This window comes from Bolinopsis microptera, chromosome 4 (assembly GCF_026151205.1).
Source record: "Bolinopsis microptera isolate Bmic1 chromosome 4, MBARI_Bmic_1.0, whole genome shotgun sequence".
NCBI classification, from domain to species: domain Eukaryota; kingdom Metazoa; phylum Ctenophora; class Tentaculata; order Lobata; family Bolinopsidae; genus Bolinopsis; species Bolinopsis microptera.
The window spans coordinates 789,116-861,204 of NC_087075.1; the positions used below are offsets into that span (position 1 = coordinate 789,116).

The 72,089-nt window shown below is 39.2% G+C and overlaps 2 protein-coding genes across 2 annotated transcripts in view; both read left to right on the forward strand.

The window, feature by feature from the left end:
• Positions 1 to 4,744: 4,744 nt before the first annotated feature.
• On the forward strand, positions 4,745 to 37,865 carry LOC134814328 (golgin subfamily A member 6-like protein 22). Its single transcript, XM_063822423.1, has 22 exons — positions 4,745 to 4,833; positions 5,201 to 5,323; positions 5,526 to 5,643; positions 5,905 to 5,958; positions 8,795 to 8,871; positions 8,982 to 9,031; positions 9,712 to 9,763; positions 14,110 to 14,196; positions 14,431 to 14,641; positions 21,773 to 21,900; positions 22,293 to 22,444; positions 24,849 to 24,989; positions 25,131 to 25,305; positions 26,157 to 26,270; positions 28,982 to 29,074; positions 29,355 to 29,480; positions 30,314 to 30,419; positions 30,626 to 30,742; positions 33,767 to 33,859; positions 33,991 to 34,076; positions 34,447 to 34,767; positions 37,752 to 37,865. The coding sequence occupies exons 1-22, from the start codon at positions 4,831 to 4,833 to the stop codon at positions 37,863 to 37,865; spliced, it is 2,541 nt and encodes an 846-aa protein (XP_063678493.1). The 5' UTR covers positions 4,745 to 4,830.
• A 34,215-nt stretch (positions 37,866 to 72,080) lies between these two features.
• Positions 72,081 to 72,089, forward strand: part of LOC134814329 (uncharacterized) — a 4,707-nt gene continuing 4,698 nt past the window's right edge. Inside the window, exon 1 of the mRNA XM_063822424.1 lies at positions 72,081 to 72,089. This exon is cut by the window's right edge and continues 70 nt beyond it. Within this exon, the coding sequence (XP_063678494.1) occupies positions 72,081 to 72,089 (9 nt within the window).

Genomic DNA, 72,089 nt, shown 5'->3' on the forward strand with positions numbered 1-72,089 from the left:
GTCCCACGGTGATCAGATCATGAGACTCAAGAAAAATCCCTGAACGAAGTTTACGAGATATCCTGTATCCTTGGGTAAATACTGAAAGAAGAGCGGTCAAATTGCATATTCTAATCCAACATGCCAATCTGTTTGCCATTCCTAGAAAGTACAAGAATAACTAAACAACTGCCGCATTCAGACGGCTAAATCTACAGCTCTGTGAAGAAGGACAAGGAAAAAAGCCCCCCCCCCATCTGGCTGGCGGTGCTGCAACCTGCAATCTCTCAGACAACTACTTCGTTGTGGGTAACAACCCCGCAACAACGAGGCAGCTTTCAAAACGAAACCAAGTATTACGTAATCGGCCGAGAGGGAGGGGGGTTTCCAAATGATTACGCTAGTGTAATTTTGACATAATAGCTATGTGGTGAGGGGGGGGGGGGGGGCGGGGCTAAAAATTGTCCAATAAGTGATTACGTAATATTATGTCAATGTGAACGGCCCCTAAGAAGTAAAGAAAGGCAGCTGCGAAATGAGTAGATATTGCAGCCATCTGAAATCTGAATCCAGCAGTTGTATAGTTCTTCTTGGACTTTTTAGGAATCGGGAAAAGATAGGCACGTTGTTTGTTGTCTCACGACATTACGGTCGTGTACTAACAGCTGATAAACTCACCTACCTATCAATCCAATTCTGCCCATTATTCGTCAGTGATTGGGTGACGTGATCTGCAGATCACCTTGAGACTCCAGATCTCAGGAGGGCTAGTGGTCATCCACCCGTGGTTTGCGTGGAATTAAGACCTACGAGTGTCTTTCTTGATGGTGGAACAGCATGATACTGATAATTAATGACGTGGTTCAACTTCCGAGTGGGTCGTTATTGACCCAGTTGATCGATTTTAAAAGTTAAATCAACGTACAGGAGTAATGACCAAGATATAACATGTTTTTATACTAATATTTGTAATAGTTTGACAACATTATATTTAATTAATCAATTTTGTGGTCCTAGTGGGTCTCTAATGACCCATCTAACCGATTTTTCGCAGTTTATGATGATAATCACTTGCTGAGAGGCGATTTTGCACTTAAGATGTCATGTTTTAGGCTGAATTCAAGAAGTTACATGGACAAATGTAGTAATAAGCAAGTGAGCCGAGTGGGTCGTTAATGACCCAAATTCTCTATTTTTGAAAAGTTAGAGTCACACAGTATTGACCATATGTTTTTAACTTAAGCTACAGTTTTTATTTTATCCTAACGTCTTTGTTTCAGAAGTAATAGCCGAAAAACCGTGATGGGTCGTTTGCGACCCGGACGAGTGGGTCGTATGCGACCATAGCTGTATCTTTGAAAGTAAACGAGATACAGATTAGCTTTTTTGGATATCTCATTTTTGCTGTAATGTGACCTAGTGTGTTAAACGGCATCAAAATCGGCAAACTTTAAAACTCGTCGTCCCTAATGGGTTAATGATGATGGAAAAATATACAGGGTGGGCCAAAAGTCAGTGGGTATATGTTGGCCTTAATAGCTCAGTCACTGAGTGCCCAATTGGAATAATTCTTTCTGGTATGACTTACTACCACCACTGGTTCGAGGAATTTGTCAAATTGAAAAATATTCATTTTTGCATTTATTTGATAGCTTGGATAGTCGGATCGAGCTAAATTTTATTAAATTGTGTTTGGCCATTCGAATTACGTTTGTCCTGAAAAAAATTAGAACTGTAGCTTCTCAGATGACCGTGATATGAAGCATAACGAGTTTATTCATTACGTGTGATCAGGTGATTGGTTTACCTAATCACGTGATTAGGTGACCCCGTTAACCACCCTGTTAAACATTATGGGAATTGTTAAGGGTGCCCAATTAAGGTGTCGTGTCATGTCACATAATCACCCAGTCAATTTTGTTAACGAGATACAGAAAATGCTTGATAACTTCGTCATTTCTAATCCGTTTTGCCTCATGTTTTCAGATCATATGCAACATTTAATAATCTACCGTCTCTGAAAAAATTGGGCGTTCAGCATGTTCATAGAAAAAAATATTGGTGTTTTAATTTTGAATGGGCATGGTCTAAAATATTCGAATTTTCAAATTTTGACGACGGAATCCTCGAACCAGTAAGTATAGTATGCCATCTGCAAAGCAACAGCTCTCAAATATAAAACACGGCGGAGCTATTAAGGCCAACGTATGCCCACTGACTTTTGGCCCACCCTGTATTTATTTAGATTATTTTTCTATTTAGTGCAATGATATTTTGTAGACACTTGTGATGATGTTATGTCATAATCTTTACTTACTTACTTACTTACTAAAATAATTTGTGATATTTGTACAAGTGATAAATTAATAAATTAATTTACACTTACAATTTACAAAATGTACAAAAAAAGACACAATACTTAGCAACACTGGTTCAGCGTGCGGCTGATAAAAAGAGTTTTACATTTCCGAACTACAGCGTACATGAAAAGCTAACTTACTGATTTGTTTAATACGTATTAAATCTGACGTGTTTCAATGAATTAGCCACGAAAATTCCCAAATTGTGTAAGAGGGTAAAGGACACAATTGCTAGTGATGCTTCTTTGTGTCGCTTGACTACAATGAACATTTTACGGAGTTTCTCCGGACGGCTTTTATCAGAGCGCAGGTTATTTACTAGATTATGCACAAGCCAGGCCAAACTTTTGTTTTTGTGTCAGCCGCGCTACCAGGTTGCAGAGTATGTTCAATATTTAAAAATCATACACATTAACAATTTAATAATATTAGAGGAGTCAAATTTAGCTGCAAACGTTAGACACCACAGTTCAGCCGCCAAGTACCGTTTAAGTGAACACCGAGACACGAGGTTTAGGTGTCATTTTGTAAATCACTTTTATGGATGGATGATTTAGTAGTTGTCGAAAAATCACAGTCACTGCCCCATATAGCGTTATGTCACAGGGCCGGATTATCGGCCAAGAATAAACGTACATGCGTGCTAAAGATACCCGCGCAAATTTTAAAGTAGTGAGTAGCTGCAGCGCGCTTATAATATATATTACGTATTGCGGCGTACAAAAACGGTAATATTTAAGTATTTGTTTACATAAATTCCACGTTTTATCAATTATTTAGGACTGCCCAAAACTGTTAGTTGCCATTGTGCCACTCATTATCGAACCTGCTTTGGGCATCTAGAAGAGATCGGTAAAGCCTTGATTTGATTGAGTTGCAGGATGTGTTAACAAAGTCAACTTTATTCTGTGGGTTGGAGTCCTTGAATTGATTCCAAAGACGAGAAGATTTATAAATAAAGTTATAGCTGGGCTTTGGTGGTATTAGACGGTCATCCCTCAGTTCAGACATGTTAAGTAAAGAGTAGAGAGACCCTATATCATATATTTCACTATTTAAAAAAGTTCAGTTATAGTACGAAGTCTGTAAAGATTATGAACAGTAAGGAGTTTATGGCTGGTAAATAATGGTTTGGTTGATTCCTTGGAATAGAATTCGGCTCCTAGTTTTTGACAACATAAAGGTCTAGCAAGTTTATTATGAACTACCGATTTAGAGCGGACACACTTTGCACATGGTTTAATACGTGGATTAACAGAGTTATCAGCATTAGACTCATTTTTACCCAGTATTTTACATTGGATAGGTCATTGGTTTGAACAAACCCAAGGATAAGAAAAAAGTGGCTGATAGACCTGTTAAGGTGACTTTGACGAGCTCCACAATCGTGCAGCAGATTTTGACTAGAGCCAGGCATCTCCGTAACTTTTTGTTAAAGTCTTTATCAGCCCAGATAGGCAAACTTTAAGGTCTCCTAAATTTGTTTATATACATTTTCTAAATTATTTATTGTAGATATTATATAATTTTACAGACGAAACAAATAAAATCTTACCTGAGGAGCCCAGGCTTACTGTTTGCAAACACTAATGAAGATATGGTGGAGTGACAGGCTGATCGCTGTCTGGTAAAGAACTCTTGTGCCTTCAGTTGCGGTTAAGTTAAACAAAAATTGTACATTCCTTTAATCATTAATGAGGAAGTTCATACATATTGATTCCGGTTTCTATGGTAAACCTGTACCCTAACTGTAACCCTAACCCTTACTGTAAGTGTAACACAAACTGTAACCGTAATTGTAACCCTAAACAGTCGTAATTGCATGTGACCAAACCAATTTTTTTGCTCAAAAATATATCAATCGATGTTACTTTCATAGCCTCAGGAACATTTCACAAGAAATGAACGGATATGCACCTACACATAGTGATCCAATTCTAATTTTATATTAGCCTCACACAAGCACGGGGTTAAAATAAGCGGAAAATATATAATAATATATATAATATATATAAAATATATAATATTATATATAATATACAATAATTATAATACAAATTGAAACGACGGGTTAAAACCGACCTAACCTGTCGTTTCAATTTGTAGGTCACTCTTGGCTTGCCGATTGAGCACTGTCAGCAGACGAGGCCTCCCGAAATTAATAATTATGATATAATAATAATACATTATTTAGCCACAGAAATCAATAAAAACGCAAGTGATCTCAACTTTTGGTCATATAAAGTATAAACCGTTACAACCATAAATTAGCATCATTTTATTTGCCTTCATTTACACAATTACACCTGCTAAATTTATCTATTTTATTGGCATCTTCCCTGCAATCTTGCAGTTCGAGGTAACTGGGGGGCTACAAATTTGATCATATTAATTAAATCTACCCTAGGATGACTCGTTATGTACGTTGTAATGCAATCTCTTATTCCGTTGCCATGGCTACGCTTGTTTAACTGAAGAACGATCTGACAAAATGGTAAGTAAAATTTGTGTGTGTGTGTGTGTGTGTGTGTGTGTGTGTGTGTGTGTGTGTGTGTGTGTGTGTGTGGGGGTGTGTGTGTGTGTGTGTGTGTGTGTGTGTGTGTGTGTGTGTGTGTGTGTGTGTGTGTGTGTGTGTGTGTGTGTGTGTGTGTGTGTGTGTGTGTGTGTGTGTGTGTGTGTGTGTGTGTGTGTGTGTGTGTGTGTGTGTGTGTGTGTGTGTGTGTGTGTGTGTGTGTGTGTGTGTGTGTGTGTGTGTGTGTGTGTGTGTGTGTGTGTGTGTGTGTGTGTGTGTGTGTGTGTGTGTGTGTGTGTGTGTGTGTGTGTGTGTGTGTGTGTAGCGCATTACACACCATCCTTCTCAGAGTTCAGATCAGGACACCCACCTGCGGGACCTGTTTCGTCAGTGTGATGAGGACGACAGTGGCTACATTGACGCCCACGAGATGGTCACTTTACTCGGCAAACTTGGGGTTCCTCCCGATCAGGTCAAACTTTTTTTAAAATTAATTGGGTGAAAATGTGTGAGCCTTCACGAGATATAATGATGACATCATGTTATCCCGAGATATAATTTTGACGTCACGTTATCCCGAGATATAATGATGACACATTATGACGTCACGTTATACTGATCTATAATGATGACGTCACGTTATACTGATCTATAATGATGACGTCACTATCCAGGCGACAGTACAAGTTCCCCTTCTCATGAGAACACTGGATGATGACGGGGACGGACATGTCTCTTTTGAGGAGTTCAGAGTTGGACTCCAGGACTTCCTGGTGGACCCAGACCATCCCGGTAAGAGGAAACTAATATCATACATATAATAATCTGTTAAATATTGCAGTTATGTGTCTAATATCATAAATATAATGATCTGTTAAATATTGCAGTTATGTGTATAATATCATAAATATAATAATCTGTTAAATATTGCAGTTTTGTGTATAATATCAATATACAAAATTGTCATCGCGCAACTTGATCACTTCTTAGATCCTAGTTAGATTACTTATTATTACCAGAATAAGTTAATTGCTCCTAATTGTATAATTGCAGAGGACGAAGACGAAGATGAGTACGATGAGATTGAGCAAGAGGTCGCAATGTTAGGTTAGATGATATAAGTAGGTCGCAATGTTAGGTTAGATGATATTAGTAGGTCGCAATGTTAAGTTAGATGATATAAGTAGGTCGCAATGTTAGGTTAGATGATATTAGTAGGTCGCAATGTTAGGTTAGATGATATTAGTAGGTCGCAATGTTAGGCTAGATGATATAAGTAGGTCGCAATGTTAGGTTAGATGGTATAAGTAGGTCGCAATGTTAGGATAGATGATATAAGTAGGTCGCAATGTTAGGTTAGATGATATTAGTAGGTCGCAATGTTAGGTTAGATGATATAAGTAGGTCGCAATGTTAGGTTAGATGATATAAGTAGGTCGCAATGTTAGGTTAGATGATATAAGTAGGTCGCAATGTTAGGTTAGATGATATTAGTAGGTCACAATGTTAGGTTAGATGATATTAGTAGGTCGCAATGTTAGGTTAGATGATATAAGTAGGTCGCAATGTTAAGTTAGATGATATAAGTAGGTCGCAATGTTAGGTTAGATGATATTAGTAGGTCGCAATGTTAGGTTAGATGATATTAGTAGGTCGCAATGTTAGGTTAGATGATATTAGTAGGTCGCAATGTTAAGTTAGATGATATAAGTAGGTCGCAATGTTAGGTTAGATGATATAAGTAGGTCGCAATGTTAGGTTAGATGATATAAGTAGGTCGCAATGTTAGGTTAGATGATATTAGTAGGTCACAATGTTAGGTTAGATGATATTAGTAGGTCGCAATGTTAGGTTAGATGATATAAGTAGGTCGCAATGTTAAGTTAGATGATATTAGTAGGTCGCAATGTTAGGTTAGATGATATTAGTAGGTCGCAATGTTAGGTTAGATGATATAAGTAGGTCGCAATGTTAGGTTAGATGATATTAGTAGGTCGCAATGTTAGGTTAGATGATATAAGTAGGTCGCAATGTTAAGTTAGATGATATAAGTAGGTCGCAATGTTAAGTTAGATGATATTAGTAGGTCGCAATGTTAGGTTAGATGATATAAGTAGGTCGCAATGTTAGGTTAGATGATATTAGTAGGTCGCAATGTTAGGTTAGATGATATAAGTAGGTCGCAATGTTAGGTTAGATGATATTAGTAGGTCGCAATGTTAGGTTAGATGATATTAGTAGGTCGCAATGTTAGGTTAGATGATATTAGTAGGTCGCAATGTTAGGTTAGATGATATTAGTAGGTTGCAATCTTAGGTTAGATGATATAAGTAGGTCGCAATGTTAGGTTAGATGATATTAGTAGGTCGCAATGTTAGGTTAGATGATATAAGTAGGTCGCAATGTTAAGTTAGATGATATTAGTAGGTCGCAATGTTAGGTTAGATGATATAAGTAGGTCGCAATGTTAAGTTAGATGATATTAGTAGGTCGCAATGTTAGGTTAGATGATATAAGTAGGTTGCAATGTTAGGTTAGATGATATAAGTAGGTCGCAATGTTAGGTTAGATGATATTAGTAGGTCGCAATGTTAAGTTAGATGATATTAGTAGGTCGCAATGTTAGGTTAGATGATATAAGTAGGTCGCAATGTTAGGTTAGATGATATTAGTAGGTCGCAATGTTAGGTTAGATGATATAAGTAGGTCGCAATGTTAGGTTAGATGATATAAGTAGGTCGCAATGTTAGGTTAGATGATATTAGTAGGTTGCAATCTTAGGTTAGATGATATAAGTAGGTCGCAATGTTAGGTTAGATGATATTAGTAGGTCGCAATGTTAGGTTAGATGATATAAGTAGGTCGCAATGTTAAGTTAGATGATATTAGTAGGTCGCAATGTTAGGTTAGATGATATTAGTAGGTCGCAATGTTAAGTTAGATGATATTAGTAGGTCGCAATGTTAGGTTAGATGATATTAGTAGGTCGCAATGTTAGGTTAGATGATATAAGTAGGTCGCAATGTTAGGTTAGATGATATAAGTAGGTCGCAATGTTAGGTTAGATGATATTAGTAGGTCGCAATGTTAGGTTAGATGATATTAGTAGGTTGCAATCTTAGGTTAGATGATATAAGTAGGTCGCAATGTTAGGTTAGATGATATTAGTAGGTCGCAATGTTAGGTTAGATGATATAAGTAGGTCGCAATGTTAAGTTAGATGATATTAGTAGGTCGCAATGTTAGGTTAGATGATATAAGTAGGTCGCAATGTTAAGTTAGATGATATTAGTAGGTCGCAATGTTAGGTTAGATGATATAAGTAGGTTGCAATGTTAGGTTAGATGATATAAGTAGGTCGCAATGTTAGGTTAGATGATATTAGTAGGTCGCAATGTTAAGTTAGATGATATTAGTAGGTCGCAATGTTAGGTTAGATGATATAAGTAGGTCGCAATGTTAGGTTAGATGATATTAGTAGGTCGCAATGTTAGGTTAGATGATATTAGTAGGTCGCAATGTTAAGTTAGATGATATAAGTAGGTCGCAATGTTAGGTTAGATGATATAAGTAGGTCGTAATGTTAGGTTAGATGATATAAGTAGGTCGCAATGTTAGGTTAGATGATATAAGTAGGTTGCAATGTTAGGTTAGATGATATAAGTAGGTCGCAATGTTAGGTTAGATGATATTAGTAGGTCGCAATGTTAGGTTAGATGATATTAGTAGGTCGCAATGTTAAGTTAGATGATATAAGTAGGTCGCAATGTTAGGTTAGATGATATTAGTAGGTTGCAATGTTAGGTTAGATGATATTAGTAGGTCGCAATGTTAAGTTAGATGATAATATTAGTAGGTCGCAATGTTAGGTTAGATGATAATATTAGTAGGTCGCAATGATGCTCTACTACTGTATATTAGTAGTAAAACATTAAAAACTCAGCTAAAACACCCAAGAAATCCTACGGAAGGTCTGACTACGAGGATTCTGACACTGAGAGGTCACCTCGCAAAAACAAGGTTTATTCTCCTTCCCTCTCTAGATACCCTGATAGTCATTGTTTTTATTAAAACAAAGTTTATTTTAGTATTAATTATTCTGTCTCCTAAATTAATATGATAAAAACAAGGCCAGGGAAAAGAAAAAGGAACCTAGTCCAGATTACATTGATGGTATTGGGTGAGTGACACACTATAACTCTACCCCCTCCCTCTATATCTGAACCCTTGAGCGCCTGATAGCATGCGATAAGTTGCTGAAACCAGCATGCTTTGCACGTGATATCTAATCGAGATAAAGAAATAACATCCTTATTCCTTACCTATTACCTAATCGTATACACTATACACTATACACTATACGTCTTATATTTTCTATTATTAGTAATATTACTATTACTACTACTATTATTGGTAATATTACTATTACTACTACCATTATTGGTAATATTACTATTACTACTACTATTATTGGTAATATTACTATTACTACTACCATTATTGGTAATATTACTATTACTACTTCTATTATTGGTAATATTACTATTACTACTTCTATTATTGGTAATATTACTATTACTACTACCATTATTGGTAATATTACTATTACTACTACTACTATTATTGGTAATATTACTATTACAACTACCATTATTGGTAATATTACTATTACTACTACCATTATTGGTAATATTACTATTACTACTACCATTATTGGTAATATTACTATTACTACTACCATTATTGGTAATATTACTATTACTACTACCATTATTAGTAATATTACTATTACTACTACCATTATTAGTAATATTACTTATGGTGAACCATGACGTAATATTAGCAGTAATAATTTAACAGTCAGTTCGACGGCGACAGCGAAGAGAGACTAGTCTGGCAAATGTTTAACGAGGTGAGCTAATTGTACACGTGTCACTGGTTAATTGTACACGTGTCACTGGTTAATTGTACACGTGTCACTGTTTAATTGTACACGTGTCACTGTTTAATTGTACACGTGTCACTGGTTAATTGTACACGTGTCACTGGTTAATTGCACACGTGTCACTGGTTAATTGTACACGTGTCACTGGTTAATTGTACACGTGTCACTGGTTAATTGCACACGTGTCACTGGTTAATTGTACACGTGTCACTGTTTAATTGTACACGTGTCACTGTTTAATTGTACACGTGTCACTGGTTAATTGTACACGTGTCACTGGTTAATTGCACACGTGTCACTGGTTAATTGTACACGTGTCACTGGTTAATTGTACACGTGTCACTGGTTAATTGTACACGTGTCACTGGTTAATTGTACACGTGTCACTGTTTAATTATACACGTGTCACTGTTTAATTGTACACGTGTCACTGGTTAATTGTACACGTGTCACTGGTTAATTGTACACGTGTCACTGGTTAATTGTACACGTGTCACTGTTTAATTGTACACGTGTCACTGGTTAATTGTACACGTGTCACTGGTTAATTGTACACGTGTCACTGGTTAATTGCACACGTGTCACTGGTTAATTGTACACGTGTCACTGGTTAATTGTACACGTGTCACTGGTTAATTGTACACGTGTCACTGTTTAATTGTACACGTGTCACTGGTTAATTGTACACGTGTCACTGTTTAATTGTGAACGTGTCACTGGTTAATTACACACGTGTCATTGTTTAATTGTACACGTGTCACTGGTTAATTGTACACGTGTCACTGGTTAATTGTACACGTGTCACTGGTTAATTGCACACGTGTCACTGGTTAATTGTACACGTGTCACTGGTTAATTGTACACGTGTCACTGGTTAATTGTACACGTGTCACTGTTTAATTGTACACGTGTCACTGGTTAATTGTACACGTGTCACTGGTTAATTGTACACGTGTCACTGGTTTATTGTACACGTGTCACTGGTTAATTGTACACGTGTCACTGTTTAATAACACACGTGTCACTGGTTAATTGTACACGTGTCACTGGTTAATTGTACACGTGTCACTGGTTAATTATACACGTGTCACTGGTTAATTGTACACGTGTCACTGGTTAATTGTACACGTGTCACTGTTTAATAACACACGTGTCACTGTTTAATTGTACACGTGTCACTGGTTAATTGTACACGTGTCACTGGTTAATAACACACGTGTCACTGTTTAATTGTACACGTGTCACTGGTTAATTGTACACGTGTCACTGTTTAATTATACACGTGTCACTGGTTAATTGTACACGTGTCACTGGTTAATTGTACACGTGTCACTGGTTAATTGTACACGTGTCACTGGTTAATTGTACACGTGTCACTGGTTAATTGTACACGTGTCACTGGTTAATTGTACACGTGTCACTGGTTAATTGCACACGTGTCACTGTTTAATTGTACACGTGTCACTGGTTAATTGTACACGTGTCACTGGTTAATTGTACACGTGTCACTGGTTAATTGTACACGTGTCACTGGTTAATTGCACACGTGTCACTGGTTAATTGTACACGTGTCACTGGTTTATTGTACACGTGTTACTTTACAGGTCGCCAGTAGGGATGATGTACACGTGTTACTTTACAGGTCGCCAGTAGGGATGATGTACACGTGTTACTTTACAGGTCGCCAGTAGGGATGATGTACACGTGTTACTTTACAGGTCGCCAGTAGGGATGATGTACACGTGTTACTTTACAGGTCGCCAGTAGGGATGATGGTTTATTGTACACGTGTTACTTTACAGGTCGCCAGTAGGGATGATGGTTTATTGTACACGTGTTACTTTACAGGTCGCCAGTAGGGATGATGGTTTATTGTACACGTGTTACTTTACAGGTCGCCAGTAGGGATGATGGTTTATTGTACACGTGTTACTTTACAGGTCGCCAGTAGGGATGATGGTTTATTGTACACGTGTTACTTTACAGGTCGCCAGTAGGGATGATGGTTTATTGTACACGTGTTACTTTACAGGTCGCCAGTAGGGATGATGGTTTATTGTACACGTGTTACTTTACAGGTCGCCAGTAGGGATGATGTACACGTGTTACTTTACAGGTCGCCAGTAGGGATGATGGTTTATTGTACACGTGTTACTTTACAGGTCGCCAGTAGGGATGATGGTTTATTGTACACGTGTTACTTTACAGGTCGCCAGTAGGGATGATGTACACGTGTTACTTTACAGGTCGCCAGTAGGGATGATGGTTTATTGTACACGTGTTACTTTACAGGTCGCCAGTAGGGATGATGGTTTATTGTACACGTGTTACTTTACAGGTCGCCAGTAGGGATGATGTACACGTGTTACTTTACAGGTCGCCAGTAGGGATGATGTACACGTGTTACTTTACAGGTCGCCAGTAGGGATGATGTACACGTGTTACTTTACAGGTCGCCAGTAGGGATGATGTACACGTGTTACTTTACAGGTCGCCAGTAGGGATGATGTACACGTGCTACTTTACAGGTCGCCAGTAGGGATGATGTACACGTGCTACTTTACAGGTCGCCAGTAGGGATGATGTACACGTGTTACTTTACAGGTCGCCAGTAGGGATGATGTACACGTGTTACTTTACAGGTCGCCAGTAGGGATGATGTACACGTGTTACTTTACAGGTCGCCAGTAGGGATGATGTACACGTGTTACTTTACAGGTCGCTAGTAGGGATGATGTACACGTGTTACTTTACAGGTCGCCAGTAGGGATGATGTACACGTGTTACTTTACAGGTCGCCAGTAGGGATGATGTACACGTGTTACTTTACAGGTCGCCAGTAGGGATGATGGTTTATTGTACACGTGTTACTTTACAGGTCGCTAGTAGGGATGATGTACACGTGTTACTTTACAGGTCGCCAGTAGGGATGATGTACACGTGTTACTTTACAGGTCGCCAGTAGGGATTATTGTACACGTGTTACTTTACAGGTCGCCAGTAGGGATGATGTACACGTGTTACTTTACAGGTCGCCAGTAGGGATGATGTACACGTGTTACTTTACAGGTCGCCAGTAGGGATGATGGTTTATTGTACACGTGTTACTTTACAGGTCGCCAGTAGGGATGATGGTTTATTGTACACGTGTTACTTTACAGGTCGCCAGTAGGGATGATGGTTTATTGTACACGTGCTACTTTACAGGTCGCCAGTAGGGATGATGTACACGTGTTACTTTACAGGTCGCCAGTAGGGATGATGTACACGTGTTACTTTACAGGTCGCCAGTAGGGATGATGGTTTATTGTACACGTGTTACTTTACAGGTCGCCAGTAGGGATGATGTACACGTGTTACTTTACAGGTCGCCAGTAGGGATGATGGTTTATTGTACACGTGCTACTTTACAGGTCGCCAGTAGGGATGATGTACACGTGTTACTTTACAGGTCGCCAGTAGGGATGATGTACACGTGTTACTTTACAGGTCGCCAGTAGGGATGATGGTTTATTGTACACGTGTTACTTTACAGGTCGCCAGTAGGGATGATGTACACGTGTTACTTTACAGGTCGCCAGTAGGGATGATGTACACGTGTTACTTTACAGGTCGCCAGTAGGGATGATGTACACGTGTTACTTTACAGGTCGCCAGTAGGGATGATGGTTTATTGTACACGTGTTACTTTACAGGTCGCCAGTAGGGATGATGTACACGTGTTACTTTACAGGTCGCCAGTAGGGATGATGTACACGTGTTACTTTACAGGTCGCCAGTAGGGATGATGTACACGTGTTACTTTACAGGTCGCCAGTAGGGATGATGTACACGTGTTACTTTACAGGTCGCCAGTAGGGATGATGGTTTATTGTACACGTGCTACTTTACAGGTCGCCAGTAGGGATGATGGTTTATTGTACACGTGCTACTTTACAGGTCGCCAGTAGGGATGATGTACACGTGTTACTTTACAGGTCGCCAGTAGGGATGATGTACACGTGTCACTTTACAGGTCGCCAGTAGGGATGATGTACACGTGTTACTTTACAGGTCGCCAGTAGGGATGATGGTTTATTGTACACGTGTTACTTTACAGGTCGCTAGTAGGGATGATGGTTTATTGTACACGTGTTACTTTACAGGTCGCCAGTAGGGATGATGGTTTATTGTACACGTGTTACTTTACAGGTCGCCAGTAGGGATGATGGTTTATTGTACACGTGTTACTTTACAGGTCGCCAGTAGGGATGATGTACACGTGTTACTTTACAGGTCGCCAGTAGGGATGATGTACACGTGTTACTTTACAGGTCGCCAGTAGGGATGATGGGACAATCAACATGGACGAGCTGAACATTCTGTGTGACAGAATTGGGATAGAGGTTTCTAACCAGCAGGTCAGATATAGAAATCATGAATCTGTGGGGGTGATAATGGGGGGAAGGGGGGTAATAATGGGGGGTGTGGGGGGTTATGGTGCACTTCATTAATTATTTGTACAATCAATACGATTGATTAGATAATTGTTCAGAGAAATAATCATTACACATTGCCTCATGACGTAACGATGTATGACGTAACCATGGTAACGATGTATGACGTAACCATGGTAACGATGTATTACCCGACAGGATCTGATAGAGCTATTTCAAGAGTTGGACGAGAATAAGGATGGTCTGGTAACATTTGAGGAGTTTCTGAACGGACTCAGAGTGTTCCAGGACCACTTTAAAGATGGGCAGGAGCAGGGAATGTTACAGGAGGAGTTTGCAGATCGCGGGGGAGGGGGAGGCGGTGTGGCTTCAGGGAGAAGAAGTGTCACTAACTTCAGCCCCTTTCCTAGTAAGTACCACGTCACTTTCTCTCACTGTGACGTCACTTTCTCTCACTGTGACGTCACTTTCTCTCACTGTGACGTCACTTTATCTCACTGTAACGTCACTTTCTCTCACTGTGACGTCACTTTCTCTCACTGTGACGTCACTTTCTCTCACTGTGACGTCAGTTTCTCAGTTTCTCTCATTGTGACGTCACTTTGTCTCACTGTGACGTCACTTTGTCTCACTGTGACGTCACTTTGTCTCACTGTGACGTCACTTTGTCTCACTGTGACGTCACTTTGTCTCACTGTGACGTCACTTTCTCAGTTTCTCTCACTGTGACGTCACTTTGTCTCACTGTGACGTCACTTTGTCTCACTGTGACGTCACTTTGTCTCACTGTGACGTCACTTTGTCTCACTTAGACGTCACTTTCTCCCACTGTGAAGTAAATTTCTCTCACTGTAATCAAACGGAGCGCCACAATTGACCCAGACGGTAATATTTAATTAGCTAATTACACCCCCCCCCTAATTAGTTAATGAGATGACCGTAATAACAAGTCTGCGAGAATTTGATAAGATGCACTCTAATGCTGTATCTATTGAGCGGTTGTTATGGCAACTAATATTCCACTGTCCCCGGTCCACTGTTTAGTTGTTTTTTCTCTGATAACACAATATGTTGATTGTTGATCCTACTGCCTTTATACTTGTGTTCTATTAGGGGGTAGGGGGTGTACTATACTATTCATGTAGAACTGCAGAGTGCTGACTCCGACACTGGTTTTGTATTTGATAATAACTAACAGTGCACACAGTACTACTTCAGTAGAACCTTCAATAACTGAAGATAAACCTTCCCTCTGGGGGGTCCGACTAACCCACCAATGAAAGGTCTCCTTTGTGACACGTGACAATAATCCCCCCATAGCGGGGCACGAGTCAGGTCACGTGTGATATTGCTTAGCCAGGAGGTTTTGTTCACCTGTGTTATCGCACATAAAGCAGGTTGGTGTGTAGTGCACTGCATGATTTGTGGTTGTACACATGGCCGGGTATCCCTCCTTTTACCGGCCTCCATAAATTCGAACTTCAACAACAGTATCGTTAAGAACCGTTATTGAAACTTGATTTGTATTTGATGATCCCTGGAAAAGCTTTACTCAACAAGAAACTCTCTAAGTGCTTTTCTAAAGATCCAGGTTGGTACACACTACACACAGAGGGTATAGTAACCATGCCACCCCCCCCCCCCTATAACCATACCCCCCCCCCCACTATAACCATGCCCCCCCCTATAACCATACCACCCCCTATAACCATGCCCCCCCCTATAACCATACCACCCCCCCCCCCTATAACCATGCCCCCCCCTATAACCATACCACCCCCTATAACCATGCCCCCCCCCCCCTATAACCATACCACCCCCTATAACCATGCCCCCCCTATAACCATACCACCCCCCTATAACCATGCCCCCCCCCCCCCCTCCCCCCCTATAACCATGCCCCCCCTCCTCCTATAACCATGCCCCCCCCCTCCCCCCTATAACCATGCCCCCCCTCCTCCTATAACCATGCCCCCCCCCCCCCCCTATAACCAATGGTTATAGGGGGGGGGGGCATGGTTACTATAACCATGCCCCCCCCCCCCCCCTATAACCATGCCCCCCCCCCCTATAACCATGCCACCCCCCCTATAACCATCCCCCCCTATAACCATGCCACCCCCCAACAACCATGCCACCCCCCTATAACCATGCCACCCCCCTATAACCATGCCACCCCCCCCCCCCCCCCAAATAACCATGCCACCCCCCTATAACCATGCCCCCCCCCCATATAACCATGCCCCCCCCCCCCCCCCCCCATATAACCATACCCCCCCTATAACCATGCTCCCCCTATAACCATGCCCCCCCCCCCTATAACCATGCTCCCCCTATAACCATGCCACCCCCCTATAACCATGCTCCCCCTATAACCATGCCACCCCCCAATTAACCATGCTCCCCCCTAAACAGGATTAAACAGGATTCAACATGATTAAACAGGATTAAACATAAATTTGTCAATGAGAGCCCTAACACTCACGTCTTGACTATACATCAATATAATAGAAATAAATAAATAAATAATGTGCAAGAGTTTTCTTAAAATAAAAATTTAAAAATCATAAAAATTTAACTTCGTCACATCTTTTGTTGAAAAAGAAACAATAGCAAATAAAATAATTTAATTCCCATGAACATGTTCCAAAATGATATGATATGGTGATCGTGATATGAAATGAAATGAAGCTCGACTTGACCGTCACGTGTCCGCAGAGGAGTTCTGTTGAGGTGTAGCGGGGACTTTACAGCTGGACTTCAGCAGATCCTTCTTAGTGACTTCCTTCTTCGGGAAACGCCTGTTGTTTGCTCTCACCAAGAACCTCGCTGTCTCTCTTATGAGGCTGGCATCTGTGAATAGCCCCTCTAAGTTAGCGAAAAGACAGGTTTTGGCTCTCTGACTAAAGCGGTGTCGGTAGTCTTCATACGGAGGACGTGTACCTCATCTTCGATGATGGGGTCGAAGAATGGCATTTCTGCGAAATTTTCGAGCATGTCCATGTCCTCTGTTGAGCAATCTTTACATATCCGAGGTACGATCTGGTTTCTTTTGTGGGTTCCATGACGTCCTGTCTCAATATTGAAATTGTGTGAGCTTGATCTGAATTGAGCCAGCTTTTTGGATTCAGCGTGCGACAGATTCATATTGAGGTACTGCTCATAGCCAAAACTCATCTTTATGGTGTTGTAGAACGTTAGTTTCTTGTTGTTCCATCTCTCAGTGTTCCATATCTGCCTGAAGTTGGAACGCATCGCTTCTTTGATTTGTGAAGGTGAGAGTTTTAGATGATGTCCATTGGGTTGGTTTAGAACCGACCGTGCAGTCTCGATGTTGGTGTTCCAAGAAAGACTGAGGCTGCGTTGCTCTTTGAAGGCATGTCGCACAAGACTGTTAGATCCAGCTTTCTCCATTTTATCTAATCTTTCCCAGTAGTTATACACTTGAGCACTTGGGATGATAGCTCTATCGCCAAAGGGTAGCGTCCTGTGTCACCCCAAATTGCCGCATTTGATGTTTGTTTATTGACGTTGAGAGTCCACTTGAGAAACGAGATGTGAAGTTTTTCTAGTGGATCTTGCCTGATCTGTTTTAGGTTGGGAAAGTTACCCGATGAGAAGCCCCCCTATAACCATGCCACCCCCCTATAACCATGCCCCCCCCCCCCCCATATAACCATGCCCCCCCCCCCTATAACCATGCTCCCCCTATAACCATGCCACCCCCCTATAACCATGCTCCCCCTATAACCATGCCCCCCCCCCCCCTATAACCATGCTCCCCCTATAACCATGCCCCCCCCCCCCTATAACCATGCTCCCCCTATAACCATGCCACCCCCCTATAACCATGCTCCCCCTATAACCATGCGACCCCCCAATTAACCATGTTTTGATACGTGCTAACTGGGCCCACCCTATCTATTCTTGCTTGCTCTGTAAAGCTCTCATTGTAAAACACATTTCTAGTCTACTCTCTGATTGGCTGTTTGTTGTCACGTGGGCGCTGAGGTGTCCTCTGATTGGATGATCCCTCCTCTCCTGTCAGGTCCGGGCTACTTATGTATTGCTTGTCGCATATTGATATTATAATTCAGTCTTTACAATTTCGAAGTGCAATTTTTAGTTTCAAACTTTTCGCTGCTTGCCAAGATTTTAATGTTAAAACACACCGCTCTGTGTTGTTTGTACTGTGATGATGCAACTTTGTGATTTAGCTAGGGGTTTTTAACTTGTTTGTGTGTTATGGCGCAGTGTGTCTTGTGGAGTGTCGCTCAGTTGACCTCATTTATAATTTTGTTTGCTTCTCTTTTCAATGAATTCCTTTACTAAGTATCTTTTTTCACTCTCTCAACAAGGGTCGACCGAGGCCGAGGAAATTTTGCTTTGATAAAACCGAGGCCGAGGCAAACCGAGGAATTGTCCTCCTGACCGAGACCCTTGTCTCTCAAGTGGGTCGATCATATTAGATTATAAGTGACAAATGAGAGTTTTTACAGTGAGTGGAGACTCTCATTTGTCAATAATTTAATATGATTTTCTTTACTCGTTATTTTTTCCATTAGGTGAATTTTCTTTCTTAAGCTTTTTTATTACACTTGTACATATTGCCTATCTAATTGTGACAATAGAAAACTGGTATATTGCTTGGAATGGCGTATCTTAGTATTATTTAAATTGTAGTGTGTAGTGTGTATTATTAAGAATGTTTGAAATTTGACCCTGTCCCTCAGAGAGAGCGAACATTGGTAACTGTTGTAATTAAGCTGATGTATTATCAGTATACAACCTTCTGTATCGTTACTTTTCATCTCTTGCTGCCTTGTTCTTTGTTATGTACTAAATATTCTGTTTTGCTAGATAACAGCTCCTCTTGTTGCGGATATGATCGGACTACCTCAACTTGATTAGCTGTTACATGCCCCTTACCCCCTTACCAATGCCAAAACTCACCTCGCCTTTTGGGAAACATCCCGCGGAACTGATTGCAACAAAATCAAACAAGATTTTCACATTTGCTAAAGAAGAAACAGAGGAGTTGACAGCTGGAAACAGTAATATCCAGAAGAAGAGTGTACTGAACAGTACTAATAATATAAGAAGTAGATCTGCAAGTCCTCAGCTGTCCCGACCAGGATCCAGGATGTCCTCATTTTATAATGGCTACAGTTCTCCTCTACCTGGCAACCAAGAAATGAGTCTTAGTCTGGATTTGAGACAAAGCCGAGACACTAAATTGGTGCAAGGCCGAGGTACTGCAGTGGCAAGGTCTGGTAGCCTGAAAAGATCAGGTTCGCTGAGCCGACCAAGATCAGAGTCACCAAGTATTATTAGAACCAACTCCTCCAGAAATAGTAAAAACTCTGCAAGGTCTAATTCTCCTAAGCACGACAACTTAACAAGGTCTAATTCTCCTAACTACCAGAGTGACTGCACGGAGGAGAACTGTTTGAACCTCTTCCACCAACACAACCTCAACAAGTCCCGCTCTAACTATTCAGACTGGGGTTCCTCCAAGAGCCCGTCTAGTACAACCCATACCAAGAGCATCACGTCACGTGATAGTGTGGTGACGACACGTGATAGTGTGGTGACGACACGTGATAGTGTGGTGACGTCACGTGATAGTGTGGTGACGTCACGTGATAGTGAAGTCGTCTCAAGAACTCCGTCTCCCTCAAAAGACCCGGGGTTTGACAGATTGAGTCAGGCTATCAGAGATATGGATAAGTTTTACAAGGTAGAAGGAGATGAGGATGTGGTGACAGGGCTAGGAGAGAATGTTAACGTTACTGAACTGGATAAAATCAACATGTTACTAGGTAGTGTGCCTCATTTAACTGTTACTAGGTAGTGTGCCTCATTTAACTGTTACTAGGTAGTGTGCCTCATTTAACTGTTACCAGGTAGTGTGCCTCATTTAACTGTTACTAGGTAGTGTGCCTCATTTAACTGTTACTAGGTAGTGTGCCTCATTTAACTGTTACTAGGTAGTGTGCCTCATTTAACTGTTACTAGGTAGTGTGCCTCATTTAACAGTTACCAGGTAGTGTGCCTCATTTAACTGTTACTAGGTAGTGTGCCTCATTTAACTGTTACCAGGTAGTGTGCCTCATTTAACAGTTACCAGGTAGTGTGCCTCATTTAACTGTTACTAGGTAGTGTGCCTCATTTAACTGTTACTAGGTAGTGTGCCTCATTTAACTGTTACTAGGTAGTGTGCCTCATTTAACAGTTACTAGGTAGTGTGCCTCATTTAACTGTTACTAGGTAGTGTGCCTCATTTAACTGTTACTAGGTAGTGTGCCTCATTTAACTGTTACTAGGTAGTGTGCCTCATTTAACTGTTACTAGGTAGTGTGCCTCATTTAACTGTTACTAGGTAGTGTGCCTCATTTAACTGTTACCAGGTAGTGTGCCTCATTTAACTGTTACTAGGTAGTGTGCCTCATTTAACTGTTACCAGGTAGTGTGCCTCATTTAACTGTTACTAGGTAGTGTGCCTCATTTAACTGTTACTAGGTAGTGTGCCTCATTTAACTGTTACTAGGTAGTGTGCCTCATTTAACTGTTACTAGGTAGTGTGCCTCATTTAACTGTTACCAGGTAGTGTGCCTCATTTAACTGTTACCAGGTAGTGTGCCTCATTTAACTGTTACTAGGTAGTGTGCCTCATTTAACTGTTACTAGGTAGTGTGCCTCATTTAACTGTTACCAGGTAGTGTGCCTCATTTAACTGTTACTAGGTAGTGTGCCTCATTTAACTGTTACTAGGTAGTGTGCCTCATTTAACTGTTACTAGGTAGTGTGCCTCATTTAACTGTTACTAGGTAGTGTGCCTCATTTAACTGTTACTAGGTAGTGTGCCTCATTTAACTGTTACTAGGTAGTGTGCCTCATTTAACTGTTACTAGGTAGTGTGCCTCATTTAACTGTTACCAGGTAGTGTGCCTCATTTAACTGTTACCAGGTAGTGTGCCTCATTTAACTGTTACTAGGTAGTGTGCCTCATTTAACTGTTACTAGGTAGTGTGCCTCATTTAACTGTTACCAGGTAGTGTGCCTCATTTAACAGTTACCAGGTAGTGTGCCTCATTTAACTGTTACTAGGTAGTGTGCCTCATTTAACTGTTACTAGGTAGTGTGCCTCATTTAACTGTTACTAGGTAGTGTGCCTCATTTAACTGTTACTAGGTAGTGTGCCTCATTTAACTGTTACTAGGTAGTGTGCCTCATTTAACTGTTACTAGGTAGTGTGCCTCATTTAACTGTTACCAGGTAGTGTGCCTCATTTAACTGTTACTAGGTAGTGTGCCTCATTTAACTGTTACTAGGTAGTGTGCCTCATTTAACTGTTACTAGGTAGTGTGCCTCATTTAACTGTTACTAGGTAGTGTGCCTCATTTAAGTAGTATATATACTGTACTGTATTTTCTATTTGCAGTGTGTATACTGTAGTGTATTTTCTATTTGCAGTGTGTATACTGTACTGTATTTTCTATTTGCAGTGTGTATACTGTAGTGTATTTTCTATTTGCAGCCCACAACATTGCCCCCCTATTCCCGGAGCTGACTGATGAGAGTGTAACTATAGAGCGAGTCCTGGAGGTGTGGGAGGAGAAGGGACTTAAAGACTCCACTGACAGATCTATCATAGAGTTCCTCAAGGTAAGTGTACTTCAGTAGTAGGGTAACTAGGTAACAGTAGGGTAACTAGGTAACAGTAGGGTAACTAGGAGTGTTACTATGGTAACAGTAGGGTAACTAGGAGTGTTACTATGGTAACAGTAGGGTAACTAGGAGTGTTACTATGGTAACAGTAGGGTAACTAGGAGTGTTACTATGGTAACAGTAGGGTAACTAGGAGTGTTACTATGGTAACAGAAGGGTAACTAGGAGTGTTACTATGGTAACAGTAGGGTAACTAGGAGTGTTACTATGGTAACAGTAGGGTAACTAGGAGTGTTACTATGATAACAGTAACTCAGTGCTCATACTGTGTGGTTTGTTGCTATTTTGATTACAATTGAGAGAGGGGTATTATATATTCTCCTCCTCAGCGAGTAGACAGTATGTCGCGTGGTGAGAACCAGATAATACCACAAATACTGTGCTACAACGTGGAGGCGATACTCACTTCTAACGAGGTGGAGAGCGATACTCTGCGGGAGTCAGCTATTGCTGCTTTTAAATCTGTCATCACCACTTTACAGTAAGTTTAGTTAAACTAAATGATACAACTATAGAACGATATCCATTCAAGAACTCTGGCTAGAAATGTTTAAAATAAGATCTAACACACTCGCATTCTTACCCACACTCACATTCTTACCCACACTCACATTCTTACCCACACTCACATTCTTACCCACACTCACATTCTTACCCACACTCACATTCTACCCACACTCACATTCTTACCCACACTCACATTCTTACCCACACTCACATTCTTACCCACACTCACATTCTTACCCACACTCACATTCTTACCCACACTCGCATTCTTACCCATACTCACATTCTTACCCACACTCACATTCTTATCCACATGACTCACATTCTACCCACACTCACATTCTTACCCACACTCACATTCTACCCACACTCACATTCTTACCCACACTCACATTCTTACCCACACTCACATTCTTACCCACACTCACATTCTACCCACACTCACATTCTTACCCACACTCACATTCTTACCCACACTCACATTCTTATCCACATGACTCACATTCTACCCACACTCACATTCTACCCACACTCACATTCTTACCCACACTCACATTCTTACCCACACTCACATTCTTACCCACACTCACATTCTTACCCACACTCACATTCTTACCCACACTCACATTCTTACCCACACTCACATTCTTACCCACACTCACATTCTACCCACACTCACATTCTTACCCACACTCACATTCTTACCCACACTCACATTCTTATCCACATGACTCACATTCTACCCACACTCACATTCTACCCACACTCACATTCTTACCCACACTCACATTCTTACCCACACTCACATTCTTACCCACACTCACATTCTTACCCACACTCACATTCTTACCCACACTCACATTCTTACCCACACTCACATTCTTACCCACACTCACATTCTTACCCACACTCACATTCTTACCCACACTCACATTCTTACCCACACTCACATTCTTACCCACACTCGCATTCTACCCACACTCACATTCTACCCACACTCGCATTCTTACCCACACTCACATTCTTATCCACATGACTCACATTCTACCCACACTCACATTCTACCCACACTCACATTTTTACCCACACTCACATTCTTACCCACACTCACATTTTACCCACACTCACATTCTACCCACACTCACATTCTTACCCACACTCACATTCTTACCCACACTCACATTCTACCCACACTCACATTCTTACCCACACTCACATTCTTACCCACACTCACATTCTTACCCACACTCACATTCTTACCCACACTCACATTCTACCCACACTCACATTCTTACCCACACTAACATTCTTACCCACACTCACATTCTTACCCACACTCACATTCTTACCCACACTCACATTCTTACCCACACTCATATTCTTACCCACACTCACATTCTTACCCACACTCACATTCTACCCACACTCACATTCTTACCCACACTCACATTCTTACCCACACTCACATTCTTACCCACACTCACATTCTTACCCACACTCACATTCTTACCCACACTCACATTCTTACCCACACTCACATTCTACCCACACTCACATTCTTACCCACACTCACATTCTTACCCACACTCACATTCTTACCCACACTCACATTCTTACCCACACTCACATTCTACCCACACTCACATTCTTACCCACACTCACATTCTTACCCACACTCGCATTCTTACCCACACTCACATTCTTACCTACACTCACATTCTACCCACACTCACATTCTTACCCACACTCTCATTCTTACCCACACTCGCATTCTTACCCACACTCACATTCTACCCACACTCACATTCTTACCCACACTCACATTCTTACCCACACTCACATTCTTACCCACACTCACATTCTTACCCACACTCACATTCTTACCCACACTCACATTCTTACCCACACTCACATTCTACCCACACTCACATTCTTACCCACACTCACATTCTTACCCACACTCACATTCTTACCCACACTCACATTCTTACCCACACTCTCATTCTTACCCACACTCTCATTCTTACCCACACTTACATTCTTACCCACACTCACATTCTTACCCACACTCACATTCTTACCCACACTCGCATTCTTACCCACACTCGCATTCTTACCCACACTCACATTCTTACCCACACTCTCATTCTTACCCACACTCACATTCTTACCCACACTCACATTCTACCCACACTCACATTCTTACCCACACTCACATTCTTACCCACACTCACATTCTTACCCATACTCACATTCTTACCCACACTCACATTCTTACCCGCACTCACATTCTTACCCACACTCACATTCTTACCCACACTCACATTCTTACCCACACTCACATTCTTACCCACACTCACATTCTTACCCACACTCAGGTCGAACTTAGCTCAAGTTCAGTACGATATGGACGCTCTGAGTGTTGCACTGGAACGCAGAACAGAGGAGCTAGAGAAGAACCTGCACGAGTATGAGATAGGGCTAGATCTGGAGCACAAGAAGAGCGATGAGAAACTCAGGTTATTTACAGTAGTAACACTAGTAGTAGTGAAACTCAGGTTATTTTTTTCGTTTATAAATTTAAATTCTCTGAACATTTCCTGTTTTATAAGTACTAAACTGTTTGAATAAGAACTGATTTTATTAAAAATTTCGACCAGGGTACAGAAGGAGGTATTCCGACAAGCGAGCCTGCAGCTTGAAAAAGAGGGCGAACTAAAAGTAGAGAAACTAAACAACCAGATGGATGGTATTATTAAGAGGACTGATAAGGAAATAAAGAATTTGAAGAATGAGGAAGCGAACTTGAAGAAGATGATGGCAGAGCAGAATGAGGTACACAACAACAAGCTGACCCTCGTTATAACGTACAGGACCCATCTAGCCACCAAAACTCACAAGCTGACCCTCGTTATTACGTACAGGACCTATCTAGCCACCAAATATGGGCATATGGTTTTTTGCTCATAACTCAGCCAATTTTTGTTCAGGAGACTACTAGCTATAATTATAAGTAGAGTACCAAAAATTTGGGTTTTGAGGTGATTTGGCATAATTGGGCAAAAAATTGACTGAATATGGTAAAGCTGCCATAATATAGCCTGACTGACAATTTTCTCGACTGACTGGCAATGTTTCTTCTTTTTCCCCATTTAGAATACAAAGATTAGTACATTTTAGCTTATGATTAATATTATATTTTTACCTATAGTTTACCTAGATTGCACCGTGGGTGGTTGCACCGTGAGTGGTTGGGGTCCGGGACCCCCAAAAAAACTCAAAAGGTCAGTCACATGCCCTACTATCTCGAAAACGAGTTTCACAAAAAATGTTGGGTGAACAAATTAATTAATTAACAAATTAGACGGGTTTCTGCTAGTACAATTAAGAGTTAGGGGGGACGGTTAACCTCGCCAACTCTGTATCTTACGAGATTACACTGATATGATTGAGTATGTTATTTGAAAGCGTTCAATGCTAAGACTTGGTTAGCTTAAACATAATGTCATGTTAGTTGAAGACAATAGTTTATAGTGTGGTATTCAAGTTGACGACTAAGTCTCTCTCTCTCTCTCTAAGATTAAGTATTATATGAAAGTTCCTTAGTTTCACTTTCACTCTGTCAGGATATAAGAGTTTCACTTTCACTCTGTCAGGATATAAGAGTTTCACTTTCACTCTGTCAGGATATAAGACTCACAAAGAAGTATCTACACGAGGCACAGAACGAGCTGATAAAGTATGACGAGTTACAGGACGCTTACAAGATGGTGGTGGAGGAATACCAGAAACTACACAGGGTAAATACACGTGGTGTGACGTCATGACACGTGGTGTGACGTCATGACACGTGGTGTAAATACACGTGTTATCTTTTAAACTACACAGGGTAAATACACGTGTTATCTTTTAAACTACACAGGGTAAATACACGTGTTATCTTTTAAACTACACGGGGTAAATACACGTGTTATCTTTTAAACTACACGGGGTAAATACACGTGTTATCTTTTAAACTACACGGGGTAAATACACGTGTTATCTTTTAAACTACACAGGGTAAATACACGTGTTATCTTTTAAACTACACAGGGTAAATACACGTGTTATCTTTTAAACTACACAGGGTAAATACACGTGTTATCTTTTAAACTACACAGGGTAAATACACGTGTTATCTTTTAAACTACACAGGGTAAATACACGTGTTATCTTTTAAACTACACGGGGTAAATACACGTGTTATCTTTTAAACTACACGGGGTAAATACACGTGTTATCTTTTAAACTACACAGGGTAAATACACGTGTTATCTTTTAAACTACACAGGGTAAATACACGTGTTATCTTTTAAACTACACAGGGTAAATACACGTGTTATCTTTTAAACTACACAGGGTAAATACACGTGTTATCTTTTAAACTACACAGGGTAAATACACGTGTTATCTTTTAAACTACACAGGGTAAATACACGTGTTATCTTTTAAACTACACGGGGTAAATACACGTGTTATCTTTTAAACTACACGGGGTAAATACACGTGTTATCTTTTAAACTACACAGGGTAAATACACGTGTTATCTTTTAAACTACACAGGGTAAATACACGTGTTATCTTTTAAACTACACAGGGTAAATACACGTGTTATCTTTTAAACTACACAGGGTAAATACACGTGTTATCTTTTAAACTACACAGGGTAAATACACGTGTTATCTTTTAAACTACACAGGGTAAATACACGTGTTATCTTTTAAACTACACAGGGTAAATACACGTGTTATCTTTTAAACTACACAGGGTAAATACACGTGTTATCTTTTAAACTACACAGGGTAAATACACGTGTTATCTTTTAAACTACACAGGGTAAATACACGTGTTATCTTTTAAACTACACAGGGTAAATACACGTGTTATCTTTTAAACTACACAGGGTAAATACACGTGTTATCTTTTAAACTACACAGGGTAAATACACGTGTTATCTTTTAAACTACACAGGGTAAATACACGTGTTATCTTTTAAACTACACAGGGTAAATACACGTGTTATCTTTTAAACTACACAGGGTAAATACACGTGTTATCTTTTAAACTACACAGGGTAAATACACGTGTTATCTTTTAAACTACACAGGGTAAATACACGTGTTATCTTTTAAACTACACAGGGTAAATACACGTGTTATCTTTTAAACTACACAGGGTAAATACACGTGTTATCTTTTAAACTACACAGGGTAAATACACGTGTTATCTTTTAAACTACACAGGGTAAATACACGTGTTATCTTTTAAACTACACAGGGTAAATACACGTGTTATCTTTTAAACTACACAGGGTAAATACACGTGTTATCTTTTAAACTACACAGGGTAAATACACGTGTTATCTTTTAAACTACACAGGGTAAATACACGTGTTATCTTTTAAACTACACAGGGTAAATACACGTGTTATCTTTTAAACTACACAGGGTAAATACACGTGTTATCTTTTAAACTACACAGGGTAAATACACGTGTTATCTTTTAACTACACAGGGTAAATACGCGTGTTATCTTTTAAACTACACGGGGTAAATACACGTGTTATCTTTTAAACTACACAGGGTAAATACACGTGTTATCTTTTAAACTACACAGGGTAAATACACGTGTTATCTTTTAAACTACACAGGGTAAATACACGTGTTATCTTTTAAACTACACAGGGTAAATACACGTGTTATCTTTTAAACTACACAGGGTAAATATACGTGTTATCTTTTAAACTACACAGGGTAAATACACGTGTTATCTTTTAAACTACACAGGGTAAATACACGTGTTATCTTTTAAACTACACAGGGTAAATACACGTGTTATCTTTTAAACTACACAGGGTAAATACACGTGTTATCTTTTAAACTACACAGGGTAAATACACGTGTTATCTTTTAACTACACAGGGTAAATACGCGTGTTATCTTTTAAACTACACGGGGTAAATACACGTGTTATCTTTTAAACTACACAGGGTAAATACACGTGTTATCTTTTAAACTACACAGGGTAAATACACGTGTTATCTTTTAAACTACACGGGGTAAATACACGTGTTATCTTTTAAACTACACAGGGTAAATACACGTGTTATCTTTTAAACTACACAGGGTAAATACACGTGTTATCTTTTAAACTACACGGGGTAAATACACGTGTTATCTTTTAAACTACCCTACTATGGTTACTATGGTTACTATGTTCACTATTGTCACTATGTTCACTATGATTACTATGGTCACTATTGTCACTATGGTAACTATTGTCACTATGGTCACTATGGTCACTATGGTCACTATGATTACTATGGTCACTATTGTCACTATGGTCACTATGGTCACTATGGCCACTGTGGTCACCATGGTTACTATGGTTACTATGGTTACTATGGTCACTTTGGTTACTTTGGTTACTTTGGTTACTATGGTTGCTATGGTTACTATGCTGTACTGACCAGGCAATGGAGGAGAAACAGAGGCAGCACTGTGAAGAACAGGAGAACATTGACGAGCTAAAAAGATACCGGGAGGAGACATCCGAGGAAAACAAGGTACCTTATCTGCTTCGTAAGGGTTGTAACGAATGTAACGATTATTCCTCGCAAGTAACACATTCACGATTTATATTCTTACAGTAACAAATGAAGCTGCCGCTAGTTTCTGTTATTACCGTTTAGCTCTGGCATGGTTAGTACCTGACACTTGTGTCAGGTATGGGCTGTTTACAAGCTCATCATTTCATATGCTCCTAGCTATAGTCTATCTATAGTCTAGCTATAGTCTAGTTAAGCACTTATATTCAAATAATTAATCTATTTATTATTAATGTAGAGGTTAAGAGATCAGATGGACGAGCTCCATGCTAAGTTCAGTGCGTGTAAGATGAAGCTTGAGAAGGAAGAGAAGAACGCGAGGAACGCAGCTAAAAGACTTAAAAAGGCTCAACAAAAACTACAGGTTTAATTATAATTTTTATATTTAATTATTATAATTATATTGGTAATTAATTCTTATGGTATTCGCTAAACATATATTGAATAACCTATTATTGTATGCACCCCTGCAGATTTCGTCGATTTCAGGTGCCGACGGCACCTTAAAAATTAAAATCAAACTTAAATTTTTTCCCCTAAAATCAAGCGCTTTCTGCGCAAAAAATTGACCTCAACAGAAAAAATTAAACATGGCTTCAAATCCAAATTTGAACCAGAGATTTTTCACTCCCTCTCGATAAATTCAATTTTCAACCCAAAATAAAGTCTCAAAGGGGGAAATTACTCAGGTAAGGATTGTAAGCAATGATTATTGGAAATAGCATTTCAAATAGACCTCTATAACCAAATTGCTTCCATGGCTTTTATGCCTTTACAAAATTCAAAATTTTTCGCCTGCGGCGAGCTTTATGCACTCGCCTTGCTCGTGAATTGGTCCAGTGTTAAAAATTTGCGAGCGAAACGAGCGGCCCAGAGAAAAAAGGCAAACTAGCGAGCGAAGCGAGCGGGCCACAGAATTTAGAAAAAAACGCATCTGGGAGGAAATATAAAACTTTCTGGATGTGGGGCCCGAGGAGAAAAAAAGCAAACTTAAGAAGATTTCTCGGGAACTTAAAAGTTCACCTCAAAACGAAATCTGCACCTATGATTGTATGTATTAATGACTACCACTCATATCTAACTTGAAAAGTTGGGGAGTGTGATACGCAAGGAGATATTCGTTCGCTTCCCCTATTATACCCTGGAAGGTTTTACTTTCAGTTCCAGTTTCACTTTATTGTAACATTAATTTCTCAGGATCAAACGGGCGATTCTCTTGCTGTGGATAAGAGACACCAAATGAGACAGAGGATGTCTGTGGCAGTACCTATGTTCACTAAAGAGGCTGATCCTTCCCTCGCTCGTTAGTTTCGATTAGACTTTCACTTTCACTTTCACTTTCACTTTCAAGCTAAATCACTGAAATGAGATTTATAAAATTATTAAAATCTATGTGTCTCTCTCGTGAACATAAGTTGAATATTTGAGATATCTCACAAATATACTCCTTGAATAACTAGACACAGTCCACACAGCATACCCAAGCAGGTGATTTTAACATTATTTCAGCGACAATTGATACAGAGTTAGAAGACTCGCTGAATGACGAGATCCTTGACTCGGAGAGCAACAACGTGTTGGAGCTGCAGGAAGAAGTGTGGAGACTACAGGAGGAACTGGACAATCGTAAGTTTCACTTTCACTTTTATGGCTATATAATATGGCAAGGGAAGGTTTAGTGCTACTTTATTTACTACTTCAGTAGCAGGGAGGAGTATACACGATGTAATGTTTATAAAGTTTGTGTGATGGACTATCTAACTGAGGGAGAGGGGGATCTAACTGAGGGGGAGGGGGATCTAACTGAGGGGGAGGGGGATCTAACTGAGGGGGATCTAACTGAGGGGGAGGGGGATCTAACTGAGGGAGAGGGGGATCTAACTGAGGGGGAGGGGGATCTAACTGAGGGGGATCTAACTGAGGGGGATCTAACTGAGGGAGAGGGGGATCTAACTGAGGGGGAGGGGGATCTAACTGAGGGGGATCTAACTGAGGGGGAGGGGGATCTAACTGAGGGGGAGGGGGATCTAACTGAGGGGAGGGGGATCTAACTGAGGGGGAGGGGGATCTAACTGAGGGGGAGGGGGATCTAACTGAGGGGGAGGGGATCTAACTGAGGGGGAGGGGGATCTAACTGAGGGAGAGGGGGATCTAACTGAGGGGAGGGGGATCTAACTGAGGGGGATCTAACTGAGGGGGATCTAACTGAGGGGGAGGGGGATCTAACTGAGAGGGAGGGGGATCTAACTGAGGGGGAGGGGGATCTAACTGAGGGGAGGGGGATCTAACTGAGGGGGATCTAACTGAGGGGGATCTAACTGAGGGGGAGGGGGATCTAACTGAGGGGGAGGGGGATCTAACTGAGGGGGAGGGGGATCTAACTGAGGGGGAGCGGGATCTAACTGAGGGGGAGGGGGATCTAACGGAGGGGGAGGGGGATCTAACTGAGGGGGATCTAACTGAGGGGGATCTAACTGAGGGGGAGGGGGATCTAACTGAGGGGGAGGGGGATCTAACTGAGGGGGAGGGGGATCTAACTGAGGGGGAGCGGGATCTAACTGAGGGGGAGGGGGATCTAACTGAGGGGGAGGGGGATCTAACTGAGGGGGATCTAACTGAGGGGGATCTAACTGAGGGGGAGCGGGATCTAACTGAGGGGGAGGGGGATCTAACTGAGGGGGAAGGGGATCTAACTGAGGGGGAGGGGGATCTAACTGAGGGGGAGGGGGATCTAACTGAGGGGGAGGGGGATCTAACTGAGGGGGAGGGGGATCTAACTGAGGGGGAGGGGGATCTAACTGAGGGGGAGGGGGATCTAACTGAGGGAGAGGGGATCTAACTGAGGGGGAGGGGGATCTAACTGAGGGGGAGGGGGATCTAACTGAGGGGGAGGGGGATCTAACTGAGGGGGAGGGGGATCTAACTGAGGGGGAGGGGGATCTAACTGAGGGGGAGGGGGATCTAACTGAGGGGGAGGGGGATCTAACTGAGGGGGAGGGGGATCTAACTGAGGGGTAGGGGGATCTAACTGAGGGGGAAGGGGATCTAACTGAGGGGGAGGGGGATCTAACTGAGGGGGAGGGGATCTAACTGAGGGGGAGGGGGATCTAACTGAGGGGGAGGGGGATCTAACTGAGGGGGAGGGGGATCTAACTGGAATCCCAGCTTGAAGGGGAGGGGGTTCTAACTGAGGGGGAGGGAGATCTAACTGAGGGGGAGGGGGATCTAACTGAGGGGGAGGGGGATCTAACTGAGGGGGAGGGGGATCTAACTGAGGGGGAGGGGGATCTAACTGAGGGGGAGGGGGATCTAACTGAGGGGGAGGGGGATCTAACTGAGGGGGAGGGGGATCTAACTGAGGGGGAGGGGGATCTAACTGACATGAGGGGGAGGGGGATCTAACTGAGGGGGAGGGGGATCTAACTGAGGGGGAGGGGGATCTAACTGAGGGGGAGGGGGTTCTAACTGAGGGGGAGGGGGATCTAACTGAGGGGGAGGGGGATCTAACTGAGGGGGAGGGGGATCTAACTGAGGGGGAGGGGGATCTAACTGAGGGGGAGGGGGTTCTAACTGAGGGGGAGGGGGATCTAACTGAGGGGGAGGGGGATCTAACTGAGGGGGAGGGGGATCTAACTGAGGGGGAGGGGGATCTAACTGAGGGGGAGGGGGATCTAACTGAGGGGAGGGGAATCTAACGGAGGGGAGGGGGATCTAACTGAGGGAGAGGGGGATCTAAATGAGGGGGAGGGGGATCTAACTGAGAGGGAGGGGGATCTAACTGAGGGGGAGGGGGATCTAACTGAGGGGGAGGGGGATCTAATTGAGGGGGAGGGGGATCTAACTGAGGGGAGGGGGATCTAACTGAGGGGGGATCTAACTGAGGGGAGGGGGATCTAACTGAGGGGGAGGGGGATCTAACTGAGGGGGAGGGGGATCTAACTGAGGGGAGGGGGATCTAACTGAGGGGAGGGGGATCTAACTGAGGGGGAGGGAGATCTAACTGAGGGAGAGGGGGATCTAACTGAGGGGGAGGGGGATCTAACTGAGGGGGAGGGGGATCTAACTGAGGGGGAGGGGGATCTAACTGAGGGGGAGGGGGATCTAACTGAGGGGGAGGGGGATCTAACTGAGGGGGAGGGGGATCTAACTGAGGGGGAGGGGGATCTAACTGAGGGGGAGGGGGATCTAACTGAGGGGGAGGGGGATCTAACTGAGGGGAGGGGGATCTAACTGAGGGGGAGGGGGATCTAACTGAGGGGGAGGGGGATCTAACTGAGGGGGAGGGAGATCTAACTGAGGGAGATCTAACTGAGGGGGAGGGGGATCTAACTGAGGGGGAGGGGGATCTAACTGAGGGGAGGGGGATCTAACTGAGGGGGAGGGGGATCTAACTGAGGGGGAGGGGGATCTAACTGAGGGGGAGGGGGATCTAACTTAGGGGGAGGGGGATCTAACTGAGGGGGAGGGGGATCTAACTGAGGGGGAGGGGGATCTAACTGAGGGGGAGGGGGATCTAACTGAGGGGGAGGGGGATCTAACTGAGGGGGAGGGGGATCTAACTGAGGGGGAGGGAGATCTAACTGAGGGGGAGGGGGATCTAACTGATGCTGCCCATTAAAGATCTTCTTCTTGATAGAACAAACTTCTCAGAAAATTTCGAGATGGAAAGGTACGGGAGAATACTGATGAAACAAGAAGAAGCTCTGGAGAATTACAGGGAAAAAGAGAACAATGAAAACAGTGGTAGGAACCGTATTTACTTTTTATCAGTTATGTTTTAATTTGTCTTCTTGTTCCGTACTGTGCAGAGTATGTGTTTGATAAAGTTTTAAGTATTCCCTGATATTCACGCTGATAATGGGTATATTCACCAGAAGATGCTGCACTGCCCCTAGTTGAAGTGATGGATGTTGGTGAGGTTGGTAGTATGGTACCCGAGCCAGAGGTCACTATTGTCCAGGTTATTATTATAAACCATATCAAAGTTCAAAATATCTGAAAAACAGCGTAGCTCTCTCAAAAATAAAAGATCCTCAAAAGATATAGCTAAATTTTCTCGAATGACTTCCATTTAACTTTATCAAGAGCAATGTCCCTCAAGTCTTAAAAATCTGAAATCGAACGTAGAGAATTTGAGATTTTCTTACGTTGTCCAGATTTACAATTATTAAATTGATTATTATTGAATTGATCATAATATGATAATTGATTAGTTTTGATTAGTTTATCAACTTGAGGAGTTAACTTATAAGGTCATGGAGGTAAGCCGATGACTCATCTGCCAAAATAAATGTGTTTGGCACCCTTTCTATCAACCAAATATCTTTCAGGAGAGAGTGCTAGAAAGTGCGTTAAAAGGAAATACAGATCAACTTGGCCTTGCAAAAGAGACGATGAAAAGCAAAGAAGAAGAAATAGAATCATTGATGGCAGAAAAGATTAAGAAAGATGAGGAGATAAAATATTTGATGGAAGAAAAAGAAAATCTACAAGAGAAGTTAGAAAACAAAAAGGAGGAGGAAGAAAAGAAGAGGAAGGAGGAGGAGGAGGAGAAAAAGAAGAAGGAGGAGGAGGAGGAGGAGGAGAAAAAGAAGAAGGAGGAGGAGGAGGAGGACTCGCTGCAATCTCAACTAACATCTTTACAAGATCAGGTGAGTGGGCTGAGAGGGTATTTACTCACACTGTCACTGGGCGGCGGCGCCATCACTGGGTGCTATCAATGGGTGCTATCACTGGGCGCTATCAATGGGCGCCATCAATGGGCGCCATAAATGGGCGCAATCAATGGGCGCTATCACTGGGCGCTATCACTGGGCGCTATCAATGGGCGCCATCAATGGGCGCCATAAATGGGCGCTATCACTGGGCGCTATCACTTGGCGCTATCACTTGGCGCTATCACTGGGCGCTATCACTGGGCGCTATCACTGGGCGCTATCACTGGGCGCTATCACTGGGCGCTATCACTGGGCGCTATCACTTGGCGCTATCACTGGGCGCTATCACTTGGCGCTATCACTGGGTGCTATCAATGGGCGCCATCAATGGGCGCCATAAATGGGCGCTATCACTGGGCGCTATCACTTGGCGCTATCACTGGGCGCTATCACTTGGCGCTATCACTGGGCGCTATCAATGGGTGCTATCACTGGGCGCTATCAATGGGCGCCATCAATGGGCGCCATAAATGGGCGCAATCAATGGGCGCTATCACTGGGCGCTATCACTGGGCGCTATCAATGGGCGCCATCAATGGGCGCCATAAATGGGCGCTATCACTGGGCGCTATCACTTGGCGCTATCACTTGGCGCTATCACTGGGCGCTATCACTGGGCGCTATCACTGGGCGCTATCACTGGGCGCTATCACTGGGCGCTATCACTGGGCGCTATCACTTGGCGCTATCACTGGGCGCTATCACTTGGCGCTATCACTGGGTGCTATCAATGGGCGCCATCAATGGGCGCCATAAATGGGCGCTATCACTGGGCGCTATCACTTGGCGCTATCACTGGGCGCTATCACTTGGCGCTATCACTGGGCGCTATTACTGGGTGCTATCACTGGGCGCCATCACTGGGAGCTATCACTGGGCGCTATCACTGGGCGCTATCACTGGGCGCTATCACTGGGCGCTATCACTGGGCGCTATCACTGGGCGCTATCACTTGGCGCTATCACTGGGCGCTATCACTGGGCGCTATCACTGGGCGCTATCACTGGGCGCTATCACTGGGCGCTATCACTGGGCGCTATCACTGGGCGCTATCACTGGGCGCTATCACTTGGCGCTATCACTGGGCGCTATCACTGGGCGCTATCACTGGGCGCTATCACTGGGCGCTATCACTGGGCGCTATCAATGGGCGCCATCAATGGGCGCTATCACTGGGCGCTATCACTGGGCGCTATCACTTGGCGCTATCACTGGGCGCTATCACTTGGCGCTATCACTGGGCGCTATCACTGGGCGCTATCACTGGGCGCTATCACTGGGCGCTATCACTGGGCGCTATCACTGGGCGCTATCACTGGGCGCTATCACTGGATCATTATGATTCATGTACTCAGTATCAGTTATAAGATACATGTAAGACTTTATATTATTCAATTACACCACAATTAGTATTAATTATAACCACAAGTTTAGTACAGTTGTTTTACAGTACATACTCAAGCAGTTGATATTATAATCACTTCCGTCTTTTGCAAATGGTTTAACTGCTGTCGTTAGGGGGCGCCACTGCTGCTGTCGTTAGGGGGGCGCCACTGCTGCTGTCGTTTCTCTCTTTCTACTCACTATATTGTCTTGCTAAATTTGTAATATAGTTTGGAAAACTTAGCTATCCCCAGAATACCTTACCACCTGCCGGGCTCGCTAGAGGTGATCGATTTTCAACAGCACGTTTGTCCTCGCGCGTCAAATCAAGTTCAGCAGCTTTCGCACGCTGCATTTAGCCTAGTAGTCATGACAACGACATTACTTTGCAAAGTTTAAAAGCTACGATCTTTTATTTAGCCCAAAATCAAACTTTTCGGTTTAATTCAGAATCTAAGTTGTCCCAAATTTGGCTCCTGGGGAGCTAACTTTAAATTTACGAGACGGACATTTTGTTGAAAACCGGAAGTTTCTATCTATTTTACTTTTGGAGATATACCCCAGCTGGTAGGGTTTGCTGGGTCTATAATCACTATTAATTTCTAAAACAGGTATCATTGTTGAATGGAACACTAGAACTAAACGCATCGGAGATAGAATGCCTGGAATCCCAGCTTGAAGAGAACGGACGTGTTATATCTTCTTATGAAGATAACATCTCTGAGAAACAAAGCTTATTAGAACAGGTTTAGTAGTAATGGTAGTAATAGTGAGGGGGCGGGGGCACAGAGGGGGGGGGGGGGCCGGGGGGGACACAGAGGGGGGGGAGGGGGACACAGAGGGGGGGGGGCGGGGGACACAGAGGGGGGGGGACAAAGAGGGGGGACACAGAGGGGGGGGGGGGTGGGGGACACAGAGGGGGGGGGGACACAGAGGGGGGGGACACAGAGGGGGGGACACAGAGGGGGGACACAGAGGGGGGACACAGAGGGGGGGGACACAGAGGGGGGACACAGAGGGGGGAACACAGAGGTGGGACACAGAGGAGGGGGGGGGCGGGGGGGGACACAGAGGGGGGACACAGAGGGGGGGGGGGACATAGAGGGGGGGACACAGAAGGGGGGACACAGAGGGGGGGGACACATAGGGGGAGGGGGGACAGAGGGGGGGACACAGAGGGGGGTACAGAGGAGGGGGACACAGAGGGGGGAACACAGAAGGGGGGACACAGAGGGGGGACACAGAGGGGGGACACAGAGGGGGGGACACAGAGGGGGGCACAGAGGAGGGTGGACACAGAGGGGGGGCCGGGGGACACAGAGGGGGGGACACAGAGGGGGGAGGGGGGCACAGAGGGGGGAGGGGGGACACAGAGGGGGGAGGGTTTGCGGGGGGGACACAGAATCTTACTATATATAAAGCAAGACGATATTATATATGGATGGATCCGTGCCATTTTACTGACACCACGGCATTAACTTTAACGCGACTTTCAGCAAACAAGTTAAGTGAGTAAACTATAACCCCCTGTATAGTGCAGAGCGGAGTGTAAGGATAACATTGGTCAGCTAACTGAACAAGTACAGAAGATTGAACGCGAACGGGCTGTTGATATGGAGCAACATAAATACAAGGTATGTGCAACATAAACACAATGTATATGCAACATAAACACAATGTATGTGCAACATAAACACAAGGTATGTGCAACATAAACACTAGGTATGTACAACATAAACACTAGGTATGTGCAACATAAACATAATGTATGTGCAACATAAACACAAGGTATGTGCAACATAAACACAAGGTATGTGCAACATAAACACAAGGTATGTGCAACATAAACACAAGGTATGTGCAACATAAACACTAGGTATGTGCAACATAAACACAAGGTATGTGCAACATAAACACTAGGTATGTGCAACATAAAAACAAGGTATGTGCAACATAAACACTAGGCATGTGCAACATAAACACAATGTATGTGCAACATAAACACAATGTATGTGCAACATAAACACAAGGTATGTGCAACATAAACACAAGGTATGTGCAACATAAACACTAGGTATGTGCAACATAAACACTAGGTATGTGCAACATAAACACTAGGTATGTGCAACATAAACACAAGGTATGTGCAACATAAACACTAGGTATGTGCAACATAAACACAAGGTATGTGCAACATTAACACTAGGTATGTGCAACATAAACACAAGGTATGTGCAACATTAACACTAGGTATGTGCAACATAAACACACGGTATGTGCAACATAAACACTAGGTATGTGCAACATAAACACAATGTATGTGCAATATAAACACAATATATGTGCAACATAAACACAAGGTATACGGTTCTCTGCTGTTTTAGGAGAGTCACTATTACTCTTGAATTTTACTTGATAAAGTGCTTATCTTAAAGTTAAAAGGTTTCACAGGCTCTAATGATGTTGTTTTACGACGAATTCAAGCCTTACGTTGTGTGTTTCCCTTACGTTGTGTGTTTCCCTTACGTTGTGTGTTTCCCTTACGTTGTGTGTTTCCCTTACGTTGTGTGTTTCCCTTACGTTGTGTGTTTCCCTTACGTTGTGTGTTTCCCTTACGTTGTGTGTTTCCCTTACGTTGTGTGTTTCTCTTACGTTGTGTGTTTCTCTTACGTTGTGTGTTTCCCTTACGATGTGTGTTTCCCTTACGTTGTGTGTTTCCCTTACGTTGTGTGTTTCCCTTACCTTGTGTGTTTCCCTTACGTTGTGTGTTTCCCTTACGTTGTGTGTCTCCCTTACGTTGTGTGTTTCCCTTACGTTGTGTGTTTCCCTTACGTTGTGTGTTTCCCTTACGTTGTGTGTTTCCCTTACGTTGTGTGTTTCCCTTACGTTGTGTGTTTCCCTTACGTTGTGTGTTTCCCTTACGTTGTGTGTCTCCCTTACGTTGTGTGTTTCCCTTACGTTGTGTGTTTCCCTTACGTTGTGTGTTTCCCTTACGTTGTGTGTTTCCCTTCTTGTCCAAAAGCATTACACAATTACTCTTATCTCTGGTTATTAGCTTATCAGTTATAACTTTAGGATTTATATAATTATAACGAGATGCTGTTTTTCCTAACAAGTCTCTATGTTATCATCTTTGTAACATGAATCCCGAATTCCATTATCTCCATATATCACACAAACTAACAAGGGTAACACCACAATTGTCTCTCTTTTAAACTACCGGTGGAACATACATTTTAAATATATATCAACTTCAATGTTACATAGTGAAATCTTAAAAACAACCGGTGTCACAACACGTGTTCTTATTTAACTAACCCAGGTTCCTACCCGTGTTATCTTTTTTTACTATACAAGGGGGTTAACACCGTGTTATCTTTTAACTCACCGGGTCATAAACGTGTTATTTTTAACATACTCAGTGTAACATACACGTGTTATCTTTTTTAAATCAAAGAGTGTAAATACAGTGTTATCTTTTACAACTAACACCGGGTAAATTCACTGTGTTCATTTTTAACACTACACAGGGTTACATACACGTGTTACTCTTTTAAACTCAACGGGTAACCCTAACGCTGCTAATTTTTATTCCTAACACAGGCGTAAAATATCACCGTCCGTATCTTTTAAACTCCAGGAGGAATAAGTGTTATCTTTTAAATCTAACCAGGGTCAAACACGTTGTTATCTTTTTAACATCCACAGGGTCAAACACGTGTTATTTTTAAAATACACAGGTAAAATACAGAGTTCATTCTTTTTAAACCTACCCAGGGTATCAATACAGTGTTATTCTTTTCAAACTACCACCAGGGGCCTAGTATACACGTTTATCTTTAAAATACACAGGTTAAATACTACGTGTTATTTTAACTACACAGGGTAAATACACGTGTTATTTTTAAACTACTACAGGGTCAAAAATACAAGTGTTATCTTTTTAACTACCGGGTTAACTACACGTTGTTATTTTTACTAACCCGGGGAAATAACACTAGTTATCTTTTCAATAACACAGGGTAACATACAGTGTTATCTTTTAACTACACAGGGTTCATACGGTCGTTATCTATTAAACCTACCCGGGTAAATACACGTTTGTTATCTTTTACCTTCAAGGGTAAACCACCGTGTTCTCTTTTTAAATCCCCCGGGGTACATAGTGTTATCTTTTACATACAAAGGTAAATACACTTGTTATTTTTAAACTACACGGTGTAAATACAGTGTTCTCTTTTCAAAAAACTCACAGGGATTAAACTCCACGTCGTTACTCCTTTATAACTACACGGGGTCACAATACACCGCTGTATCTTTTAAACACCACAGTGGTAAATACACGTGTTTTCTTTCAAACTCAACAGGCGTCTAAATAACGCTGTTAGTTTTTCTACACAGGGTCAATACCGTCGCTTATCTTTAAACTACGGGTAAACTACTCCGTGGCATCCTTATAACTCACAGGTTAAAATACACGTTGTTATCTTTAAACTACCACAGGGTCCATACAGTTTTTATCATTAAAACTACCAGGTAAACAACACGTGTTAAATTATCCCACCCGGGATGACAAACGAGTATCATAATAACCCAACCACCGGGTCCATCACACGTGTTATTTATAACAACCTTTACCCAACCTATAAAACAAACCTCCCATTTTAACACCTATAAAAAACTCCCATTGACACACCTTATAACACTAAACCCCACCACCTTTCCCACCCTATAACAAAAAACCCACCTTTTACCATTCATATATCAAATACACACCTTTACCACATTTACTAAATCACCAACACATTTTCAATCAGATAAACTTAACCACTCCCCCTTTACCTACGATAACACAAACCCAAACCTGTAACCCACCTATAACAAATACAACCCCCTTTATACCACCGTGAACTCTTAAAACAAACCTTTTCACACCGTAACACTATACTCCACCATTTACCCAACATATTAAACATTAACACCACCCGTTAACCCACCTTTTTTCTTACACCTTTTACCACTATAACAAAAAATACCCTACCATTAACCACACTATCAAAATAAACCACCTTTTACCAAATATATACACAAAACCACCCTTTTCCCACTTTTACAAAAAACCCACTCATTTTGACCACACTTATAACAAAACCAACCTTTACCACATATAAAAAATTACACCTACCCAGGTTCACTCCCAGTATTTACTCTTACCAAACTACCCAGGGTACACTACACGTTTAAATTTTTTAAACAACCAGGTTTAAAACCACCTATAAAATTATTAAAACCACCCGTGTAATTACACGTGTACTTATTACATCCAGTGTACAAACAGTGTTCTCAATTTCAACACCACAGTGTACATACACGTGCAATATTTACAAAAAAGGGGTAAAAACAGTGTTTCTTTTAAACTCCCCCGGGTATAACGTGTTCTCTTTTAAAACCCTGGGAAACATATACCGAGTTATCTTTTTAAAACTACAGTGTATACATCGATTTAACCTATTACACACTCCTAGGGGTAATACCCGTTTTATTTTTAAATAAACAGGGTAAATACCACGTGTTAATCTTTTTCGAAACTACCAGGGGTAAATAACACGTGTTATCTTCTTTTAAATACACAGGGTACACTAACGTGTTATCTTTTAAACTCTACCACGCGGTAAAAAACACGTGTCTATCTTTAAACTACCGGGACACTCCCCCAGTGTTATCTTTTACACATACACCAGGGTTAACTTACCGTGTTATCTTTAAATACAACAGGGTACAACTACAGTGTATTTTTCCACCTCCACAGGGACCCTACATTGTTATCCTAATTTAAACCTACACGGTCCTAACCACAACGTACGTTTTCTTCCAATCTTTAAAAAACATAACCCTAATTACAGGGTCAAACAAGAGTTATCTTTTAAACTACACGGGGGTATAATAAAAGTGTTACTCTTTTTAAATCATCCTAGGGATAATCCTTCAGTGTTATCTTTTAAACTACACGGGGTACAATACACGTGTTATCTTATAAACACTACCAAGGGAACATACCGTGTAATCTTTTAACTACACGGTGGTTAATAACTGTGATCTTTTTATAACAACTCAGGTAAATCCCAGTGTTCCTCTTTTAACAACCCGGGTAAACAACACGTGTCTCTTTTACCATACACGGGTAAATCAAAGTGTTATCTTTTAAATACCAGGGTACACTCACCGTGTTATATTTTTTAAAACTACCAGAGGTAAAAACACGGTTATCTTTTACAACTCCGACAGGTAAATCACCACGTGATACTCTTTTACCCACAATACACAGGGCGTAATACACGTGTATCTTTCTTACCTTCGCCGGGGTACATACAATTGTTATCTTTTAAACTACACCGGGTCAATACACTGTGTTAATTTTTTTAAACTCCAGCCGGTTAAATTACACGTGTTATTCTTTTTTAAACTCAACAGGGTCAATACACGTGTGATCTTTTAACCTACAAGGGTTACATACACGTGTTCTCTTTTAAACTACACAGGGTAATACCACGGTTATCTTTTACACTCCACGTGGTAAAAACAGTGTTATCTTTTCCACTACACAGGGTAAATACAGTGTTTCTTTTCTACAACTACACAGTGGTAAATAACAACGTGATATCTTTTTAAAATTACCAGGGTAAATACCGTGTTATACTTTAAACTTTCACAGGGTAAAGACAGAGAGAATTTTTACATCACAGGGTAAATACACGTTGTTCATCTTTTATACTACACAGGGGTAAATACACGTGTTATCTTTTAAACTCTACACAGGGTTAATACTCGTGTTATCTTTTAAACTACCCAGGGTAAACACACGTGTTATCTTTTAAACTACACGGGTCAATCCAGTGTTATTTTTAAACTACCACCGGTTAATCCAGTATATCTTTTAAATACACGGGGTAATACACGTGTTATCTTTTAACTTCCACAGGGTAAATAACGTGTTATCTTTTAAAACTACACGGGGTACTCAACGTGATATCTTTTAACCCCTACACAGGGTAAATACACGAGTATTCTTTTACACTCCAGGGATAATACACGTGTTCTCTATTTAACTACACAGGGTAAATACAAAGTGTACTTATATCCCTCACACCTTGACCAAACACGTGTATCTTTTCACTACCCCCGGGTCAATACACGTGTAATCTTTTAAAAACTACCACGGGGTAAAAACCGTGTTATTCTTTAATACACCGGGTAAACATACAGTGTTATTATTTCAACTACACGGGGTTAATTACATTGTTAACTTTGTAAAACTACACAGGGTAAATAACGTCGTGATCTTTTAAACTACTAGGTAACTACACGTGTTATCTTTTCAAATACACAGGGTTCCATACACGTGGTATCTTATACCCCTCACACAGGGTAAACTACAGTGTTTCTTTTAACTACAAGGTACTAACAGTTCTATCTAATAACCTACACAGGTAAAATTTCACACGTGTTAATCTATTTAAACTACACAGGGTAAATACAGTCGATCTCTTTTAACACTCCAAACCAGGGTAAATACCCGTGATATCTTTTTAAATACACAGGGTAAATACAGTGTTATCTTCTTCAATACACCAGGTAAAATACACGAGTAATTATATCCCACAAGGTAAATAACTACACGTGTTATCTCTCTTTAAACTACACAGGGTTTAACTACAATTGTTATTTATAACCTACAAGGGTACCAAACCGAGTTCTCTTTAAACTCACAGTGGACAACACGTAGTCTTCACTTTTAAAACTACCGGGGAATACACGATGAACACATAATCCACTACTCGGTTCACCATATTTCAATATATTACCACCTACACGTTGTAACAACACGAGTTATCTTTTCTAACTACACAGTATGTAAATACACGCTGATCTCTATTACAAATCCCACGGTGTTTTACACCAAATGGATATATTATAACTACACAGCGGTAAATAACTTGTCACTATTTCCCTCCCTGGGTAAATACACGTGTAAACTTTTAAAACTCACCTGGTTAATACACTTGTACAACATAAATATCCCATCACTTATCTACCAAAAATAGATCACAATTAAAACAACAAGGGTACCCACCCGATAACACAAACACCCACCCATTTATCCCTAACCTTTTTCACATTATAAACAACCTTTACACTACCCCGTGATCACTTAACCCTACCCTGCGGTACCAACTATAAATTATAACCAAAACGTTTACAATATATAATAAACACACTTTTACCTCATATTAACATATCCACCCTGTTGTACCCACCCCTTTATAATAAACCCCTCCATGGTAAAACATATTACAAATAACCATCCCCTGTTCCACTACACGTTTTAATTTTTAAAATACAAGATGTCGATTACACGAGTTCATCTAATAAACTCCCACATTGTCCCTAAAACCGTGTACATCTAACTCCAACGGGACCCTACCGAAATTTTCATACCATATAAAATACCCGGGTAACATCTTACCAGATTTATAAATATCACAACCACGGGTTATACCGTGTTCAAAAATCCCACTACCAACGTGTAAACTACCGTTTATTTTTAACTCCTGTTTCTACATGTTTTATCATAAAAACTTACACAGGGTAAATACACGTGTTATTTTTTAACAGCTCCCCTCCGGTTCCCACACGTGTATCTGCCTTTACAACTCACCCACGCGTCGCCGTCCTCCGTGATATCTTTTTAACTCCCCGGGTAAATACACTTGTTATCTTGTTAAACGACACGGCGGGTAAAATACACGTGTTTCTTTTTAACTCAAGGGCTAAATTACAGTAGTTATCATTTCTTAAAATACACGGGGTAATAAGTAGAAAACTTAAAACTACACCGGGTACAATACCCGTGATTCTCTCTAAAACATCACAGGGGTAAAATCCAGTGTAATCTTTAAACTTACACGGGTAAATAACGTGTTAATCTTTCTAAATACCCGGTTAAATACCAGTAAATCTTTTAACTACACAGGGTAAATCAGAGTTATCTTTTTAACAAACCACAGGGTAAATACAGTGTTATCTTTGAAACTACACAAGGGTACATACAGTTTAACATTTTAAACTCCACGGGGTACTACCGTCGTTCATATTTTAAACTAACAGGGTAAATCCACTTGTTATATTTTAACCTCACCAGGGATAACATACACGTGTTATCTTTTAAAATACCAGGGTAAACATACACGTGTTATCTATTACCTACAGGTCTCTCACAGGCGTTACACACGTGTTATCTTTTTTCAAACTACAACAGGTATATACACGAGTATCATTTAAACTAACAGGGTACCTACACTTGCATCTCTATTTAACTACCGGGTAACAACACGTGATAATCTTTTAAACTACCCAGGGTCCCATACCTTGTTCTCTTTTCACTAACCAGGGTTAGCATACACTGTTTTCTCTTTAAACTCACTGGGTAAAAATACAGAGTTATCTTTTAAACTACCAGGGTAAATTACACGAGTTATCTTTTAAACTATCAAAGTAGGTAAATACATCGAGTTATCTTTTAAACTCACAGGGTTCATTAAACGCGTATATTTTTAAACTCAAGCGGATAAACAATGTGTTATCTTTTAAACTACCAGGGGTTAATACCCACGTTATATCTTTTACCATTACAGGGAACATACTCGTGTATCTTTAATCTACAGGGCGTATAATAACTTGTTATCATTACCAATCCACGGGTCAATACCAGTGTTATCTTTTAAATACAAGGGGTAAATCCCACGGTGTTATCTTCTTTAAACAACACAGGGTAATACAGTATTATTTTTAAACTACCAGGGTATAATACACGTGTTTATCTCTTTAAATTAACACAGGGTATCAATCACGTGGTTATCTTTAAACTACACAGGTAAATACACGAGTTATCTTTTAAACTCACAGTGGGTCATCCCGTGTTACTCATAATTCAATACACAGGGTAAATACACGTGTTCACTCTTTTAACAACTGGGTAACTCCCCGATGTTCATTATATTCACCACTACCGGTGTACATACACGTGATAACTTTATCAACAACACAGCTGTAACTACAAGTGTTAATCTATTAACTACAAGGGTCAAATACAGTGTTATCTATTTCCAATTCCCAGGGTAAATAACGTGTACCTATGTTATAAATACAAGGGTAAATCACACGTGTTATCCTTTAACTACACCAGGGTAAATACACGTGTTATCTTTTTAACTCACAAGGGTAAATACACGAGTAGATTTTTAAACTACACAGGGTTAAATACACGTGATAACTTTTTAACTACAAAGGGTAAATACACTGTGTTATCCTTTTAAAACAACACAGCGGTAAATACACGTGTTATCTTTTAAACTACACAGGGTAAATACACTCGGTGTGGGGGGTTCTTTTAAACTAAAAGGGTAAATACACGTGGTTCTCTTTTTAACTAAACAGGGTAAATACACGTGTTTTCTTTTCACCTCACACAGGGTAATACAGTGTTATATATTTAACTACACAGGGAAAACCACGTTTTCTCATTTAAAACTCACACTGGGTAAATACACGAGTAATCTTATACTACAACACAGGGTAAGGTAAAACTCCACCGTGCTTATCTTGTTTAACTACACGGGGGGTAAATACACGTGTTCATACTTTTAACTAACGGGAAATCACGTGTATCTTTTAACTACCGGCGGTCCCTACACGTGTAATTCATTTCCACCCACCACAGGGTACTCAATAACGTGATTTTTTTTAACCCATAACTGGGTCACCATACCCCCCCCCCCCCAAACGGATATCTTTTAAACTAAACGGGTAATTCAGTGTTATCTTTTAAAATACACAGGGTAAAATACACGTGTTATCTTTTAAATAACCAGGTAAATACAAGTGTTATACCTTTTAAACTACACAGGGGTAAATACACGTGTATCTTTTAAACTAACAGGGTTAATACACGTGATATCTATTAACTCACCAGGGGCTAAATCACGTGTTATCTTTTAAACGTAACAGGGTAATACACGCTGTTAATACTTTTAACTAAAGGCACGTAACTAAGTGTTATCCATCTTAATCTACCAGGGTAAACAGAGTTATGTTATTTTAAACTACACAGGGTAAATACACTTGTTATCTTTTACATAACAGCCGCCCGCTTCTACCCTACACGTGATATCTATTCTAACATCACTGGGTACATACCCGTGAATCTTTTCATCAACTACATCCCAGGTACAATCCTCGTGCCTTCCATCCTCTTTTAAAATAACAGCGGTAATTACAGTGGCAATCTTATTCCTAACCTGGGTAATCCACGTGATCTCTTATAACCTACCCTCCATGGGTCAAATACCAACGTCCGCTCTCCTCCCACGGATAAACATACCCAGGGTCAAATACCACGTGTTATCTGAATAAATACACAGGGTAAAATACAGTGTTATCTTTCATAACCGGGTAACTCACGTGATATCTTTTAAACTACACAGGTAACACACGTGTATCTTTTAACTACAGGTGGTAAATCCACGTGTACTTATATTCAACTACAAGGTAAATACAAGTTTCCCATTCTATTTAAATACACCGAGTAAACTACACGTGTTATATTTTTAAACTACACAGGGTACATTCAGTGTTATCTTTACAACTAACTGGGTAATATACAGCGTGTCTATCTTTTAAACTACACGGTTAACTACACTTGTTATCTTTTTTTAAACTACCAGTGTTAAAACACCAGTGTTCTCTTTTACAACAAACCCAGGGGTGTCAATACCAGTGTTCTTCTTTTAAACTACACAGGGTAAATCACGTCAGTTTATTGTAAACTACAAGGGTAAATTACACGTGTTATCTTTTAAAACTCAACGCAGGGTAATCCAGTGTATATTTTAATACTACAACAGGGTAAATACACGTGTATCTTTTACACACTACACGGGGTAACTACACGTGTTTTATTTTACTACTCCACAGGGTAAATACAGTGTTATTCTTTAAACTACCACAGGGTAACTACAAGAGATATCTTTTAAACTACACAGGGTAAAATACACGTTGTTACTTTTTAACACTAAACAGAGGTACCTACCACTTGATATCTTTTAAAAACTACACCAGGGTCAATTCACACTGTGTTAGCTTTTAAACCTACACAGGGTACCTAACGTGTTATTTTTTTAAACTCACAGGGTTATACACGTGTTATCTTTTAAAAAACCTACCGGGTAACTCAACGTGATATCTTTAAAACCTACACAGGGGTAAATACACGTGCGTATCTTATAAACTACCCACAGGGGTACATCCACGTGTTATCTTTTAAACTAACAGGTCAACTCCCCGAGTTATCTTTTTTAAATTACACAGGGTAATACCACGTTATATTTAGAAAATCACAGGGTAATAATACACGTGTTTATACTTTAACCTACTCAGGGTCAACACATTGTTATTTTTCCCCACCAGGGGGCCTCAAAGTGTTCTCTTAAAAACTAAAGGGTACATACACGTGTTCTTTTTACACTACCGGGGTAATACACGTGTTATCCTTTTAAACTACCAGGGTAAATGTACAAAGTGCTATCTTATTAAACTACACGGGTTCAAATCCACGTGTGATCTTTTATACAACAGATGTACATACGTGTATATTTTTAAACATACACAGGGTTGGTCAAACACGTGTTATCTTATAAATCCCCCGGGGTAAATACCGTGTTATCTTTTCTTAACCTCCACGGTCACTACACGTGTATTAACTTATACAACAACACGGATAACTCGTGTTAACTTTTAAACTACCCAGGGGTACAAAAAACACGTTGTTTCTTTATAAACATCACCGGGTAACTACAGTGTTATCTTTTAAAAACACGGGGTAAATACACGAGTTATCTTTTAAAATACACCGGGTAGAATCCACGTGTTATATTATTAAACTACACCAGGGTCACATCACGTGTTATCTTTTAAAAACTACCAGGGTAAATTACACGGTTATCTTTAACCATACACAGGGTACACATACGCGATCTTTATTATTTTAAATAACCGGGAAAAAACCGAGTTTTTCTTTTAACTCCACAGCGGTTAAATACAGTGTATCTTTTCAAAAAATACCACAGGGAAAATACACGTGTTATCTATTTAAACTACACAGGGTACATACACGGTTCTCATTTAAAACTACACCGGGAAAGTCAATACACGTGTTATCTTTTAAAACTACGCCCAGGGTCAATCACTAAGCTTATCTTTTAAACTACACAGGGTAAATTACACGTGTTATCTTTTAACTCGCCGGTTACCTCGTGTACTCATTATAACCTATCAAGGGTAACTACACGAGTTATCTTTTAAACTATCACAGGTAACACACACACTTTTTATCTTCTAAACTTACACGGGTAAATACCACGTGTTAGCTCCTATTAAACTACACAGGGTATACACGTGTTCTCTTTTAAAATACCGGGCGTACAATACACGTGTTATCTTTTAAATACAAGGGACATACAGTGTTATCTTATTAAACTAACAGGGTACTCTACATAGTTCATTTTACAAACTACAGGGTAAAAGGCAACGTGTTATCCTTTTAAACTAACAGGGTACTACAGTATACGTTATCTTTTAATACCACTCGGGAAAATACAGTGTTCTATCTGTCACATCCCACAGGGTAAATACACGTGTTATCTTCTTAAAAATACAAGCGTTAAATACACTTGATATCTTATCAAACCTCACCCGGGTAAATACACGTGTTATTTTTAACTACACAGGGTCTACACCGTGTACTCTTTTACACTCCACGGGGTAAAACACGTTTTATATTTTCAAACTAACAGGGTAAATACACGAGTTCTCTTTTTAAAACTACACAGGGTAAATACACGTGTAATCTTATCACTACAAGCGTTAACGACAGAGTTATCTTTAAACTCACAGGGTAAAACACGTGTTTATTCTTATTAACACTACACAGGGAAAATACACGTGTTATCATTTAACCTTACACAAGGGTAAATACACGTGTTATCTTTTCAAACTACACAGGGTACCATTACCCGCGTGTTAACCTGTTTAATTAACACGGGTACATCACGTGTTTCTATTAAACTAACAGGGTAAATACAGTGTTTCTTTTACATAACACAAGGGCTTAACTACAGTAGATATCTTTATACACCCTAAGGGAAATACACGTGTTATCTTTTAAACTACACAGGGTAACATACACGTTGTTATCATTTAAACTACAACAGGGTAAATACACGTGTTATCTTTTTAAACTTCCCAGGGTAAACACCCGTGTTATCTTTTAAAACTCACACGGGGTAAATACACGTGTTCCTCTATCTTCATACCCAGCGGATCCCAACGTGAGTATCTTTTAAACTACACGGGGGGTTAATACACGTTGTTATCTTTCTTTAACAACACAGGGTCATACCCGTGTTATCTTTAACATCCCGGGGAACCATCCTGTAGTTTTGTTATCTTTTAAACTACACGGGTACATACGTGTTATCTTTTAAACTACCCAGGGTACATTACACGAGATATCTTATAAATACACAGGGTAAATACAGATGTAACTATATTAACACTACACAAGGGTAAATAACGTGTCCTTCTTTTACACTTACACTGTGTAAATCCACGTGTTATTTTTTAAAATACACCGGGTAATACACGCGTGTATCTTTTAAACTAACAGGGTAACTACGTGTTATTTTGTAAACTCCACGGGGTAAATATACGTGTTATCTTTTAAATCAACAGGGTAAATTACGTGTTATCTTTTAAACCTAACAGGGTAAATACCGAGTTATCTTTTATAACTACCAGGGAAAATCACGTGTTATATTTTAAGACACTACACAGGGTAAACTACACGTGTTATCTTTAAAATCCACAGGGTAAATAAAGTGTTATCTTTTAAACTACACGGGTACATAACGTGTCTGGTATCTTTAAACTAACAGGGAAAATACAACGTGTTATCTTTTAAACTACACAGGGTAAATACACGTGTTACTCTATTTTACTACAAGCGGTTACCTAAGTGTTATCTTTTAATACAAGGGTAAATTACGTGTTGATCTTTAACAAAAACAGGGTACTAAACGTGTATATCTTTTAACTAACCAGGGTGGTAATACAGATGTTATATTTTAAACTACAAAGGGTAAAAATACACGTGTTATCTTATTAAACAATCACAGGGTACAACAAACGTTTTATTCTTAAAACTACCACGGTGGGCTAAATACAAGTGTCATCTTTTAAACTTACACAGGTAAATAACTGTTATTTATCACTCCACGGGGTCAATACGTGTTATCTAAAGAACTCACAGGGTAAAATACCACGTGATATCTTTAAACTACCGGGGTAACTACACGTGTTATTCTATATTAAACCCACAGGGGTAAATCAGAATTATCTTTCAATAACGACCCCGGGTAATAAACACGTGCTGTTATCTTTCTAAACCTAACAGTGTAATTACAGTGTATCTTTTAAATACCACCGGGTAAATTACCCGTGTTATCTTTTAATCTACACTCGGTCAATAACGTGTTATCTTTTTACATCAACCCGGGACCCAACTAGTTTGTTATCTGTTAACACTACACGGGTAACTCCACGTGGTTTCTTTTACAACTAACGGGGGTATATTACCCGTGTTATTTTGAAACACTCACGCGGGTAAATACAGTAGTTAACTTTATAAAAACACAGGGTACCACACACCGTGTAATTTAAAACCTCCACAGAGGAAAATACCACGATGTTATCTTTTAAAATACACAGGGTAAATAAACGTGTTATTCTTTTTAAAACTACTCAGGGTTTAAATACACGTGTTATCTTTTAAACAACAGGGTAAACTAACACTGTTATCTTTTAAATACACAGGGTAATTAACCGTTTATTTTAAAACAACACAGGGCTAAAATACACGTGTTATCTTTTAACATACACCGGGTAAATACACGTGTGATCTTTTAAAACTACCCACAGGGTATAAACTACACGTGTTATCTTTTCAACTACACAGGGTAACTAACCGTGTTATCTTTTAACATACCGGGTAAATACCACGTGATTATCTTTTAAAACTACACTGGGTAAATACCGTGTTATCTTTTAAACTACACAGGGTTAAACACACGTGTTATTTTTCAACTACAGGGGTGGATAAATACACGGGTTATCTTTTAACACTCACAGGTTCAATACAGTGTTATCTTTTTAAACTACACCGGTTAACATCACGAGTTATCTTTTAACCTACAAGGGTAATACACGTGTTATTTTTAAAACTTACAGGGGTATAATAACCGTGTTATCTTTTAAAATACACAGGGTAAATACACGTGTTATCTTCTTAAAAACTACACAGGGTAAAGACACGTGTTATCTTTAAAAACTAACAGGTAAACTACACGTGTTTTCTTGTAAACTACACACGGGTAATACAGAGTTATCTTTTAAATACACAGGGACATACACGGGGTGATCTTTTTTAAACCTATCCACTGGGTCATACACGTGGATCTTTTAAACTCACACCAGGGTCAATACCACGAGATCTTTTTAACTACAGGGGTAAAATACACTGATACTCTTTTAACTACCCACATCAGGGTAAGGTAAATACTGTGTTATCTTTTTAAACTACAAGGGTCAAATACACGCTGTTATCTTTTAAAACCTACACAGGGCCGTCAATATACACGTGTTATCTTTTTAAACTCACCAGGGGTAAATACCGTGATACTTTTTAAACTAAACAGGGTTTAAAGTACACGTTTTATCTTGTAAATTACACAGCGGTAAATACACGTCTGTTATCTTTTAAACTACACAGGGTAAATACTCGTGTATCTTTTAAACTACCACAGGGTAATACACGTGTTATCTTTTAAACTACACAGGGTAAATACACGTGTTGATCTTTTAAACCTACCAGGGTAAAATACCCGTGTTTCTTTTAAATACACTGGGTAAAAAACACGTGGAATTCTTTTACAAACTACAAAAGGGTAAAATACACGTGTGTATCTTTTAAACTACACAGGGTAAATACAGTGTTATCTTTTTAAAATACCAGGGTAACACACGTGTTATTTTTAACCTTCTTCGGGGTATGGTAAATCGTGTTATTCTTTTAAATACCATAGGGTTAAATCAACGTGTTATCTTTTAAATCACCGGGTAATATACAACGTGTTATCTTTTAAACTACACAGGGTTAATTACACGTTGTTCTCTTTTAAACTACAAGGGGTAACATACACGTGTTATCTTTTAAACAAACAGGGTACATTAACGTGTTCTCTTTTAAACTACTAAGGGTAAAATAACGTGTAACTCTTTTAAACTAACAGGGTAAATACTCGGGTTATCTTTTAAACTACCAGGGTAAATACAGTGTTTTCTTTTATACCCTACACAGGGTACAATACAACGTGTATTATTTTTAAACACTAACAAGGGTAAATACAGTGTTATCTTTAAAGACACCGGGTAAATACACGTGTTTTATCTTTTAAACTACTCGGTGGTTAACTACACGTGTTATCTTTTTAAACTACACAGGGTAATACACCGTGTGATATCTTTTAAACTACACAGGGTATATAATAATGTGTTATCTTTTAAGCTACACAGGGTAAATACACGTGTTTTTTTTTAAACTACACAGGGTAAATTACACGTGTAATCTTTTAAAAAATACACAGGGTAAGATACACGTGTTATTCTTTTAAATTACACAGAGGTAAAATAACGTGTTATTTTTAAACTACTACAGGGTAAATACACGTGTTATCTTTTAAACTACACAGTTGTAAATACACGTGTTATCTTTTTTTTTAAACTACACAGGGTAAATACACGTGTTATCTTTTAATCCCCAGGGGTTATTTACACACGCTGTATCTTTTTAACTACACAGGGTAAAATACACTTGTTATTTTTAAACTACACAGGTATAAATACACGTGTTATCTTTTAAAACAACACAGGAGGTGGTAAATACACGTGTTATTTTTAAACTACACAGGGTAAAACAACGTGTTATACTTTAAACTACACGGAAGGTCAAATACTCGTGTTATCTTTTAAAACTACATGGGTAACATACACGTGTTATCTTTTAGACTACACGGGTAATATAAACGTGTTATCTTTTAAACATCCACCGAGGTAAAATACCCGTCGTTATCTTTTAAAACTTCAGGGGTCAATTACCAGTGTTATTTTTAATACTACACAGGGTAAATCAGTGTTATCTTTTAAACACACAAGGGTACATACACGTGTATTTTTATAACTACACGGGTTAAATAGCTCGTGTTATCTTTTAAACTAAAACAGGTAAATACAAGTGTTATCTTTTCACTACACAGGGTAAATACACGTGTTCTATCTTTAAAACTACACCGGGGTAGATACACGTGTTATCTTTTTTAAACTACACAGGGTAAACCGTGTTATCTTTTAACTACGGGGTAAAGACACGTGTTATTCTTAAAACTACACAGGGTAAATTCCAGTGTTAAACTTTAAAACTAACCCCAGGTATTCCAACGTGTTTCTTTTAAACGACACAGGGTCCATTACACGTGTTATGCTTTTAAACCTTACACAGGGTAAAAATACTCGTGTTATCTTTTAAACCTACACAGGGTTACATACTCGTGTTTATCTTTTAAAATACACAGGGTAAATACACGTGGTTATCTTTTAACTACACAGAGGTAAATACACGTGTATCTTTTAAAATCTTCACAGGGTACAATACACGTAGTTATCTTTTAAAACTCCAGGGTAAATACAAGTGTTATCCTTTTAAATCAACAGGGGTACAGAAGTGTTATCTTTTTAAACATAAACAGGGGAAATACACGTGTTATTCTTTTAAATCCCAGGTAAATACACCGTGTTATCCTTTTAAACTACACAGGGTAACTACACGTGTTATCTTTTAAAAAACTAAAAGGGTAACACCCACGTGTTCTTTTTTAAATACACGGGGGTAAAATACATTGTTATTCTTTTATTTTAAACTACACAGGGTAAATACACGTGTTATCTTTTTAAACTCCACGGGTAAATACCACGCTGTTTTCTTTTTACACTTCACAGGGTAATACGTGTTATCATTTTTAACCCTACCCGGGGGGTAATACACGTGTTATTTTTAAAAACACAGTGTAAATATCACGTGTTATTTTTAAACTACACAGGGTAAATCACGTGTTTATCTTTTAAACTCACTGGGTTAAACTACACCGTGTTATCTTTTAAATACACAGGGTAATTACAGTGTTATCTTTTTTAAACAACACAGGGTAACAAACAGAGGTTATCTTTTTAAACAACTACAGGGTAAATACAACGTGTTACTTTTAAACTACACAGACGGTAAATACACGTGTTATCTTAAAACTACACGGGGGCGGTATATACACGTGTTATCTTATCCCTACACAGGGTACATACACGTGTTATCTTTATTAAACTACAAGGGTAATCCGTGTTATCTTTTAACTACACAGGGTAAATCAAGTGTTATCTTTTAAACTTCAAAGGTAAATACACGTGTTATCTTTTAAAAATCGACACAGGGCTAATTACACGTGTTATCTTTTTATACACAGGGTAAATACGTGTTATCTTTAAAAACTACACAGGGTAATTCTCACGTGTTATTCTTTTAACACTCACAGGGTAAATCACGTGTTATCTTTTAAACTCAGGGTAAATACAGTGTTATCTTTTAAACTACACAGGGTACAATACTCGTGTTTTGCCCTTTTAAACTACACAGGGTAAATACACGTGTTATATTCTTAAACTACACAGGGTAAATTCACGTGTGAATCTTTACACTCACAGGGTACATACCGTGTTATCTTTTAAAAACTACACAGGGTACAACCACGTGTTATCTTTAAACTACACGGAGGAACATACACGTGTTATCTTTTACTACACAGGGTCAAATAACACGTGGTATCTTCTTAAACTACACGGGGTAATACACGTGTTATCTTTTATCTCCACGGGTAAATACACGTTTATCTTTTAAATACACGGGTATATACACGTAGTGTTATCTTTTAAATACACAGGGTAAATAAACGTGTTCATCTGTTTAAACTAAACACAGGGGCTTAAAATACACGTGTTATCTTTTAAACTACACAGGGTAATACTCGTGTTATCTTTTTAAACTACACAGGGTTCAAGAAACGTGTTTAATCTTTCTAAACTAACTGGGTAAATGCAGTGTTTCTTTTAAACTACCACAAGGGTAATTACAAGTGTTATCTTTTAAACTGACAAGGGTAAATTAACGTGTTTATCTTATTAAATACACCGGGTAAATAACACGTGTTATATTTTAAAACTACACAGCGGGGAAATACACTTGTTATCTTTTAAACTACACCGGGTAAATACACGTGATATCTTTGAAACTTACCAGGGTAAATACACGGTTATCTCTTTTGAAAACTACACAGGGTAAAATACAAGTGTTATCTTGTAAACTACACAGGTCAAATACACCGTGTTTATCTTTTAAACTCCAACATTGGTAAATTCACGTGTTATCTTTTAAAATAACACAGGGTAAATAACACGTGTTATCTTGTTTTTAAACTTCCACCAGGGTAAATACACGTGTTATCTTTTATTTTAAAGGGTAAAATACAGTGTTATCTTTTTAAACTACACAGGGTAATACAGTGTATCTTTTTTACACTACACCAGGGTCCATCCACGTGTTCTACTTTTAAAACTACATCGGGTTATACACGTGTTATCCTTTTAAACTCCACAGGGGAAATACAACGTGTTTTCTTTTAAATACTCAGGGTAACACACGTGTTATCTTTTAAACATACACGGTGGTAAAATACCTGTTATCTTGTAAACATACACAGGGTAAATTACACGTGTTCATCTTTTAAACTAACGGGGGTAAATACACGTGTTATCTTTTTAACACTACTAGGTGTATACACGTGTTATCTTTTAAACATTCAGGGGTAAATACACGTGTTATATTTTAACTACACTGGGTAAATAACGTGTTTTCTTTTAAACTCACAAGGTAAATACTACGTGTTATCTTTAACTCACAGGGTCTAGACCAAGTGTTATCTTTTAACACATACACAGGGTAAACTACACGTGTTATCTTTTAATACACCGGGTTACATTAACACGTGTTATCTTTTAAATAAAAGGGTAAATAAAGTGTTATCTTTTAAACTTCACAGGTGAAATTACAGTGTTATCTTTTAAACTACACGAGGGTAATACAGTGTTATCTTTTAAACTACACAGGGTAAATACACGTGTATCATTTAAACTACACAGGGTAACTTACACGTGTTAGCTTTTAAACTACACAGGTAAATACACGTGTTAATTTTTAAACTCACACAGGGTAATTACACGTGTTATCTTTTAACTACACAGGGTATTTACAAGTGTTCTCTTTAAAATATACTGGGTCATGAACGTGTTATCTTTTAAAATACAAGGGTAAATACACGTGTTATTCTTTCTTAAACTACGCAGCGGTAAATACACGTGTTAGTTTTTAAACTACACAGGGTAAATACAGTGTTATCTTTTAACTACCCGGTTAAAATACACGTGTTATCTTTTTTACACTTACACGGGTAAATACACGTGTTATCTTTCTAAAACACAGGGTAACATATCACGTGATATCTTTGTAACACCGACACAGGGTAAACTACAACGTGGTATCTTTTACACTACACAGGGTAAAACCAGTGTTCACTTTTAAAACCTACACGGGTGGTAAACTAGTGGTCTCCTGAACTCGTATAAGAAATTTCATCAATATTGGACAAAAAATGACTGAGTTATGGGCCAAAAACCATATGCCCATATTTGGGCATACGCACCAAATTTGGTAGATTTCGTCCCATAAATTGAGCAAATATCAATATTTTTGAATGAAACTTACTTTATAAGAAAGGTAAGCCTAAACTACATATTCTCTGTAAGTTATAGCTTTATATTTGTTTAAATGTGGATACTAAGGCGAAAAAACCACAAAAAATGAACTAAATTGCCGGTATCTTGGTTCGCGATATTCGCGGAATTGATCTCATTAAAATTGTAACAACTCAATCAGTTTTCAAAATGTTTGCATGACATTTTCGGAATCGACTCGAAATCGCATTTCCACCTTATTTTGAGAACAGATTTTTGATTTAGGCCTCCAAAAAAATTTGGCGGCCAAAATCTGAATTTTTCCGGGAAAATTTTGGAGTTTGGCCGCCAAATTTTTTTGGAGGCCTAAATCAAAAATCTGTTCTCAAAATAAGGTGGAAATGTGATTTTGAGTCGATTCCGAAAATTTCATGCAAAAATTTTGAAAACTGATTGAGTTGTTACAATTTTAATGAGATCAATTCCGCGAATATCGCGAACCAAGATACGGGCAATTTAGTTCATTTTTTGTGGTTTTTTCGCCTTAGTATCCACATTTAAACAAATACAAAGCTATAACTTACAGAGAATATGTAGTTTAGGCTTACCTTTCTTATAAAGTAAGTTTCATTCAAAAATATTGATATTTGCTCAATTTATGGGACGAAATCTACCAAATTTGGTGCGTATGCCCAAATATGGGCATATGGTTTTTGGCCCATAACTCAGTCATTTTTTGTCCAATCTTGATGAAATTTCATATACGAGTTCAGGAAACCACTAGCTACAAGTAGAGCACCTAAAATCTGGGTTTTGGGCATGTTCAGGGTATTTGGCTAAATTGGGCCTAATTTGGACCAAATATGGGCGTGGCTGCCCCGCGGGCACCGTTTGGCGGTTGGGGTCCAGGACCCCCTCAAAAGTTCGGTCACTGGTCCTAGTTTGTTGGTCAACTGCTATCTCGAAATCAACTTTCACAAAAAAATATCCATTGTCCCCCCCCCCTTAACCAGTGACACGTGTACAATTAACCAGTGACACGTGTACAATTAAACAGTGACACGTGTACAATTAAACAGTGACACGTGTACAATTAAACAGTGACACGTGTACAATTAAACAGTGACACGTGTACAATTAACCAGTGACACGTGTACAATTAAACAGTGACACGTGTACAATTAACCAGTTACACGTGTACAATTAACTCACCTCGTTAAACATTTGCCAGACTAGTCTCTCTTCGCTGTCACCGTCGAACTGACTGTTAAATTATTACTGCTAATATTACGTCATGGTTCACCATAAGTAATCTTACCAATAATAGTAGTAGTAATAGTAATATTACTAATAATAGAAAATATAAGATGTATAGAGTATAGTGTATAGTGTATACGATTAGGTAATAGGTAAGGAATAAGGATGTTATTTCTTTATCTCGATTAGATACCACGTGCAAAGCATGCTGGTTTCAGCAACTTATCGCATGCTATCAGGCGCTCAAGGGTTCAGATATAGAGGGAGGGGTAGAGTTATAGTACTCACCCAATACCATCAATGTAATCTGGACTAGGTTCCTTTTTCTTTTCCCTGGCCTTGTTTTTATCATATTAATTTAGGAGACAGAATAATTAATACTAAAATAAACTTTGTTTTAATCAAAACACTGACTATCAGGTATCTAAAGAGGGAAGGTTAATAAACCTTGTTTTTGCGAGGTGACCTCTCAGTGTCAGAATCCTCGTAGTCAGACCTTCCGTAGCATTTCTTGGGTGTTTTAGCTGAGTTTTTAATGTTTTACTACTAATATACAGTAGTAGAGCATCTCTACTACTTATATCATCTAACCTAACATTGCGACCTACTTATATCATCTAACCTAACATTGCGACCTACTAATATTATCTAACCTAACATTGCGACCTACTTATATCATCTAACCTAACATTGCGACCTACTTATATCATCTAACCTAACATTGCGACTTACTTATATCATCTAACCTAACATTGCAACCTACTTATATCATCTAACCTAACATTGCGACCTACTAATATTATCTAACCTAACATTGCGACCTACTTATATCATCTAACCTAACATTGCGACCTACTTATATCATCTAACCTAACATTGCGACTTACTTATATCATCTAACCTAACATTGCGACCTACTTATATCATCTAACCTAACATTGCGACCTACTAATATCATCTAACCTAACATTGTGACCTACTAATATCATCTAACCTAACATTGCGACCTACTTATATCATCTAACCTAACATTGCGACCTACTAATATCATCTAACCTAACATTGCGACTTACTTATATCATCTAACCTAACATTGCGACCTACTTATATCATCTAACCTAACATTGTGACCTACTAATATCGTCTAACCTAACATTGCGACCTACTTATATCATCTATCCTAACATTGCGACCTACTAATATTATCTAACCTAACATTGCGACCTACTTATATCATCTAACCTAACATTGCGACCTACTTATATCATCTAACCTAACATTGCGACCTACTAATATTATCTAACCTAACATTGCGACCTACTTATATCATCTAACCTAACATTGCGACCTACTTATATCATCTAACCTAACATTGCGACCTACTAATATCGTCTAACCTAACATTGCGACCTACTTATATCATCTAACCTAACATTGCGACCTACTAATATCATCTAACCTAACATTGTGACCTACTAATATCATCTAACCTAACATTGCGACCTACTAATATCGTCTAACCTAACATTGCGACCTACTAATATCATCTAACCTAACATTGCGACTTACTTATATCATCTAACCTAACATTGCGACCTACTAATATCATCTAACCTAACATTGTGACCTACTAATATCATCTAACCTAACATTGCGACCTACTAATATCGTCTAACCTAACATTGCGACCTACTTATATCATCTAACCTAACATTGCGACCTACTAATATCATCTAACCTAACATTGCGACTTACTTATATCATCTAACCTAACATTGCGACCTACTTATATCATCTAACCTAACATTGCGACCTACTAATATCATCTAACCTAACATTGCGACCTACTTATATCATCTAACCTAACATTGTGACCTACTAATATCGTCTAACCTAACATTGCGACCTACTTATATCATCTATCCTAACATTGCGACCTACTAATATTATCTAACCTAACATTGCGACCTACTTATATCATCTAACCTAACATTGCGACCTACTTATATCATCTAACCTAACATTGCGACCTACTAATATTATCTAACCTAACATTGCGACCTACTTATATCATCTAACCTAACATTGCGACCTACTTATATCATCTAACCTAACATTGCGACCTACTAATATCGTCTAACCTAACATTGCGACCTACTTATATCATCTAACCTAACATTGCGACCTACTAATATCATCTAACCTAACATTGTGACCTACTTATATCATCTATCCTAACATTGCTACCTACTTATATCATCTAACCTAACATTGCGACCTACTAATATCATCTAACCTAACATTGTGACCTACTAATATCATCTAACCTAACATTGCGACCTACTAATATCGTCTAACCTAACATTGCGACCTACTAATATCATCTAACCTAACATTGCGACTTACTTATATCATCTAACCTAACATTGCGACCTACTTATATCATCTAACCTAACATTGTGACCTACTAATATCGTCTAACCTAACATTGCGACCTACTTATATCATCTATCCTAACATTGCGACCTACTAATATTATCTAACCTAACATTGCGACCTACTTATATCATCTAACCTAACATTGCGACCTACTTATATCATCTAACCTAACATTGCGACCTACTAATATTATCTAACCTAACATTGCGACCTACTTATATCATCTAACCTAACATTGCGACCTACTTATATCATCTAACCTAACATTGCGACCTACTAATATCATCTAACCTAACATTGCGACCTACTAATATCATCTAACCTAACATTGTGACCTACTAATATCATCTAACCTAACATTGCGACCTACTAATATCGTCTAACCTAACATTGCGACCTACTAATATCATCTAACCTAACATTGCGACTTACTTATATCATCTAACCTAACATTGCGACCTACTTATATCATCTAACCTAACATTGTGACCTACTAATATCGTCTAACCTAACATTGCGACCTACTTATATCATCTATCCTAACATTGCTACCCACTTATATCATCTAACCTAACATTGCGACCTACTTATATCATCTAACCTAACATTGCGACCTACTAATATCATCTAACCTAACATTGCGACTTACTTATATCATCTAACCTAACATTGCGACCTACTTATATCATCTAACCTAACATTGCAACCTACTTATATCATCTAACCTAACATTGCGACCTACTTATATCATCTAACCTAACATTGCGACCTACTTATATCATCTAACCTAACATTGCGACCTACTAATATCATCTAACCTAACATTGTAACCTACTTATATCATCTAACCTAACATTGTGACCTACTAATATCATCTAACCTAACATTGCGACCTACTAATATCATCTAACCTAACATTGTGACCTACTAATATCATCTAACCTAACATTGCGACCTACTAATATCATCTAACCTAACATTGCGACCTACTTATATCATCTAACCTAACATTGCGACTTACTTATATCATCTAACCTAACATTGCGACCTACTTATATCATCTAACCTAACATTGTGACCTACTAATATCGTCTAACCTAACATTGCGACCTACTTATATCATCTATCCTAACATTGCTACCCACTTATATCATCTAACCTAACATTGCGACCTACTTATATCATCTAACCTAACATTGCGACCTACTTATATCATCTAACCTAACATTGCGACCTACTAATATCATCTAACCTAACATTGCGACCTACTAATATCATCTAACCTAACATTGCGACCTACTAATATCATCTAACCTAACATTGCGACCTACTAATATCATCTAACCTAACATTGCGACCTACTAATATTATCTAACCTAACATTGCGACCTACTTATATCATCTAACCTAACATTGCGACCTACTTATATCATCTAACCTAACATTGCGACCTACTTATATCATCTATCCTAACATTGCGACCTACTTATATCATCTAACCTAACATTGCGACTTACTTATATCATCTAACCTAACATTGCGACCTACTTATATCATCTAACCTAACATTGCGACCTACTAATATCATCTAACCTAACATTGCGACCTACTAATATCATCTAACCTAACATTGCGACCTACTTATATCATCTAACCTAACATTGCGACCTACTAATATCATCTAACCTAACATTGCGACTTACTTATATCATCTAACCTAACATTGCGACCTACTTATATCATCTAACCTAACATTGTGACCTACTAATATCGTCTAACCTAACATTGCGACCTACTAATATCGTCTAACCTAACATTGCGACCTACTAATATCATCTAACCTAACATTGCGACTTACTTATATCATCTAACCTAACATTGCGACCTACTTATATCATCTAACCTAACATTGTGACCTACTAATATCGTCTAACCTAACATTGCGACCTACTTATATCATCTATCCTAACATTGCTACCCACTTATATCATCTAACCTAACATTGCGACCTACTTATATCATCTAACCTAACATTGCGACCTACTAATATCATCTAACCTAACATTGCGACTTACTTATATCATCTAACCTAACATTGCTACCTACTTATATCATCTAACCTAACATTGCGACCTACTAATATCATCTAACCTAACATTGTGACCTACTAATATCGTCTAACCTAACATTGCGACCTACTAATATCATCTAACCTAACATTGCGACTTACTTATATCATCTAACCTAACATTGCGACCTACTTATATCATCTAACCTAACATTGTGACCTACTAATATCGTCTAACCTAACATTGCGACCTACTAATATCATCTAACCTAACATTGCGACCTACTTATATCATCTAACCTAACATTGTGACCTACTAATATCGTCTAACCTAACATTGCGACCTACTTATATCATCTAACCTAACATTGCGACCTACTTATATCATCTAACCTAACATTGCGACCTACTTATATCAACTAACCTAACATTGTAACCTACTTATATCATCTAACCTAACATTGCGACCTACTAATATCATCTAACCTAACATTGCGACCTACTTATATCATCTAACCTTACATTGCGACCTACTAATATCATCTAACCTAACATTGCGACTTACTTATATCATCTAACCTAACATTGCGACCTACTTATGGGCATTTTTTTTTGTGACTTACATTACCGAGATAGCAAATTTTTACCTTTGAGGAGTCATGACTCGGTAACCATGCATGATGAGATGATATTTTGGTATTTATTTCCGTATCCGGAATCTCTTCAGAACAATGCAGGTATAATTTAGTCTGTGTCGTAAGGAAATTTTACACAATCGCCTGCCAAAAAAGTGTGACTTACATTACAGGATAGACTTTGATTTTCGGACTTAGGTGTATTCAAACTGCAATTCTATCTCGAATATGTCAGATAGCAGCTTTCATCTAAAATTTCTGCAAATTTGAGGCCTTAAGCTGCTAAAAAATGCTAAGTTTAAGATTCGTTAATTCGTTTATTACGTACATCACCCTCATACATTTGTGACTTACATTACAGACATTTGTGACTTACATTACTTTATCTCCTAAAACCAAGATAAAAATTCATTTTCGTGTGATATTAACTGGGAATACAAAATTTTTTTGATTCTACATGCTCATTTGGTAATAACATAACACATAAATGTAATAATCCCCAATAACTTGAAATCATATTTTAATAATATTGACGAAATACATTATTGCCTTTAACTCAAAAAATAAAGGCTCTAGGCATATAGTTGATTGATAAGTTGAATATAAACTTGGCTATTCCGGTTCTTTTAAGCTATAACACAGTTCTCTAAGTGGTATGGTTCTCCAGATATGAATTTAATTGAATAGTAAACGCGACCGCGACAGAGTGGTTACCATGGAAACGAAAAATACCACAATATAAGGTTGGAGTTGAACTCTAAATTTTTTTTTCCAAACTCACAATGACCTAATGCAACTTTTTTGAAGGTGCATCAATTATTGGACCATGTTTGTGTTTTTTGATACAGCCTAATCGACAATCTTAGACAGCAACACAACACAGCAAAGACAGTTCACAAATAGGAAGTTTTTCTAACTTCCTAGTTCGCGTTCTTTTACAGGTGAATTTGTATGAAACAAAACAGTCGAACTACATTAAGTCTGAACTGTTTTGTTGCTCAGCAGGGATTTTAAGGTGTCGTTTTGGTATGTGTGACATACATTACATTGTGACTTACATTACACTGTGACTTACATTACTACTTTATACACTTAATTACAGGCACATTTAACCCACTAGCAATCATGCAGTAATTGATCTATCGTCCTTGAAGGTAGTAGAGATAGGTCTGAGAATTCGATTGTGGCTAGATTCGATTATTTGTCGGGAAAAAAACTTTTGTGGCAATATTGTGACTTACATTACATACTTTTGAAGGTAGATTTTTTTCTATGAAGTAATACTTGTCACAAGTTTATCACTTGATTAATACTTATACACTAAAAGTACAAACCAAATTGCGGTAAATTTAAATCGATAGTATTATTCCTACTTGTCGAAGTAAGACTTGAGAAAAAGATAAATAATTGGAGCAAAATTTACAGCAGACTTCAGCTGCACTTTTCATGAACTAAAATTTGCATTTAACGGTAAGCCCTTATCGAGTCTGGCATTTGAGACCTTTTTAAACAACAAACAATCATTTTTTGATGCTTTCTATCGATTTTAAATTTTCACCAAAGTGGAAGTTTTAGAAAAAAATGCCCTTATATCATCTAACCTAACATTGTGACCTACTAATATCGTCTAACCTAACATTGCGACCTACTAATATCATCTAACCTAACATTGCGACCTACTTATATCGTCTAACCTAACATTGCGACCTACTAATATTATCTAACCTAACATTGCGACCTACTTATATCATCTAACCTAACATTGCGACCTACTTATATCATCTAACCTTACATTGCGACCTACTAATATCATCTAACCTAACATTGCGACCTACTAATATCATCTAACCTAACATTGCGACTTACTTATATCATCTAACCTTACATTGCGACCTACTAATATCATCTAACCTAACATTGCGACCTACTAATATCATCTAACCTAACATTGCGACCTACTTATATCATCTAACCTAACATTGCGACCTACTTATATCATCTAACCTAACATTGTGACCTACTAATATCGTCTAACCTAACATTGCGACCTACTTATATCATCTAACCTAACATTGCGACCTACTAATATCATCTAACCTAACATTGCGACTTACTTATATCATCTAACCTAACATTGCGACCTACTTATATCATCTAACCTAACATTGCGACCTACTTATATCATCTAACCTAACATTGTGACCTACTAATATCATCTAACCTAACATTGCGACCTACTAATATCATCTAACCTAACATTGTGACCTACTAATATCGTCTAACCTAACATTGCGACCTACTTATATCATCTAACCTAACATTGCGACCTACTAATATCATCTAACCTAACATTGCGACTTACTTATATCATCTAACCTAACATTGCGACCTACTTATATCATCTAACCTAACATTGTGACCTACTAATATCGTCTAACCTAACATTGCGACCTACTTATATCATCTAACCTAACATTGCGACCTACTTATATCATCTAACCTTACATTGCGACCTACTAATATCATCTAACCTAACATTGCGACCTACTTATATCATCTAACCTAACATTGCGACCTACTTATATCATCTAACCTAACATTGCGACCTACTTATATCATCTAACCTAACATTGCGACCTACTAATATCATCTAACCTAACATTGCGACCTACTTATATCATCTAACCTAACATTGCGACCTACTTATATCATCTAACCTAACATTGCGACCTACTTATATCATCTATCCTAACATTGCGACCTACTAATATCATCTAACCTAACATTGCGACTTACTTATATCATCTAACCTAACATTGCGACCTACTTATATCATCTAACCTAACATTGTGACCTACTAATATCGTCTAACCTAACATTGCGACCTACTTATATCATCTAACCTAACATTGCGACCTACTTATATCATCTAACCTTACATTGCGACCTACTAATATCATCTAACCTAACATTGCGACCTACTAATATCATCTAACCTAACATTGCGACCTACTTATATCATCTAACCTAACATTGCGACCTACTTATATCATCTAACCTAACATTGCGACCTACTAATATCATCTAACCTAACATTGCGACCTACTTATATCATCTAACCTAACATTGCGACCTACTTATATCATCTAACCTAACATTGCGACCTACTAATATCATCTAACCTAACATTGCGACCTACTTATATCATCTAACCTAACATTGCGACCTACTTATATCATCTAACCTAACATTGCGACCTACTAATATCATCTAACCTAACATTGCGACCTACTAATATCATCTAACCTAACATTGCGACCTACTTATATCATCTAACCTAACATTGCGACCTACTTATATCATCTAACCTAACATTGCGACTTACTTATATCATCTAACCTAACATTGCGACCTACTTATATCATCTAACCTAACATTGCAACCTACTTATATCATCTAACCTAACATTGCGACCTACTTATATCATCTAACCTAACATTGCGACCTACTTATATCATCTAACCTAACATTGCGACCTACTTATATCATCTAACCTAACATTGCGACCTACTAATATCATCTAACCTAACATTGCGACCTACTAATATCATCTAACCTAACATTGCGACCTACTTATATCATCTATCCTAACATTGCTACCTACTTATATCATCTAACCTTACATTGCGACCTACTAATATCATCTAACCTAACATTGCGACCTACTAATATCATCTAACCTAACATTGCGACCTACTAATATCATTTAACCTAACATTGTAACCTACTAATATCATCTAACCTAACATTGCGACCTACTTATATAATCTAACCTAACATTGCGACCTACTAATATCATCTAACCTAACATTGCGACCTACTTATATCATCTAACCTAACATTGCGACCTACTAATATCATCTAACCTAACATTGCGACCTACTTATATCATCTAACCTAACATTGCGACCTACTAATATCATCTAACCTAACATTGCGACCTACTTATATCATCTAACCTAACATTGCGACCTACTTATATCATCTAACCTAACATTGCGACCTACTTATATCATCTATCCTAAGATTGCGACCTACTTATATCATCTAACCTAACATTGCAACCTACTTATATCATCTAACCTAACATTGCGACCTACTAATATCATCTAACCTAACATTGCGACCTACTAATATCATCTAACCTAACATTGCGACCTACTTATATCATCTAACCTAACATTGCGACCTACTTATATCATCTAACCTAACATTGCGACCTACTTATATCATCTAACCTAACATTGCGACCTACTTATATCATCTAACCTAACATTGCGACCTACTTATATCATCTAACCTAACATTGCGACCTACTTATATCATCTAACCTAACATTGCGACCTACTTATATCATCTAACCTAACATTGCGACCTACTTATATCATCTAACCTAACATTGCGACCTACTAATATCATCTAACCTAACATTGCGACCTACTTATATCATCTAACCTAACATTGCGACCTACTTATATCATCTAACCTAACATTGCGACCTACTTATATCATCTAACCTAACATTGCGACCTACTTATATAATCTAACCTAACATTGCAACCTACTTATATCATCTAACCTAACATTGCGACCTACTTATATCATCTAACCTAACATTGCGACCTACTAATATCATCTAACCTAACATTGCGACCTACTTATATCATCTAACCTAACATTGCTACCTACTTATATCATATATCTTAACATTGCTACCCACTTATATCATCTAACCTAACATTGCGACCTACTTATATCATCTAACCTAACATTGCGACCTACTTATATCATCTAACCTAACATTGCGACCTACTAATATCATCTAACCTAACATTGTAACCTACTTATATCATCTAACCTAACATTGCGACCTACTTATATCATCTAACCTAACATTGCGACCTACTAATATCATCTAACCTAACATTGCGACCTACTTATATCATCTAACCTTACATTGCGACCTACTAATATCATCTAACCTAACATTGCGACCTACTTATATCATCTAACCTAACATTGCGACCTACTAATATCATCTAACCTAACATTGCGACCTACTTATATCATCTAACCTAACATTGCGACCTACTTATATCATCTAAACTAACATTGCGACCTACTTATATCATCTAACCTAACATTGCGACCTCTTGCTCAATCTCATCGTACTCATCTTCGTCTTCGTCCTCTGCAATTATACAATTAGGAGCAATTAACTTATTCTGGTAATAATAAGTAATCTAACTAGGATCTAAGAAGTGATCAAGTTGCGCGATGACAAATTTTTATATTGATATTAGACACATAACTGCAATATTTGACAGATTATTATATTTATTATTATATTTATGATATTATACACATAACTGCAATATTTAACAGATTATTATATTTATGATATTAGACACATAACTGCAATATTTTACAGATCATTATATTTATGATATTAGATTCCTCTTACCGGGATGGTCTGGGTCCACCAGGAAGTCCTGGAGTCCCACTCTGAACTCCTCAAAAGAGACATGTCCGTCCCCGTCATCATCCAGTGTTCTCATGAGAAGGGGAACTTGTACTGTCGCCTGGATAGTGACGTCATCATTATAACGTGACGTCATCATTATATCTCGGGATAACGTGACGTCAACATTATAGATCGGTATACCGTGACGTCATGATTATAGATCAGTTTAACGTGACGTCATCATTATAGATCAGTATAACGTGACGTCATCATTATAGATCAGTATAACGTGACGTCATAATGTGTCATCATTATATCTCGTGAAGGCTCGCACATTTTCACCCAATTAATTTAAAAAAAAGTTTGACCTGATCGGGAGGAACCCCAAGTTTGCCGAGTAAAGTGACCATCTCGTGGGCGTCAATGTAGCCACTGTCGTCCTCATCACACTGACGAAACAGGTCCCGCAGGTGGGTGTCCTGATCTGAACTCTGAGAAGGACGGTGTGTAGTGCATTACACACACACACACGCACACGCACACACGCACACACACACACACACACACACACACACACACACACACACACACACACACACACACACACACACACACACACACACACACACACACACACACACACACACACACACACACACACACACACACACACACACACACACACACACACACACACACACACACACACACACACACACACACACACACACACACACACACACACACACACACACACACACACACACACACACACACACACACACACACACACACACACACACACACACACACACACACACACACACACACACACACACACACACACACACACACACACACACACACACACACACACACACACACACACACACACACACACACACACACACACACACACACACACACACACACACACACACACACACACACACACACACACACACACACACACACACACACACACACACACACACACACACACACACACACACACACACACACACACACACAAATTTTACTTACCATTTTGTCAGATCGTTCTTCAGTTAAACAAGCGTAGCCAGGGCAACGGAATAAGAGATTGCATTACAACGTACATAACGAGTCATCCTAGGGTAGATTTAATTAATATGATCAAATTTGTAGCCCCCCAGTTACCTCGAACTGCAAGATTGCAGGGAAGATGCCAATAAAATAGATAAATTTATTAGGTGTAAATGAAGGCAAATAAAATGATGCTAATTTATGGTTGTAACGACAGGTTAGGTCGGTTTTAACCCGTCGTTTCAATTTGTATTATAATTATTATATATATTATATATACTAGCAGGAACCCGTCTAACCCTAAAGTGGTGTCAAGACTCGAGAGACTAAAATATATATATATCGTCTCGCTTTATATATAGTAAGATTATTATATATTTTCCGCTTATTTTAACCCCGTGCTTGTGTGAGGCACTGTTTGGATAATATAAAATTAGAATTGGATCACTACGTGTAGGTGCATATCCGTTCATTTCTTGTGAAATGTTCCTGAGGCTATGAAAGTAACATCAATTGATATATTTTTGAGCAAAAAAATTGGTTTGGTCACATGCAATTACGACTGTTTAGGGTTACAATTACGGTTACAGTTTGTGTTACACTTACAGTAAGGGTTAGGGTTACAGTTAGGGTACAGGTTTACCATAGAAACCGAAATCAATATGTATGAACTTCCTCATTAATGATGTACAATTTTTGTTTAACTTAACCGCAACTGAAGGCACAAGAGTTCTTTACTACTAGTTACTACTGTAACTCAAGTGACCCCTACATCAAAAAAGTGTACTCTAACCATAAGGCTATTGCAGACACACAGAAGATGTGGTCT

Excerpts from the sequence above, each read along its gene's own strand:
- LOC134814328 (XM_063822423.1), top strand. Across the intron at positions 14,197-14,430 it reads TAGAGGTTTCTAACCAGCAG|GATCTGATAGAGCTATTTCA; the intron begins GTCAGATATAGA and ends ATTACCCGACAG. Across the intron at positions 26,271-28,981 it reads AATACCAGAAACTACACAGG|GCAATGGAGGAGAAACAGAG; the intron begins GTAAATACACGT and ends TGTACTGACCAG.